This window comes from Dipteris shenzhenensis, chromosome 15 (assembly GCF_047967505.1).
Source record: "Dipteris shenzhenensis isolate YYH24624 ecotype China chromosome 15, Dip_SZ_1.0, whole genome shotgun sequence".
NCBI lineage: Eukaryota > Viridiplantae > Streptophyta > Polypodiopsida > Gleicheniales > Dipteridaceae > Dipteris > Dipteris shenzhenensis.
Window position 1 is genome coordinate 9,868,854 of NC_141610.1, and position 72,089 is coordinate 9,940,942.

General features: G+C 42.0%; 1 protein-coding gene across 2 annotated transcripts; it reads right to left on the reverse strand.

The window, feature by feature from the left end:
• Nucleotides 1-25,517: 25,517 nt before the first annotated feature.
• MOS7 (nuclear pore complex protein-like protein) lies at nt 25,518-51,361 on the reverse strand. 2 transcript variants are annotated; one of them, XM_087386417.1, is made up of 10 exons: nt 51,023-51,361; nt 50,301-50,473; nt 28,623-28,683; nt 28,213-28,317; nt 28,001-28,062; nt 27,687-27,894; nt 26,626-27,459; nt 26,422-26,529; nt 26,074-26,323; nt 25,518-25,950 (listed from the first exon to the last, which is right to left on the reverse strand). In XM_087386417.1, the coding sequence occupies exons 1-10, from the start codon at nt 51,251-51,253 to the stop codon at nt 25,676-25,678; spliced, it is 2,307 nt and encodes a 768-aa protein (XP_087242543.1). In that variant the 5' UTR covers nt 51,254-51,361; the 3' UTR covers nt 25,518-25,675. The 2 variants fall into 2 exon arrangements, with proteins under 2 accessions (XP_087242543.1, XP_087242541.1); XM_087386415.1 differs by having other exon boundaries at nt 28,213-28,357; nt 28,561-28,683.
• Between the last annotated feature and the right edge of the window lie 20,728 nt (nt 51,362-72,089).

Below are 72,089 nucleotides of genomic sequence, written 5' to 3' on the forward strand. Positions count from 1 at the left end.
TAGAATGCATGTCCATGTAGATAGAGACATACGCACTCAAAGATGCCCAAAGAATCAATGCATATGTGTATGTATGTAGACACACCGTGACATGTTTTGCACACATAGGCAAACACACACATACACGTGTAGATAAATAGACGTACACATGTATATGTACATGTGCATGCACATATACTTGAGCATGTGTGACTATATCGTACACATGCATATAGCAAGTGGTTTTCATTCATATATATATATATGTATATATATATGGATTGATGGATTGATGGGGAGAGAGAGAGAGAGAGAGAGAGAGAGAGAGAGATGGATGTGTGCAATGTGTTTTTTACAACTAAAATAAATGCTAGAGATCCAATGTGAAAATTCCTTGAAAAGAATGGAGATTTGTTAAGAAAACCTAAATTTGATTCCTAGGATCCCAACCTTGAAACCCGATGGAGCAGGTCTCTAATTCGTCGAAGACAGATCATGCTACTTGTGATCATGATTGCAAAAGCTGACATGATAGGAAGCATTCGACAACAATTATCTGATCCATAACAATAGGTTTGCCACCTTAGCTCCATGAGATAGCCACATAGCAACCCACCCCATCTCATGAAAACATGTGGTGTAGTCCATAAGTTTGTGCCTCATCCTACACACACTTGCTCTAGGATGGGAGTCATGGAGTCATGATGACAAATAAATTCCTATATTAATCCTATCCAAGTCCCATCCATGGTGCTTGTTATGCGGAATAACCATTTTTTTCTTCCATCATAAACCATGCCCTCAAGACCCTCGAAACTAGAATGGGATCCTCTCTTAAGGATTGAAACCATGGAATGATGGCATGTTTCCTTGTCCCCACCATGTTCAAATCTTATGCTATTATGCATACTTAGTATTACACATTTGGAAATGCTCAAACAATATCTTGATTACAAAAGAAATACTGATTACAAGCTTGGATATATACTCTTGGAATGCTCAATATTTTGATTACAAAACCATGGAAAATTGTTTCAAAGGACAAGGTACTGAGAGACAGATACTACTGCAAAATACTCAAAATTGTATGACATGAATTTCTCAGTTTCTTTGCATACTGACATGCTAGCATACATACTTGGTATTACTACACTCGGAAGTAATCAAACAAAAGTTTCATTACAAAAACACAAAACATTGTTACAAACAATGATTACTCATTCACAATATTTACAATTTGAAGTTTCCATGGAAGAATGAATTGATCGATAGTGCGTTGCATCAGCAACTTCTATGTCATGTCACAAATTACAAATATATTACTTGTTTGATGTTTTTGTCTAAGTTCTTGACACAGACATCAGCCCAAATTCAAAGTGCAACAATCCAACAATTCATTACATGCTTGCACAACAATGGACAACAAGCAAAATATTGTTCAAAATATTTCTCTCCTTGGATTTCTTACATGGCTTACACAATGTATATAGTTGTGATGAATATCTCATGTGCGTGAGTGTTTTAGCAACACAAAATGGCCTTTGGAGACATCATTTTGATATTCTATGGAGTTCACTTTTTTCAAATACCCATCTATGTATGGTCATTACCAAACTGGCAAATCTATGTTAAATATGGGCAACAACTCGACTCAATTCCAGTGTAAATCATGTATGATGAAAATCCTACACATGTTCCCACTTTGAATGTAACAAATTGAGATTAAAATAGAAGGCTATGGAGACTATTATTTAAATAGGAGCAAGCTCCTCTTAGACAAAAAGTAATCCAATAAAGTCTTGATTATAGTTATTCCAGAAATAGATACAAAAAACATTTCATGGCTGTAGATCTATAGGAGAGGCCGCTACGAAAGCACATCCTCCTTAAACACATCGTTGATCAATATACGATATGAGCAAATCCTTGTTGAAGTACTCCAAGGTACAAAGTTGGAATCTTGTGTCAAAAGAAAAACCCATCACATAGCATATCAATTCAACACATAGTCATTAAAAATATTGCATGAGAAAATCCTTTCTAAAATTATCAAAGGTACATATTTTATACTCTATCTCAAATAAGAACAGAAAATAAAATTCATACAAAAATATTATGATGTTTAACACATGGTCAATCGATATACCATATGAACAAATCCTTGCAAAAATACTCCAAGGTATAACGTTGGCACTTTGTGTTAAAAAAAAGTGAACCATAGCACAATCTTATTATTAATTCATAATCAACAAATCATAAATAATTAACAAAGCAAGACTCTTGTAGTAGCAAAGATGGTATTTATGACTGAGTCTCTCTAATGAGATAGGTCTAAAGTAATTTTAATTCATATAGAAAGGTATCATCTAGTATAGAATAAGTTACAATCAAAAGGTTAAATGATTAACATATATAATAAGAGATCATTAATACTTGACTACCTCATAACATGTCTTATCTTTCTTTAGATTCTTGACAAAAGATTCAAAATAGTTTTTTCAATTTCAACAACACTTTTTGGCTTTGAAAGTTGTCACATGCATTTAGATATGCTTTGCACATATTTAGCTTCAAATTTTACAAATCCTAGTTTCTTACTTGAAAAGTCAAATGAAGTATTTCAACTTTGAAATGTCCATATCAATCTCCAAGATTCTTTCCCAACATCCAAGTCATAATCCATAACTTCTCAGCTTCATAGTTCAAAGTTTATCTTCCAATTTCATAGCACTTTTTGTAGCTTTTGGACCTAGTTTTTGAGCTTTTGAACTTCAATCTTGAGCTTTTGAACTTCACATTTTGAGCTTTTGGAATTCAGTAGTCCATAATTCAAACACATGGCGCTGAACAACATAACACCACAAAAAAGCAAAGGAAATAATGCATGCACATAGCCCATAAAACAACAAACATGATTACAACAAATAAATAATAAAGTGGAACAAAGAATGTAGCCTATAACACAACCCGATGAAGTAGAACCCATCCAAAAAAGAAGAAAAAACAACAACTATGACACATACAAAGACACACACATCCATAGGAACACAAGGGAAATGCAAGGACTCTAAAAATTCCATGTTTGAAAAACATCATATTAGTAACTTTGGAAAATTTCCAAAACATCATATTAGTAATTTTGGAAAATTTCCAATATTTTCAAAAAATGAAATGAGGAGAGAGAACTCTTGAAGCAAACATTGCAAGCTTCAACCATGCATACATCTTTCTACATGTGTGTGTGTGTGGGGGGGGTACAATGGGCCTCGAGATCACAATGTACCACAAACAAGAACTCAAACTTATAGATAAGAACTACTACTTCAAACATTACAAACCATAGCAATAATTAATGTGTAAAAATCACCTAAGGAACTACAAACCTCCTTATCCATGCACTCCAAAAAATGATCAAGAGAATAAAGTCCAGCACTCCAACTTATATCTTGGGAGACTTCAACATTGACTACAACATGAAAATAGCAAGCATGTACAAACTTTGCATCTTCATACAAAAACATAGAACGGAACAACTTGTGAAGTGCCCAATGATCATCCATGACTCCACTCTAGACCATATCTGGACAAACACACTCATTGAGAACAAAGTCTCAAGAACAAACTACATATATTGGTCAAACAACTCCCTAGTCTACACTACACTTTCCTTGGAAACACCTCTATTGGGGAGGCCCATTGAATGTAATTCATACAGCTTTGGTAAGAAGGTACAGAACTAATAAAAGTCACGCTCTAAATTTGAAACTATGGTCGATCCATTCTCTTATTTAGAGACTATTCTATTCTCTCACCTTAATTGCATCCTCCACACATCTGAACATGCTCAGCCCCAGCACCTAAACACATCGCTCTTGTAGGAGTACACTCAAGAATCATATACGCTCCCTTCTTCACGATTGCCTAAGTGGATTAATCACTCATCCAATCCAAGGATGTAGATAACTCATTCTCGGACTACTCTGAAGTTACTTGCATCTTGTGGAAGACCTCCATATTGATACATGACTAGAAAAGCAATCCTCCAATTGAAATTTTTATTGTAAATAATCAATCAAAGGAGTTTGGGCCTATCTCCAATTCATCTATGTCATTCTCATTCACCAAAAAACATGCCCTTACGATGATCGATACTCATCATCTCACTCAGAGTTAGTCCACTGTTAGGGATGTTACTTTTAGTTCAATGGAGCCAACAATAGAACCTCCCATATGACATTTTAATGCAAGAATATATCAAGATATTCCCAATGTTATCATAGTCCTTCAAGGTATTACAAAACATAACACCATGTATTACTTCCAATATGCTTCACAGTTACACACATGACCTCAATTTAAATATGATAGCTCTTGAGGTAAAGGATGGATCTCAAGCACTTATTGCTCTTCTTTCATCACATTTGAGTCCCCTCACATGAGAATTCAATGTCTTGAAGTAAAGAAACGATAGTGTTTTCTCATTTCAAGCTGATATCAATAAAGTAATTAGTATTATGAAGAGCTCCTCTAAAAACACAAAGAACACAAAATTTTGAAACTGATGTCAAGAACTCAATTGATACTATGAAGAGTTCCTCTTAAAAAAAAGAAAAAACAAAAAATTTCCAATAGTTTTTGATTTTGTGTTTTTCTTTATACTCCAAAATACCACAAATGCATACATATGCATATATAACTACATCAATGCAAAAGGGAAATTCTTTATAGTGTCCCTAATACCAACATTGATGCGGGTAAAATGCATAAGAGACTATCAAAACTCTATGAATGTTTTACTTGTTTAGTTACCAAGCAAGTAGTCGATTTGTAGTTTTGATGTTGAATAAAAATTGAGAGAAACGCCCTCCTCAATTTCAAGGTGGGATTTTTATGTGTGAAAAGCATCATGATAATCACATAACATAACATTTGATGACTTATTTGAACAGATGAAGAAGGATACATATTAAAAGTGCAAGCTCTTTGGCATAAATGTGGGTTCACTTTCACATAAGGGAATGGTGACTCATATCGAGCTTGTTCTCTAAAACTACATATTTCACCCCTGTATCTTTAGACTTACACAAAATTTAAGGACAATAGTTATGGATTGAGCTACTTAAAGACAAAAAAAACCTTCAATCCTTGATGTTAAATCCCCAAGCAAACTTGTAGTTTTATTCTCCTTCTCAAACTACATGAGGTTATAAGTGAAGTGGCCTAAAGAAATGAGTGCTAAAAACTTACACTATGATGATCAGCACAAGCTATCAAGACCTCCACTTTTTGCAACAAGAATTCAGATCCTTTAGTAACAATATTACCATTGATTCTAATACATATGCAACAATCTACCTACATGTCAAAGCAATAGGAGGCAATGTAAGTTAAAGAGCTCCTTCGTAGAGATTATTCTAGAGGAGCCTCAAAAACTATCACAAAGATTAGATGATATTTCTTGGTGCAAGTTAAATGATAAGTTTTTGGATACATCTAAAGCTCTCGAGTCCTTACGTGTCAAAAAATGCATGTGGCCAAAAGGCATCGGTGTATCTTGTGATACTGCATCTATAATAATGTTCGGACATCAAGAATCTACAAGGTGAGGATTGCTTTATCAATGCAAGAGTAAATAGCTCCTCAATAGAAATTGTTATGGAAGACCACAAACAATAAAAATTAGCCGATATTTCCTGGTGCAACATACATGCATAAGTTAAGAGGAGCGATTTTCAGATACATCTAAGACTTTCAAGTCCTTAGATTAGATGATATTTCTTGGTGCAAGTTAAACGAGAAAATTTTGGATACATCTAAAGCTCTCAAGTCCTTACGTGTCAAAAATGCATGTGGCCAAAAGGCATCGGCATATCTTGTGATACTGCATCTATAATAATGTTCGAACGTCAAGAATCTACAAGAAAAGAATTGCTTTATCAATGCAAGAGTAAACATCTCCTCAATAGAGATTGTTCTAGAAGACCACAAAGAATAAAAATCAGCTGCTATTTCCTAGTGCATCATACATGCATAAGTTAAGAGGAGCAATTTTTGGATACATCTAAGACTTTTAAGTCAGGTGGTGTCACAAAATGCCAAATATCCATGGCAAAAAGCACCGTATCTTGTGATACTACATAACTGATAATGTCTATGGATAGTGTATCCAAGAAATAAACCAACACAATTCTTTATGATTGCCATCATTGGCAACATCGAGTTTGGGACGTACAAGAAGCACTCGTCAATCACAACAATAAACCTTGAACTTAGCATGCTCGATAGGCCTACCTACATTGCACACTATATCCCTGGCTAAGCCTGATACAAAAATTTCCCTTAAGCCACAAACATGAAGGAGAACTTTCATCTTCAATCAATTATTAAACCAATCTCTCTCTCTCTCTCTCTCTCTCTCTCTCTCTCTCTCTCTCTCCCTCTCTCTCTTTCTTTGTCTACATTTACGAGTGCATTATTGTATCTGGTTCTAAGAAGTGAACCTTGCATCCATATCCTCATGATTTCTAGCTTTGCACCAATTTTAAGGACTGTACCTCATGCCTTAGCCTACTAGATGAACGTTTTGATCTACTATAGGTTGCCATGGAATCCAAAGCCTTAGGTTGCCAATTTCACTAGCCTCATCATTTCCTGAGCAGATTCATCTTGCAGGAAGAAAAAAACAAGGCAAGAAAAGGGTGGGGAAGGAACCTGAATGAAGCAATCATGGAAGAAAAAACACAAGAGAAGAAGGAGAATGAAATGCCTCTCAAATCAGTGAAATGACTCTGAAAATTAAGTTCGAGTAAACCATATATGGCAATATTGGAAGACACCCCATGTATGAGGAAGTGCCTTTTATCCATGCTTAGGATATCCAAAACACTAAGGGGAAGCAAGGAAATGGGGAGGGGAAGCATGGGGTTTCAAAAAGAAGTGGAGGAGAAGGCAAGGAAGGGGGAAATTTGAGCAAGCAAGGAGTAGTGGAGGTAGGGGAAGGGTGGGGAGGAGTTCAAGCTAGGAGGGAGTCTGCCATGGAAGCTCACAAGGAGGTGCAGAGGAGGGAGGCTGCTATGGAAGCTCACAAATGGTTGCAGAGGAAGAAGGGAAAGGAGGTGTACATGAAGAAGAGGAGCTCATTACTATGTTTAGTATGTACATGTGGCTCAAGGAGAAGCCAGAATTTCATTTCATGCAACAGTGTTGCCTACCCAAAATTCAAACTTGGGGTTTCCCCCCTTTCTTAAAACCAAAATTGGGAATTTTTTTCTCCCCATGCACAAAGTCCCAAAACTAGGTAGGCAACCGAGTGATTCGATCGAGCAAAAACCATAAGCTGCACAATGATACGCACAACAATCCACGTGAAGAAATCTATTACAATTTCTTCAGTTGCAAATGAACCATCTGACCCCCCACACCCCCCTAAAACACTTTTTTTTCTTCTAAAAAAGAAATTCCTCTCTTTTTTTCTCAACCTCTTTTTATTTTCTTTTCTTGACTTTTTTTTCCTTTTCATATTTTTTGTCTTTCTTCTGTTTTTTTCTCTTTAAAAAAAAAAAAACTAAAGCCAAGGGGTTTCCCCCCTTACCATAAAGTGCTAGATATGAAAAATGTTGCTACACATGCTTTTAAGAACGAAGCTATAGTGCCTTGTAGGGCATCAGATGTGTACCAAGATTATTTAAAAAACATCAAACAATTGTTCTACACATATATGGAAGCCACAGATGTTTTTATCAAAGTTATACTTATATACTAACATAATGTCTTGGCAAAAGTTTATGGAGCTATCTTTTTTTAGTTTTGTAAATAGTGATAGAACATAGTGTGCCTTTATATATTTTCTTTTGAGTTTTGAAGATAAAGGTGTAAATCTTAGCAAAACTTTATATATTGTTACATGAAAGCTTCAAATCCAAGCAAATGTTTCAAACATTTATTTTCATTAGGGCATATGAACTTTTAACACCAATATAAAGTTTCACTTCTTATTAACACTAACTTGAAAACATCATTTGTGATGGAAGCAATTGTTCATTTAAAAATGCAGTACTTGATCTTCCCACAAACTACAGGAGGCAACCAATTAAGAACCTTTGCTATGCTTTAGGGGTGTCCAATATTATATTGCAATTGTGTACATACATTTTAGGGCATGCTCGATAAATTCATCTTATTTGGTTTGAACAACATTTTTTTTGAAAAATTAAACTCCATACTTATGGAGTTATTACATGGTGGTCTTAAAACATTGGTTCTGTTAATATTTGTAGCTTATTTTATGCTCGAATGGGTGCACTAGAAAAAAATCAATTCATACATGTGCAATGTTCTTTGCATTATCCAACATATTTATCATCTTTTATCGGTTCCTTTTCCACTCACTTTCTTGCAAACGAGGCCCATAAGCATGTGAAAGGTAATCCATAGCATCAAACCTACTAGTAAACCATTTTTCTTTTGGTTTTTCCAGCAATTTTGGGCCTCTTTGCACTCATTTAGGTGGCACAAGTTCGTGATGTGTACAGTCGAAGGCGAAAAAAAATGATTGCTATGTTTCCCAATACTTGGCATCTCCACTTGCATATAAAATTTCACTTCTCTCACCCTAGTAATTATCAAATAAGTACATGCTTGTGTCTTGTCCTGTCACTCGTACCTATCCCTTTCAACCTTTTTGCTTTGCTTCAAAAATTACTTCCCTCACCATATCTATCTTGAATTCTTTCCCATTTGTGCACCTATCCCTTTTAGCTTCATTTCTTGCTATGCTCTATGTTCCTTAAAATATGCTCTAATTCTCTCCCTATGTAATCATTACACATAAAACCATCAAACATGTGTGAGCAAGCACAGATTTAAAATATCCCTATATTTAAAAATTTACAATTTTTAATGTAATTTTTTACCCCTCTTTATTACATATACATGTGCTAATTTTGAAAGTTAAAGTTCCCTTCTTACATTACATACCATACTTATATGAGAGATAAGTAATTTTTCTACTGCCTCCTATTTGTGAATGATCCATAATTCCCTTGAATTTTAAATTCACCTTCCATGAATGAACCTACTACCTTACATGTTTATAGAGTGACCACTTTTGGCTTCCTCCCATTTATGATCTACCCATTGTAAACTTTCTGCTTCTTTTTGCTAATCATTATCCTCAGCATATCTATCTTGGCTTCTTCCCATCCATGCACCTATCCCTTTTAGGTTCCATTCCTTGCCATGCTCTTTGTGCTCCTTTTCTCTTGGAACATGCACGAGTTTTGATTTTATTTGCTTTTGTTACAAAAGATTCAGGCAAGTCCTTGTTTCTCTTTACAAGCTACCTAGTCTAACATAAATTTTTTCTCATTTTTTTGTTCCCTTTCTTTATTTAAAATAAGGAACTATGTGGCGCAATGCAATTTGTCATGGGTTGCAAGAAAATGAGATAGACACTAGAAGATAGGAAAATTGATAAACCTACTCAAGGAATGAGAAGGCGTTTGAAGGCCATGGAAACTAATGAAGCAATATCCTAACATCAATGGAAGACACTTTTGCAACCTATACAGAAAGAGAAACAATACCAAGAAAAACACTGCCTTGTAGAGTGTCTGGCCTTGAAGGAATTTGACGCACATGTGGAGTCCTAAATACTCTTGGTTCCTATACTTGAGACATCACACTTGTGCAAGGGAGAGAAAGAGACATGAAAAGAAAAAAATCGATGGCCAAAAGCAAGAAAAGGATTAACAAAGTCCCTTTTTCATCAAGGAAGGGTATCTTTCCAACGTTAGAAGTCATGCCCTTTATCACTTTCCAATACATGTCTCAAGAAAACCCCTCTAACTCCTAGGTGGTAATTAAAAAGCGCATCTCAAACAGTGGCGCTTTTTATTATTTTTTGGTGCTTAAAGCACATCCAAAGACATCAGATTGGAAAAGTAAAGCAATTTAAGAGTATTCCAATATTGGAAATGTATAAAAGCACATAGCTAGTATACAAAAAGGAAGAGGATATTAATAGCACTTAAAGCACAAAAAGTGTATCTTGCATACACCCAATATAGCCTGTTAGTGTCTCGCTATTAGTCGCATGGTAGTATTCCATAGGAATTAGCTTTCATTGTCATCCCCAAAGGCTTCACTTTGTTAAAACCCCCTACATAACATGTGTTCAATAGAATGATCTTAAGTACTCCTTGTGTATGTGTATTTGTTGTAGTCCATAAGGGAAAAAATCCCCTTCTATTGTCAAACTCACATGCTATCTTATATATTGCTTAGTTAATGCCCTGGGGTTTGTACTTAGGAAGGTTTTGAATGGTTATAGTTTGGAATTCTATAAATATTCTTGTGGTTTGGAATTCTACGTGGAATTTGCATTAAAATAGACAACTTCTTTGTTACTGCTTTGAGAATGGCGAGCTGTAGAAAGTTTATGCTTAAAAATTTACAAAATTTTTAAATACGACATTAAATGGCAAAGTTTTGGTGAAGTAACTTTTAGTATTTTTTGAATGGAAACTATGTATTTGGCTCACTTTCTATTACTTTATATAAATATAAATCATTATGAAAATTGATTTCATTAATCAAGATCTTTATGTATTTGTGAATACAAGTATTGCATATCAAAAATTATTTTTCCTCTTCTCAATATATATGTTAGAAATTTTATATTCTTCTATATGTTAAAATCTTAATTTTCTCATATGAATATATGAATATATTCTTCTATATGTTAAAAGCTCATTTTTCTCATATGAATATATTAGAAAATATAGGTTAAATTTTTTGAAATGATTTTGCATGTCAACAATTATATATTTCTAGTATGAATCTATTGAAGCATGTACGTGAAAGTATAGTTCCACCGTATATATATGACTGATTTAATTAACGTGCTCTTTATCAATGGATTTTGGTTTCTTTAATAGATATTCCCATACACTTCAATATTAAAATAAAATTGTAGTACATGTTTAATTAGTATATAGTTATTTAAGGGCTTTCTTATTGATGCTAGATAGTAGGGTACACCTTGTTAATTTACCTTCTGTTGATGCTCTCGGTACTTTCTTGATAAATGAAGGCAAGAATGAATCAAGAGCAAAGAGGATTAAATCAACATGGGCTTGAAGGAAACCTAGTAGCACATAATTAGATCAACATGGGCTAGGAGAAATTTGAGAGCTCAATGTGATGAATTTGATAAGGTAACTAATGGAACTCACTCCCCACTATGTGAAGTTCTTTCAAAATTGTGCAATCGACAAACAAATTGCATTGGAGCCATTGACCACAAGGGAGGACATGACCAAAATAGTGATTCATGATGAAGAGCTACCCATGATCGATGTCAAAATCTAGAATCACAAGGTGAAGGGATTGCTCATTGATGAAGGCTCCAAAGTGAACATCATCTTTGAGAAAGTCCACCAAGAGGGGTTCAAGTTCAAAAAGTTGAAGCCTTCTTTTTTCACAATCTAGATGGCAAGTCAAGGTTGATGATGGCTATGCTTAGGTATGTATGTATCAAGATTAGGAAAGTGTATTGCATGGTCACATCCATTATGGTCAATTTGTTGAATGAGCATGGATACCCAATGCTACTATGATGAACAAGGCTAAAAGAAGTGAAGGTGCTATATGAATGGGGTGATTAAATGCTCAACTTCAAACTTGATCAGCAAAATGTGTGAAAACTAGTGGATAAGAGCACAATCCAAATGGGGTTCAATTCTAAATGCTTTGAAGAAGAAGAGTTGTCTGTCTCTGATTTTGAACAAAAACCTACTTGCACTCAACAATATGCCCATGTCAATGATTGACATGATGTGGGAAGCCAAGGAGATGCCAATGAAAGATTAATATCTCAAGATGGCCTTCCCAAAAGGCTTCATCAAGGGGTATAAGGAGGGACAAACAGAAATCATAGAAGAATCAGACTATCTAGCCAACCAAATCAATGATAGAAACTAATTCATAGAAGGTAGATCCATCAAGGAAATTAATATGAGTTTGCAAGAAGAATTGTAGTTGATTCAAATCAATGTTCCTAGGGAACTCCTTGATCAAGACCAAACACTCTTTCTAGATTTAAGTTTGAATTTACATCAAAGTATATGGACCTAAAGGGGGTACCATCAAATTTAATTCAATGCCAAGCTCCCCTCATTCTATATGCTAATGAAATTCCAATCTATAGTGAAAGACATGATGATCAAATATTAAGGGTAGAATTCATCTACTAAGTAGATAGAAGGGATTTGTTGTTTCCAATCATGATTGTGCCAAAGGAAAATGGCAACTTGAGATTTTATGTTGACTCCAAAGATCAACAAGCAAATAATCAAAGACCATTCCTATTGCCTTTCATGGACAATATCTTGGACAAAGTAGTAGGGCCTGAGATGTCTTCATTCATGGTGGATAGTATCATGGGTACAATGAAATGATGCTAGTAGAAGAAGATCAAGGAAAGATTACCTTCAGTACTGAATGGGGAACATACTCAAGAAAGGTGATGCAATTTGGGTAAAGGAATGCATCAGCCATTTTTAGCACTTTTGGTGGAAACTTTCCAAGAATACATCGACAAATCCCTTGCAATAATACTAGATGACTTTGTATATATAGTAGAAAGCATGTTGGAGGACTGAGGAGAGAGAGTGGAGTGCACAAGATAGGTAACTATACATGATGCACTTGTACACTATGTTGTAATAAACATAAACATGAATATATATACATGAACCCCTTCATGTTAGGATTAGGGTTTAACCTTTTGCCTTGTATTTATGGTGCAATTTACACCTCCTTAATGCCCCCTCCTAAATTGCACTAGGTAAGTAGAGGGTGTATTTACAAGATGATTTTTAAGATTTCACTTGGTGCATATGATAGCAATTAAAGCTAAAAAAGAAATACTAAAAATTTGAGAGTAATTTGTGCATGTGTCAACATAGCATCTATGTAGCAAAAGTCTATACAATGAGTACAACTTACAAGATCCTATGCGTGGTAGAAGTCTTTGAAAATAGAATAAAGGGAAGAGGAAGGAAATATGCATAAAAATGAATTCCTCATGGATCAAAGATTGGTTGATCAAAATATGATTGCCTCAATAACTGCATGTATGACATTGTGTTGAACATGTCAAAGATGAAAATGTCATAAGTCTTTATGGACTATGATGTTGATATATCAAAGGATCCAAATGTGAAGCTAATTAGTACAAATGAAAAACTATGATCTAATAGGTTGTGAGAAACAACAATGTCACACCAACCCAAAAAGCTAATAGAACTTTCTGAGATATGCTATAATAGAGTAATCCCTATGTATGATGCAACGTTGAAGAAGTTTGCATAACTGATGTGGACAGAGTAATCAAGGAGCTACATAAAAGTTGGGGCAAAAGGTGTAGGCATGAAGCTATGTGCTACTAAAAAGTGTCCTAAAAAGCTAACAAGATATACAAGTTTGTTAAACTTGTATGCTTAATTGTCATGGGCTGAAGGTGATCTAATTTGTGCATGGCTAAACATCCATCAAAGATCCATCAGCATAGGATGTAGCATCTGCCAGACGATCCTAGCGTAATTGATAATAAACATGCCTAGAAGCTTGAAATACAATTGAAAATGCATAGACCATACCTCAGGCATGTGAGATGTTGATTGTGTCATGACAAATCTAAAGTCTTAGATCCAACCACTAATCTACACCAAGTATGGATTATATAGTATAACAATCTAAAGTCGACTATCATAAAGTGTCCTAAAAAACTAACAAGGTATACAGTTTTTGCTACTTTGCAGTGGTAGTCATCATTGGATCCAAGCATGGTGCAATGCGTTATAAAATTTGGCATGCTTATGAGCCATATAACAAGCAAGTGCATGGATAAAATCGATACAAAATTGTAAATAATGTTGGATCTATTAAAAGATCTTGCACATGCACAAACTACACAATTTCAAATTCTTCCATCCTAGGGCAAATCTAGATACTAATATCACCAACTATTAATATTTTAAGACCACCATGTCATAGTCCGCTCGCTAAGCCATCTTGTTATTTCATGGGATTACATACTATCCAATTGATTGTCATGCTAGAGATTTTTTGGTTTCTCTAGATTTTTTTGAATGAATTAGTAGACCCTTCCCTACATTACGAACAAATAAGTGGGAAATCCGAGACATTTTGATCGCTCATAAACGAGCCACCACAGTGCTGCAGTTTGTAGAACATGTTTTTTACACTTTTATTTTACTAGAAACTAGATCCCTTTATCATAAAAATATATAGACTAGTCACTCATTCATTTTTACATAACATAAATTGTCTTATTCATAGACATTCTTTTGTACCCCTGTTATCACCTTAAAAAAGTGTTGAAAAATAACTCCTTTAAAAAATATCCCTCATAATCACTCTCAATGTAATAATATTATACATATATAATTACTTATTAAACACTTTTATATCATATGGCAATATCTTTCTATTATTTTTAGAGCATAAATAACAAGATATTTATGGACATCTTTCTAAAGAAGTTTAAATTACTATAAATAAGTATTAACTTGGGCTTATATATCACTCTTATAAAATACATGTAATGTTTAATACTATATATGCAAGATTTTCTAAAATCTAACTCCATTGATGTGCTCAAATGGGGTTTTTCGATCAATTTGAGTGGTTGAATGACTATATTTGGACATTGGATTTGAAAGTTGTCACTTTTAAAAGTGCTATCCAAGGTAGTTTCGCCAGCGAAACTACCTTGGAAGACCTACTTCAAAGGGGTTTCACTGGCGAAACTACCTTGATGGTTTGCCTCAATCAGTTTTCTTTGGAAAAACCCTTTCATGAAGATAGGTTGAGAGAGGTTTTTCAATGTCACCTCCTATTAGGTAAACGTTGTAAGAAGGATCATAAGGGAATTTTCATAGAGAAGTCTACTCTGCATGTGGGTTTCTTCAAAAGCCATCCCATTATGTTCTCACCATTCCCAAAGATTCACGTAAATATTTGTGTATAAAATAGGCATTGATATAATACTTTGCATATTTCTAAGTGAAACTATGTTTTCTTCCGATCCATTTTTGCCATAATTTTGCATAGTTGGAAGCTTTTTTTTTCCTTCGCTCGAATGCTCGGAAGATTTCGCTCGAAAAATGCTTGTCCCCCAAAATGAGTTACCTTCTTTCCTAATGAATGCTCAAATGAAGACATGAAGAAGGCTTTCATTCATTCATCAAGTATGTAATGACAAGTGAAGTACAAGCCTTTATATAGGCTACACACTCACACACTAGCACCTAATGCATATGGGATAAGGTACTCACACATGACTCACACACATAGACTAGTACTAGATCACCTAGTATCACTTCACACCAACACACTCTTCGACTATGATATCTCCAACATTGCCTTCAAGCTTGTCACAAGCACCCCTGCACTTGGGTGCAAGGTGACACCTGGCTACATCTACAAGTGCTAGTAGATCCCTAATCTAGGTGATTTTATTGTATGGTGTCACCCCATTGTGAGCCCTAGTCTAGGGATAGTTAGACATGAGCTATGTAGGTCAGTCTCGCAAGCCTTAGTTTGTTTTGGTACCCATTGGATAACTCAGTAGGATTAGTGTTTCCGTCTTAGGGTTTAGATAAGTCTAGGTCCTAGCCTAGGGTAGGAAGCGTATGGAAGAGGGAGGTGCAACCAATTGTAGGAGGCTCCCAAAGGCAACATCAGGTGTAGGGAATAGGCTAGGAAAGGCGCCTATTTATATGCAGTCTAGCCAGTTTGTTGAAAAGAGCCCTACCAGCCAACCAACTACTAGCCCCTACAGCCCCCTATTTAAAGGGGGCCTTGCTCCCTCATTCCTCATTCAGCTCTCAACCTTCCTTGCAACTTCTTAGCCCCTTGTGCAGCTCCTCTCTTCCAGAAGGCCTCATCACAACTCTTTCCAAGCTCTTTTCTCAGCGCTCTCAGCTCCATATCTCTTAGTAATCAGTTTCTCAACTCCATTGTTCTCAAAGTTTCCATCCTCCCTTCACCTCTCTCACTCACACAGCTCTAATTCATTCCCCTAGATAGCACAAGCCTCTTCGATAGCTTTGCACAATGGTCTACATTGATAGTGTGGGCAACATCGGGCCTTGGTCGTGGCTGGTCTATTTCTCAGGCATTCGTGGGTCAACTCTTAGTATTTGAATTGTCGTCCTCAGAGTTGCATTCCGTGCTCTCTTGAGGAGTGTCTTGTATTTACAGGATATCCAAGTATAAAGCAAATTCTTTCCCATTTGGGAAAGGTGGTCCTCAGGGGGTACATGATCGAATCTAGTGTCGTCTCCATTCCTCAGCGCTAAAAATCTCTCTATTCCTTACCATGGTGCATACGCATACACCTCACAATAAGGTTTAAAGAAGGTCTCGCTGCTGCTACGATTACACGATCATCAACCATTGCATGTTACATTGGTATCATAGCTTTGGTTTGTGATCCAGCTTGACTACCATGAGTGCATGGTTGTGTTGAGATCCAAAAGGACACACATACTAGCATCATGGAGCAGTAGAGAGAGGAGCAAGAGTTCGATCTCCAAGAAGACAAAGGAAGTCCTCTTCTGCCTACGATCTTCTATCACCACAGCTTTTGCCTTATTGACCCAAGGATCATCGCATCGAGTTAGTCTTAGACTCTACCCATCCTAGTAACTTTTCGTATCGTTTATCTAAATCTATGGAGGGGGAAGTAGAACATGAGCTACCTCAGTTACTACGCGCTGGGTTTTCCCGTCATCTTCCTCACCTTTTGTGGCTTCAATATTATTTTTCTAGGAAAAGGATAAGTCAGCATGTTTATGTGTTGACTATAGGGCACTTTTAAGATCACAATTCATAATAAATTTCCAACGTCCCACATAGAATACATCTTAGAGTGACTGAACGGTGCAAATTTTGTTTTAAAGACAAATCTTAAGAGTGGTTATCATCAAGTCCAAAGATTTGATCCTGACATCTCCCAAAGACAACGTTCAAGATAGAGCGAGCTCGTTAGGAGTTCGTAGTCATGTCATTTGGTCTTTACATGCACCGCCAATGTTCAGTAGAATATGTCTTGGGTGTTCACTGAGCATAAAGAAGTGTGCCTGTTCATCTTTTAAGATGACATCCTGATCTTCTCATCCACATCAAAGCAACACTTAAAGGATGTGCGGAAAGCCCTCTAGCTTTCGCGTGACAATCAACTCTATCTCAATGCCAAAAAGAGTAAGTTCGGGCTAATGGAAATACAATGTGTGGGCTATATCATCAGTACAGATGGCATCCGCTTGGATTCTGAAAGGTTCAGGCTATCATAAGCTGGGCAATCCCTATGATGGCTCAGGAGATCCAATCTTTTGTTGGGCTTTGCTAGGCCTACAACTCTCACATGCGTGGATTCTCCACCACTTTAGCACCCTTAACAGATCCCTTAAAAGGGGCTAGGACATGCTGGCAAAGATTTTCGTTACCAACGTAGCTTTGCAGGCCTTCCACAATTTTCAATGGTTGGCACAATTTACAATGATTGGCTACTACAGTTTTAGTTGTGAAAATAGAGTCTTGGGATGATCCATTCTTGGTCATCACAGATGCAAGTAATGTGGCCATTGGGCACTTTTACAACAGGAGGATAGGCTAGTGACTTGCTATAGCAACAAGCTCAATGACGTCGAAAAGAATTAATGTGTCTGACACAGAATTACTCAGATTGATTCAAGCATTGAAGCACTAGAAGTGTTGGAGATATCATAGCCAAAGAGTGTGCTGGTGTGATGTGTTAGTGTGTAGTACTAGGTGATCTAGTACTAGTTCATGTGTGTGAGTGCCACGTGTCATTATGGAAATTATCCCGTATGCACTAGGTGCTAGTGTGTGAGTGAATAGCCTATATAAGGCTTGTACTTCTCATGATTATGAATAAGATAGCCTTTCATTATATTTTCATTCATGTATCATTTCCTCACACCTTAACGTTCTCTCACTCTCTCTCCACCATGTTTCTAACATGGCATCAAAGCCAGGTTCACACTGCCATAGCGCTCTGCCACATCATCATCTTCCTAACCTAACCCTAACTTTGCTCAGCTTCCTCCTTGAAGCCGCCTCTATTCTGCCTCCTCTTGCAGCCATTAGCTACTATTTTTGCCTCCTCCATAGCCACTTCAGTTTCCTTTTTGCCTATCTACAATCTCCAAAGCCCGCCGCCTCTGCTCCCCTCCTCTTTTCGCTTCTATTCGGGTCTTTTTGGAGCTACAAGCGGCCCTATTATCTGCTGGTCGACACATTGTTCAAGGCACGCTTGCATGTGTGGATCTTCAAAGCCGTTTTGGAGCTTTTCAACGCTGCTTTTAGGGTTTCCAAGCCGCTGCAACAGAGTTGTCCACTTATGTGCATTGATTGCAGAATTTCAAGGCTTTTGGAGGCTTTTTCGACCTAGTTTGGAGCTGCTATTGCATTTTCGAGACATTTTAGGGTTGCTACTGCAGAACCGCCTATACCAGAAGCATTGTCGGGGCTGCTCCTAGCCTCCAACTCATCTAGAATAGCCAATTTTTGGATTGGTGACCTGTTGCAACATTTCGGAATACTCTAGAGCCGCCTAATCAGTTTCGAACTTGGTGGTGCATTTTGGTACATCTACACATCTACTACAACATCTCGATATAGCTTGGAGCTATCTTGCTTTGAGCTACCTCACAAATTTTGAGCTATACTTTTGCATTTGGTGCCCCTACAGCTACCTTCTTGAGACTTTCGAACCTGCTACAGCACTTGGAGTGCTTTCCGCGCCCACTAGTGCATATCTCTTGACTCATTCTTGCTTTTTGGGGCATCTACTTGCTACGTCTTGATTCGGGTTCACTCACTTCTACATTTCCAGGCGTATTTTTGCTACTTTTCCATTAGGGTTTGCATTTTTGGAATCTCCGAGGTCATCTACCAGCAGCACCTGGACATGTTTATTCACACCTTTCTCAAGCTGCTGATCCATTTCAGACCCCTAAACCAACCTCTTCATTTGCTGGTTATCCATTTTAGCTTGTTGCCTTTGCTATCTCAAATTGAGACTATGGAGCCTCGCCCTCGTGGTGAAGACTCATCAGCACCACTCTCAGCTACGGATGAGCAGCATGAGTCATGACAAAGCAATGGAGCTTATTGGTGTGAGGTTGGCCAACCAATTGCTTCAACAACTTGACCTCACTACTTCAGTTAAGGAGACAGTGGACAAGCTCGAGAATATTTATGCCACATCTATTGGACCTAAGGAGCAAGCTTTATCAGCTATATTGCATGATTTATCCCTCTCTGAGGTGGTAGATGATGCTTAGTTCTATGCGTGTTTGTGTTCAGTCAAACAAAGGTTCTCAGCCTTGAGTTATCCCCTCTAAGCTGAATGTACTTGGAGTCAATAAGAGGTGCTCTACTTGGGGTTGTCCCCCAAAAATGAATGTATTTTGGTTTGATGGTATTGACCACCCAATTCAAAGTAAGGGGGGGTGACGAGTGATGGTCTACCCTTGCTGGTTGCAAGCTGACTGAGAAGTTGCTATCACAGGAGAGGGTGTTGGATAGTTGGACTTGCTCTTTGTAGTATTGCGGTGGAGGGGGGATCGGTCCACTCTTTGTGTGTTGGGTCTCACACTCTTTGCTCTGAAGGGAGGTGTTGGACATATCATAGCCAAAGAGTGTGTTGGTGTGATGTGTTAGTGTGTAGCACTAGGTGATCTAGTACTAGTTCATGTGTGAGTGCCACATGTCATTATGGCACTTATTCCATATGCACAAGGTGCTAGTGTGTGAGTGAGTAGCCTATATAAGGCTTGTACTTCTCATGATTATGAATAAGATAGCCTTTCATTATGTTTTCATTCATGTATCATTTCCTCACACCCTAACCTTCTCTCCTCTCTCTCCACCATGTTTCTAACAGGAAGCCATTTCTTTATGGACGGACGTTCACAGTCAAAACAAATTATCAAGCCCTGACATGGCTTTAAAAAGAATGCCAAGCTCACAATGGAGTTATCGACAGTCCCGATGGAGTCAAATATTTTCAACAATGCAAGGTTGTGATCAAATATGTCTCCGAAAAGAATAATCCCGTCATTGACACTCCCAGTAAGAAAGCAACCATTGAGACAGTTCACGAGGCCACTATGCTCAAGATTCAAGGGAAAGACCTTGATTCTATAAAGGCACACTCGTAGATTCAGTAGAGCTCAGCAGCCAGTATCAATTTGCCACGACTCTAACTCTTGGCCATTACTCAATCCAAGATGGGTGGCTTTTTAACTATGTGCGCTTAAAGACCAACAAAACACTCTTCTCCGTGATGCCCTTGACTCCCTCATAGGTGGCCAGAGAGGCATCCATAGCACACTGGAGAAACTAGAGCGCTACTTTTATCGGCAAAAAATGTGAAAGGATTCGTACAACTATTTGCAAAGATGTCAAATCTGCCTAAAAGTCAAAGTGTCCCATCATAAGGCAACAGGGTTGCTTTAGTCCTTACCGATCCCAAAAGGTCCTTTTTAGGACATCACCATGGATTTCGTGGAACCCCTTTCAGCATCTACAGGTATGTGAAATACTCAACGTCTAACCATTATTGATCGCTTTAGCAAACTATGTATGCTTATTCTTTGCAAGTAGACGGCTAGCACAAAAGACATAGCCCACTTATTCAGCCCACTTATTCATTAGGTATTGGTATACGAGTAGAAGTTTGCCATGGATCATTACCACAAAAAGGGATTCAAAATTTACCTCGCATCTTTGAATGGCATGTTTAAAAATTTCGGCACCAAGCTGCAGATTTCCAACACATTCCATTTGCAGACAGACAAGCAATTGAAGATACATATGTCATACCTATTCTTCAAGCATTGGTCGCACACCCTATAAAGTAGCCTTCAACAAGAGGTTTTCCTCACTCTTCACTAGGATGATCTCCCTATCTCTTGAAGCTAATAAAACTACAGAATCCCTGGCATAGATCATAGAGACAGTCAAAGACCGCATCACCAAAGCACAAGTAGCGTACACGCACCAAGCCAACAAGTCTCGTCGAGATGTTAATTACAAAGAGGGTGATTGGGTTTATCAAGCAAGGGTTCAAACAGGTGTTCAAGTGATGCCCCAAGCTCTCCTTCAGAAGTTTTGGACCCTTCCCCATCATTAAAAAGACCAATGACGTCTTTATGAAGTTGCGGCTTTTAGATAGTTGGACAATCCATAATGTCTTTCACGTATCGTGGTTGAGGCCTTATATTGGCACTGCACTCAGTGATATCACAGATGAGTAGCAACCCAAAGTGATTGATGATGCAAAAGTTATAGAGACAGAGCAGATTCTCGACCATTAATGGAAGCATGGGTCCAATTGACGCATCCACAAATTCTAGATCGAGGGATCCATGAAGCCGTTTAGCTAGATGAGCATTTCTTCTAGTAGTTTCCACAAATATTGGCGGACGACTTGGAAGCAATGCATTTACCGCCAAGTTAAGGAGGGAATGTTACACGCATCCCTACACTTGGGTGTAGGGTGACACTTGGCTACATCGACAAGTGCTAGTAGATCCTTGATCTAGGTTATTTTGTCGTATGCTGTGCCCATTGTGAGCCCTAGTCGAGGGACGGTCAAGCACAAGTTATGTAGGTCGGTCTTTGAAGCCTTAGTTTAGCTCGTGTTCCATGGTTTCCATTGTAGAGCTTAGTAGGATTAGTGTTTCCGTCTTAGGTTTTAGATAAGTCTAGGTCCTAGCCTAGGGTAGGAACACCAAAAGCTGACCGATGGAAGAGGGAGGTGCAGCCCATGGTAGGAGCCCCAAAGGGGCTCCCAAAAGACAACACAAGGTGTAGGGAATAGGCTGGGGTAGGTGCCTATTTATAGGCAATCTAGGCTCTGGCCAGTCGGCCCATAGGGCTGATGAAAAGAGCCCTACCAGCCAACCAACCAGCTGATTGGCTGGTCGGCCTGATTGGGCTGGCTACGTCAGCCCCTACAGGCCCCTATTTAAAGGGGGCCTTGCCCCCTCATCCCTCATTCAGCCCTCAGCCTTCCTTGCAACCTCTCAGCCCCTTGTGCAGCTCCTCTCCTCCAAAAGGCCTCTAGAAGCCATGCCGAGCTGCTGTACAAATCAAGCCCAAGGAGAGGGTGGGAGCTCCAACAACAACAGTCAGGGGTTCGAGCCAGCACAAGTAGAGAGGTTTGAGTTCTGTTTCAGCAGCTTTTCAGTTTTAGTTTTCAGCTCTTTTATCAGCTTGCTCTCAGCTCCGTATCTCTCACTCAGTTTCACAGCTTCATGGCTCTCAAGTTTTCCATCCTCCCTTACCTCTTTGTCACACAGTTCCGCTGCTGTCTGTGGTCAGCACAAGCCTCTTCGATAGCCTTGCACAGTGGTCTACATCCTCTTTGACAGCCTTGCACAATGGCCTACATGGACAGTGTCGACAGCACTAGGCCTTGGTCGTGGCTGGTCTGTTTCTCAAGCATTTGTGGGTCAGCTCTCAATGTTTGAAGTATTATTCTTAGAGTTGTCATTCCACGCTCTCTTGAGGAGTGTTTTGTATTTACAGGTTCTCCAAGTATAAAGCAAATTCTTCCATGTTTGGGAAAGGGGGCCCTCAATGGGTACAGGGACCCTGGTGTCGTCTCCATTTCTCTAACCCTAAAACTCTCTCTCTATTCCTCTTTGTGGTGCATACGCATATGTCTCACAATAAGGTTTAAAGAAGGTCGTTGCAATTACACGATCATTGACCGTTGCGTGTTACAAAGCTCCACTACTTGTGAGCTTCCGTTAGGGCTCTGATACAATGCTAGAGCAAGAAAATGCAACAGAAGAGTGTCCCTAGATTCAGGGGCCAACAGCTTATATAGCCTAGGAACTCACACAATGGTGCATATATTGGAATCCAAAACTTCTTAATGTGTACTTTGCATAGATGTGCAGCAAGTAAATGGACAATGCACAGGGGAGATGTAGAACCATCAAAACTTATATTTCCGTCCAAGATGGACACAATACAATATCAATGTCCAATGTCTCACTCTCTAGTAGCAGAGTGCTATCTAGATGTAAGCCTCAGTACATAAACAACAATTGTTCTGCTACCTCCATGGCACTCCCAAAACACTTGGCCAACATGCTCTCTATGAGCTTAGGTGGGCTCACCGTCATGCCCCACAAACACACCTTCAAGCTGATCCGCTCGGACAGCCAGAAGTAAGGCTGTCCTTGTCTTAGATTTTGACCTCCTTGCTGATCTGAATCGCGAGGTGGGGCCTAAGCTCCCCCTTTGATCCGTCCTTGCTCCCTTGATAGACAGCCAAGGGTGAAGACAACCTAGAGCTTTGTCTGCTGCACTCAGCCTGATCCTTTGCTGCTCCAAGTCCTCCTGAATGAAGCCCAAATCCTAGCTGAGGTGCTGGTCCAACCTGCTCTCTGAATGGATCGCCCAATGGATGAATGAACGATCCTAATGGGTTGGCTTTTATAGGCCCCAAGGGCCCCAAAACCAACTGACCCAGACAAGCAGACCCCTCAGTCTGTGGGGCTGACCTGCTGGTTTGTGGTTACAGGCCCACATGCAGCCATGTGGCTGCCCAAACTGCCCCGCTTGGCCACGTGGCAGTCTGCCAGTGGGCTAGGCCCTGTCCAGCACCAAGCCGGGGTCTTTCCTAGGCCCAATCCAGGCCATAACCTACTCCAGCTAGTCGCCTACCAGCCCTGACGATTCCGCCTCTGTTCTGGACCTGTCCAAGCCCTGGATCCTCTGCCTCAGCTCCGTACAGACTGCTCCAGCCATCCATACAATCCCATACAGAGGCACCATCAAGCAAATCTGCTCATTCATGCTCCTTGGCACGTGTTTGCTCCGTCAAGATGCTGTCCACCAGAACCCCACCAAGTAGCCAGGTACTTTTCTAAAGGTGCTGCCCACATGGCAGTCTATGTGCTGCCCATGTGACAGCCCCTTTTGCTGTTTGTTCTGCGAATGAATGCTGCTCACATGGCAGCCAATGTGCTGCCCATGTGGCAGCCCTAAATCCCTTGTTAGACCAGCCCATGTGGCAGGCTGAAATACTGCCCACATGGCATCCAACAATCCTTGGTCCACCTCCTCCATGCTCTCCTCATATGGGGGCTTACAAATGGGGAGGTGACCACTTCATACCCAACAATAGGATCTCATGTGTTTTGTGTTCTTATGTTGAAGATGAGCACATATTTAGCAAGATGTGAAACACAACATTGGGAAAACGATGGTTTGAGTATGTACATAAGTGCTAAAGCTACATTGCATAGTAGCATTTAGGGATGTTACAGAGGCCTGACATGAAGTGATTATGTAAGTCTGTCACTCATCTCTCTCCACTGTCTGCGGCTTCAGCTTTGTGTGTCTGCAGCTCATCTCTCATTGCATCTGCTCAGTTGTCTATGGCTTCAGCTTCCTCCTACCCTTCCACCCCCGAAAAAAGGAAATGTCCTCTCTCCCCCCCTCTCTCCATCTCCGCCACCACAGCATGAGACAGCCCGCTTTAGTTTTGTATTCTTTGCATCCTCTTCCCATTTTAGCTTAAGTGCATCCACAAGATATGACTCAATATCCACAACTAGTAAATTAATGGGAAATTTAGTAGTTTCTCCACATTCCATCTCTTAAACCTTTTTTAGATGTCTTGTCGCTAGCTAGAAGAGAAATGACTGTGAAGCATTGTTCATCTTCAATGTCATGACCTTCATATAGTGTGCATACTCAATCTTTTCTTTCTAGACCACTCCATGATCTTGTTCGAATGGCCAAATCACTGGAAGGAGTGCCAAGAAGTGTGACAACTCGCCTTACCTTGGGTGGGATAGGAATGATAATATGTGGTTGGGTGTGCCTTGATGTTCCTTTATGTGACTCCCAACACATCGAATTGATGCAAGTGCAATAATACTCTAGTTTTGTATTCTTTGCATCCTCTTCCCATTTTAGCTAAAGTGCATCCACAAGATATGACTCAATATCCACAACTAGCATATTAATGGGAAATTTAGTAGTTTCTCCACATTCCATCTCTTAAAACTTTTTTAGATGTCTTGTCGCTAGCTAGAAGAGAAAATCTTACTTTTGTTTATCTTTGTACTAGGCAACTTGCATTCAACATGAGATAATCTTTGCCATTTCTTTGATTTATCTTTTATTTTGTTCCAAAAACAGTCCTAGCAGCCTTGAGTCTTTTTCTTCTTTCCATTTCACGCCCTTGACCTGCCAATAATTCTTTATCTAAAACATTTGCCTGATCTTCCAGGCTTATTTTGTGACTATGATTGATATATTATTTCCTTCATGTTAGTAAGCCTATGGATCTTTTCGAGTCCCGTATATAATTCTAAGAATCAACCTAAATTTCAAAATCTGTGAATGTAATTTCCAACATTGGACCAGACATTGCATACAAACCAGAACAACACCAAAATCAGAAACTGAAATCAATGGCATTATACAAAAGAGATCCATCTAAATGTTCCACATCAAGATGGATTGGAACATTTTTTTTGCTTGAAAACTTACCCCGTACGTGTATTGTCCCCCATTCTGTCACAGTGATGAATCAACTATGAAACCTTCAATGGTTGCTGAGCAGTTCCCGCTCCTTGACAACGTCGTCAATTGTCCTCACCTGTTTTAATGCACTCTCCACTGTTAGAGTCAGCTGATTCACAGTCACCTTCAATCGGTTCATCTGGGCATCAGGTACTGCCATTCTTTCAAGTGCTGGACTCCGATGATGGCCATGTAGTTGATTTAATGCTTGTGATAAATGCAAATGTCGTTCAAACCGTTCCTTCAAAACATCCACTGCAGAGTGAAGAATGTCCAGGTCTTGACGTTGCATAGCATCTGCAAGTCCAGTACAGCCTTACTGATATAAACTATTGCATGAGATGGATACAAAGAAGTGATTACGGAAACTTGCAAGCAGCTAAATCAAAACCAGGCAATAGACTGGATGTTTCCAACTACCTAGATGAGATCTGTATTCCTGCTCTGCAACAGTAAGTGGTTTCTGTTTAACCCCTAGCAAAGCGCTCTGTCTCTTAACTCGATCTTTCAAAAGCTTATCTTTCTGGAAAGCTGCCTTTATTCGAGAAGTCAAAGACTCAGATAGCTGCAATGCCTCCCCAAGCTTATTTTGTGCTTGACACAACCGTGTATGCTGTTCTTGCACAACTTTGTGAAGACGAACACCATGAGAAGTGAGCTCCACATGAACCTGACCATTAAAAGTAGAGTCACTATGGATACACCACGCACCATAATGAATTAGGCATTTATATGTCCGATAACAAGGACTATTAGCAACTAGCTCACCCGGTGTGCATACTCTATATATTTTTCATGCAGCAATTTACACTGATCGTGAAGAAATGTTCTTCCCTCTATGGAGTCCAAAGTCAAAGGCCGACCTGATGATGACACCTGTCATATAACATTAGACTTGTCATTAATTTTTGACAAGAGAAAGCATTGAAAGACCAGCGTACTTCTGTGTTCAAGAGTTCAGAATATCCTCACTTGTGGGATAGGAATGGGTTTGGGCCCTTGCAAAAGCTCTTTGCTTATAACCTGTAGAACACCGACTTCAGCATTCTCTGTTTCCTGGTTAATGCCTTTATTTCCCTCTATATACAAAGGATCTAAAGCCCTATGTGATTTCATCCCTATTACTGCACACTCACAAGAATCTGTGACCGCAACCAGCCACATCTCCCCAAAGGAGTCCAAAATCTGAGCTATGCCTACCAGAGGTAGATGAACTAACTTCCCACCCGGACAAGTATCCAAGATAGGGTATACTATTGGAGGCTTGCCTGATGAAGCCCTGTCCATAGACTGCTCAGAGAAGGGAAGCCACTGCAGCAGTATCGCATCAATACCAGCAGCATGATAACAGTATAATCGTTCTGATACAACAGGATCAGCAAGAATAGATAGCGGAGCTGATTCCAGCACTGACCCTGGCAATGCAAAGTCAATCACTGCAAGCTGCAGAAGAGGAGGAGACTGTCCTGTCCACACGCCATCTTGATTGAGCATGCCTCCATCATTTCTAATGTTTTTCTTGCCAAAGACCTGATCTGAAGCACTGAGATCACCATATGTTTCCACAAGCATCCCTACTGATACAAGATTCCCTTCAAAATTCACTTGAACACGTGGTGTTATTCCATCATTCCATACTGGTTGCAGTTCATCCGCAAGAGCATACAACTGCATCTGACCATCTCTTAAGCTTATTGCAAGTATGCTATCTTTACCAACAGTACTGTACACGAGCATCGATGCAGGACTACTTCGATTTGAGATGCTGCTTGAAATGTTTCCCCCCGTTATTACAGGAAGGGGGCCCTGGAAAACCCTAAGTGTAAATGCCTTGATCTGGTTACTAGATGTACAAAAAAATCATCTAAAGCACCACAATAGAATTCTCAAATAAGTGATTACATCAAGATAAACATATGACGTAAGACCAAAAGAAAAACAAATGAGGGGGACAAAGGAGAACCTTTTGGAGTGCTTAAGATTTAGAGAGAATGGAAAACCAAGGAGAGGGACAAGGTAAAAAAGAGACATACTTGTAAAAGAAGAGATGCATTGAAGGGCACATGTGCAACAGTCTTCAAAACCAATGTATTTGACATTCCTGAAATCAAAGTGGGGAAAACAGCCTCCAGCCATGCAGCTGCACGATTTGCATTGCTAACTACCTTGGATTCAGCACCGGACGAGGCCCACTGACAAGCATCTCGGTAAAGTTCCTCAATGGCAGCACTATTGTAAAGGCTGACAAAATTCAGGAAGTCACTAGACAGTAAAAACTATTTTTAGCTGCCTTTGACTGAGCTCCTACAATGCATATAAAAAGACCCCTTTAAGGCTAGATGTTTACCTTCCAAAAGGTGAGATTGGGCATAGGGTATATATGAATCCATTGCTGAAGAGTATGAATACCTGCAAAAGGAAAAGCATTGTTTAGCAAACTTTAATAGCACACTACCTTGGGCCTACATAATGAAAAGACAAATAGTTCAGCAAGCTCAATAGATTAGCTTTTATAGAAGCACAGAAGTGACATTAAGATAAGGAAGATATAATACTTACAGCAAAACGATCCCACATATGTTCCCCACCAAAGGCAAAGGCAACAGGATGGATGAAGGTGGCTGGGGTAGATCTATCAATGGGTTCAGATTGCAAATGATACTCCTGCTCAGGATTTTCTGAATTAATTGATAGATCAAACAATCTGCAATGGAGTAAAAAGTAATCATTCATAGCAGGAAATACATATAAATGGTCGAATTTGAAAGTTTTTAGTGCTATGCACTAATTTCAGCAGAATCATAACTGTTCCAGGCTTTCATTCCTAAAACCAGCATCCCATGGACTCTGAGAATTCTGAAAAAAAAGCACAAAAACTACATAGAGATTCAAAGAAAAATTTGCAACCTGAATACACCATCTGACGAAAGCACCCCTAGATGTGTGTCACTGTAAGGGTGCCAAGCTACCTGCAGAATGCGTAAAGCCTTATTTGAGCTCTGAAACTTATCTCCCCCTACAGGCGTTGCTCTGTTCAGTATCAGGAAAACATTGTGGACGCAGTGAGAAGGTGGTACCTAAATCCAAAGTTATGGCTTTACAAGACGCTTTCAGACACCAATACATGCACTGCTTCACATGGAGATGAGTATTTAAGACTGCAAAAACTTGTCTGCACTTCTAGCCCTAGAATGGATTGGAAATATATTCACTAAGGAGCTTGAGCTCACAAAGATCTTAGAAAATGAAGGGCTGCAGTCCTTTACAAAAGATTCAAAATCTAAACTTGCTAGCCTTTTGTGAACAAAGACGCCTACAATGATCATTCCATTAAGTCAAATACAAAATTCAAAGAGAGAAACTAATTCAAGGACTCCACATCTTGTTTACCCACATTGGAAACTGCACCTGAAAATTGAAGCGACAATCAGAACAAGAACAGAATAGGGGGAATGGTTCATCAGACAATGTACACATCCACTTTATGCTGAAATTGGATCGAATTCAGAATTGAAACGAAAAATAGAACAGAGAATTGAGTATATAGTGACACATCTCTCTACATTGGTGCATACCAAAACATGCATAGTGCATTCACAACCATCTAAAATCAGCAATGTGCTAAGTGCAACCAACCATCAACAAGAGAAACCTGCAAATCAAGCATGAACCAATGCAACTAAGTCAAACTTTCCGACTCCCTCCTGGAAATAAAATCAGAACTCATCTCAGAATCAAAATGGAAGTAGAATTAATTTTTAACCACAGTCTCAATATAGTAGTGCATGCAAGGACAAGTGGAATGCAGATGCTTAGCTCCTTCACCGATATCAACAGCTAGCCCAATCACCCAGCACGATAGTACTAGGTATGTCATAACGCTTTGATAGATTTCCCTCAAATTCTGATTTGCTCGCACAAGGTACAACGTCAGCCCTAAAGCGAGCAAATACAACTTGTATATCGTATGCACACTCTCTGAAAAAGCCCTGCAGCCTCAAATCAAAGATTTATCCTTACATCTATGCGAAAATATACTCCAAATGCAGCCCCATGTGCGGAGGACATAATTGCACGTCTTAGGATATCACATTTTCAGACACCACTGCATAGCCATTATGATGGACTAAACACGTGTAATGGAGATACAATGTTGTTGAAATTATAGAGGTCTGAACAGCTCTTTAAAGGACATCCAGTTGGCAAACTATGCCACTTTTACTGCAGGTTACGTTTAAGAATGATTAGTCAGGGAGGAACGGTCTACATGGTCGGTCAAGAGGAGAAGGGTAGCCTTCCTCCCCAACCTCTACATAAGGTGAACTCCATAGCCCCTCTCATCATCCACTCAACCCTCAAACAAAGGCACACATTCCAGGAGAGGGAGCAGAAGTATTGCAGTTATTTAGTAGCTTTTAGCTGAGGTTTTATGCAGCACTGAGGCTAAGATTGTGGGCAGCACCTTGTACCTTCATGATTTGTTGGAGCATATGCAAAGGTTCTTCTTTTGCAGCATATTTATGCTGTGCTAGGACAGATTCCAGGTTGTCTACTTGTGCATCTTTTTGGTGTGATATTGGAGAGAGCTTTAACATCTCTTTGCTCATCAACATTTTGCTACAAACTTATACTAACTATGGCTGGTTATTCTTTGAAATTAAATGGTATCATAGCCAAAGGTTAACCTCACAATCTGCATCAAGGCTTGAAAAAAGGAGTCCCTCTTGAAAACAAAGGAGACTCCAATCAGGGGATTAAAGAGGGTTCCCTCTTATACCTTAGATTATATTGCATGTGGGTCTCTCTTCCGCCAGAGATTTGAGGTTGCAGGTCGGCAGGACCAGTGCAGAATTTGCAGATCCTCGGGGCACTTCGCAAGAGATTGCCCAAAGAAGAAAAAGAGGCCCAGAAAGCAACCAGCTCGTACTAGCTTACGACAGACAGCAGGAGCAGGACCTACCGCTCCACAGGCACCGCCTCAGACACGGGCTCCCCCCCCTCCTAGGGCTACTCGAGTCCCTCCTGCACCCCGCACCACCTTTGGCCCACGGTGGGTTCCGGTCGCGGTTAGGCCCTCTACTTCAGATCACACCTCCACCGCTTCGGAGGCTACCCCCTTGGAGCCTCGGGAGGAGACTAGTGTTCAAGAGCCTTGTTCCACTCCACCCTAGGATCAAGCTAGGATCAAGCTATACCTTTCTCAGCAGCCCAGGTTGTTGGCACCTTGTCCGCAGCACTTCTTGATCAGGACCCAGTACAGGTGCCTCCTTCTGTGGATAGAGGGAAGGGGGTCTTACATTCTCTCCCTGCTTCGGTAGGAATCCTTCGTACCCCCTTCCCAGGACTGGCTCAGCGGAACTCCTTTTCTGCTTTGGAGGACCTCTCTGACCTCCCAGATGATGATTTTGTACCTTCCACTTTCGGAGAGCCAGTTATCGGCATCCCTTTTGAGAGATCTTTCTCTCTCTCACCTGTGGACTTTCCTCCCCTTGGACCTCATGTGTATGGCAGGAGGTCAGCTCCAGTGGAGGGTTCTTTTTCCGCCACCAAGTCGGGTAAGGTATTCCAACCCACTTCCTCCCGCTGATGAGGATAGCCAATTAGAATATATAGGGATTGGGCAGCATCCCTCATCCCGTCACAGACAGCTGATCAGGAATCAGCTCCATCCACATGTTTCATGTGGTTCCCTAGACATTCTTTTCTTCAAGAACACAAACTGGATGTCAGAGATTGCTCCAAGTTAGGTAAGCTGCTTTTAGGCTGGACTTTTTGGCTTCCTGCCTTGGGAACCAGAGGAGGTACATGCATATCAGTTTCAGATTCTATTCTCCCTCTGATCATTGGACACGGTACCATAACCCCCTCCAAGGCCCACTGGGTTTTACTTCTGATTGACGGACGTAAGGTTGGTTTCCTCAACCTCTATGCTCCGAACAACAGAGGGGACCGTGTTCTGTTTTGGAAAGAGTTGCTCTCGTGGGCTGACATTGCAGATTCGTGGATTATTGGAGGTGACTTCAACATGGTTGAGGCACCTTCTGATAAGCAAGGGGGCAGAGAAGGTGACATTCATTTCCTCGAGAGAGCAACTTGGGATGCCTTCTTGTTCAGGTTCAGTGGCAGAGATGTTTGGTCAGATGATGCATTTCATATTCAGTCTCAGTCACTTTTGTTTTCATGGTCGAACCATAGGGTGCAGATGCCTATCCATGCTTGGATTGACAGATTCTATGTGGATGACTGGGCTCTTGATAGAGGGGGGACAGTTTGCATTACACCTGGTGTTTCCACTTCCAACCATTTTTCGCTAGTTTTGTCCATCTCAGAGCCCCATCTGAGAGGACGGTCTCACAGTATCAGGATCCCCGATGCTTTATACACGGATGAGACTATCACAGAGGCACTCTTGGAGACCTGGGTTTCTCACATGCAGGGGGGGTGGCCGGTCCTTCACATGTGGCCAAAGCACTTGCCAGTATGAGCAACTTTTATCACTCCGTTGCTAGTGCTCGGCTAGGTGAGGTACTCAGGCGGGAGATTGGTATCCGCCGGCAGTTGTCAGCCTTGCAGAGGGAGGAGCAGAGACGACCATCAGATGCTTGGATACAAGAGCCCCTTGCTGCAGCAAGGGCTCACTTGCAGACATTGCTTGATTAGAGAGCAAAGTATGCCTTCCATGCACGGGAGTCCTTTTGGATACAGATGGGAAAGAGAGTCAAAAACACTTTTTCTCTACACTTGGTCCCAGACATAGTAGAGAGAGTGTCAGGCAGCTTATTGACGCTGACAGCGTTTTGCAGTCTCATCCGAATACCGTCATGCACTTAGCGACAACTTTCTATGCCTCCCTTCTTTCTACAGATCCTGACACGCAGGCCAGAGATGTGGCTAGAGATGAAATTTGGCAGAGTTTAGTTGTGTTTGTCACACCAGAGATGATATGTGCACTTGGTGCACGCTTTACCAACACAGAGTTCACTGCTCTCTCCGCCCTTCATAAGGGCAAATGCCCTAGTTCCAATGGTCTTACTCCTTTTTTTCAGCCTTTTGGGATATGATAGGTGATCATATTACTTCAGCCCTGCAGGGCATTTGGGACTCGGGTGAGATGCCTGACTCACTGACCGAGGGACTCATACACCTTATCCCGAAAGGTGGCAATCGGAATTTTGTATCCCATTGGAGACCCATCACTCTTTTGGGCACTCTATACAAAATCCTTGCAAAGGCGATCAGCATCCGATTGCAGCCCCTTCTTCCAGACCTCATCCATGATACTCAGACAGGCTTTGTGCATGGCAAGAGCATATTTGATAATATCTTTTCCTTTTGGGAAGCCACAGAGTGGGCTATGCAGAGAGCGGGCAGAGGCTGGCAGTTCTACTCCTGGACTTTGAGAAAGCCTATGACAGAGTAGATTGGGGTTTTCTTGAGGGCACTCTTCTACGATTTGGATTTTCAGATGCATGGATTAGAGGGGTGGCCTCCCTTTACAGATTAGCCCACAGCCAGGTTTTGATTGGAGGGGTAAGGGGTGACAGGTTTTAGATTTCCACATCAGTTCGTCAAAGATGCCCTTTAGCCCCCTTCCTCTTTCTTTTTGTGGCAGAAGCTATTAGTATCTTCCTTAGATCTCAGGCTGAGCTTTATGGGTTGAGATTTCCCTTGAGACAGGAGCACGAGCTTCTTGACTGTGAGTTGGCTGATGACACTGCTATTTTTATTGAGGCCTCTTCGCAGTCACTTGATTCTTTCCGGACAGCCTTGGATATTTTTTGCTCAGCTGCACGGACACACATTAACTGGCATAAATCCTTTGGCTTTTGGATCAGTGATGAGGACACTCCAAGCTGGGGAGTTGACATTGGCTTTTCTTGGATTCAGAGGGGTATTCCTGTCAGATATTTGGGATGCTAGGTAGGATTGGGCATCTCTCCAGCACAGCAATTTGCCCCAGTACTAGAAAGTGTAAGGAAAAAGCTCCTTTTTTGGAGCTCAACCAAACTCAACCTTGCCTCTAAAGTTGTGGTAGTGAACCAGATTCTCTTGGCCACCGCCTGGTTTGTGTGTTCTTGCTGGTGCCAGTCTAGGGATTGCATCACTCAGCTCATTAGACCAATCAGAAATTTTTTATGGAGTGGACTTGATGGCACGGCAGATGTTGCAGCGAGGGTGGCCTAGGAGACCATTATTCTCCCTACATGGGAAGGAAGCCTTAATATCATTGACCCGGACTTGCAGTGCAAGGCATTGCTTTGTAAGGTGGTGGTGAGGGGACTCATGCCTGGGCAGGAACCTTGGAAGGATTTCTTTTTTTGACGCATTCAGGCTTGCACACCTACCTTGGGAGATGATTGGGTGGACAGCCCTCGCTAGGATTTTACTTCCGCCTCTCTCAGGTCTCTTGCCTCTCCTCTCATGACTGCCATCCTCACAGCTTGGGGGAGCTTCAGGAACACTCTTCGAAGGGTTCTGCCCTCTACCCTTGAAGAGATTGATAGGCAACTGATCATTTGGAACGATAGTATACTTGATGAGCATGGTAGACCACTGGGCACTTCCCATTATATGCAGTGGTCTAGATGGGAGAGAGGCCCCGCCTACACAGTAGGCACTTGGAAGGCTTTTATCAAGCTACCTGAGGATTAGAGGCTACAGTCCGTGAGTCACCTCAGAGTGGTAGCACGCAGGATTCAGCAGATAGATGCAGCCATCCTCGTGGAATGGACAGTTGAGATGCCTATTACTTCCACCACTTGGATGGGAGCTTTTTCGAGGACAGCAGTTCCTCTACAGGTGATCGCTCTTCGAGGTCTCGAGGAAGATGCTTTGGTCTTTGACATTGGGGATGGAGGTATACTCTCTAGATCCACTGATGATATTCTTCTAGAGGTTGCCTTCTAGCTTGTCAAGATTGCTGACCATGGAGTGGGCTTGCAGTGCTACTTAGACCCCGACCCTCTGCTCTTGGCCCTTGGGATCCTGGAGGTTGTGGTTATATGGAGGTGCACCTATCAGGTGCTTGCAGTGGGACCCAGGAGAGTGGGAGTGGATAGATCATGGGCACCGAGAGAGAGGGATTCCCTTCTTTCGTTTCACGATTGGTAATGCCAGGAGATTTCAGCTGAGCAGTAGAGGTTGGATTCCCTCCAGAGCCCCCCATTGGGATAGATTCTTCATCACCGCAGATTTGCGTAGGAATTTTTGAAGGAGGCTCTGGAAATCCCTCAGAAATAGAAAGATCACTCTTTTCTTTTGGCTTTCTATTCATGGAGGGATTGCAATGAACCTGTGGAGATCACGATTTGGGGCTGATCCCACTTGCCCTCGCTGTCATTCTGCAGAGGAGTCAGTGTGACATTGCCTTTGGGACTGCAATCAAGCGAGGACTGTTTGTAAAGGAGTTGCTCGGATACTCAGCATTTTTCATACTTCCCCTTTCTTCATGACTTGGGGCTGGGTCACATGGTTATCCCTTACTGGGCCCCAGGTGTTTTATGAGGGTGAGCCTTCTTCTTGGGCACTCTCGATCCGCCGACAGGTGATAGAGCCCTGCTCTCTTTAGGATGTACCCCATATTCCTTTCAGAGCTTCACATGTTTCAATGGACACCTCTTGGGAGATTTTGGCTAGCATTTCCTCTTGGCACATTTGGAGAGCCAGATGCACAGAGGCCTTGGATGACACCCAAATACACCCATCACAGGTGTTCACGGGTATTTGGAGTGACACGGTTCACACTTTGATAGCCATATGGGCTAGCATGCAGGGCCCTTCACGGGCAGCCTCTTCTAGGAGGACTGTATTTCTTCAAGTTTGGAGGGGTTCTCCCTTTTTCTCGGAGGTTGCTACCGGATTGAGATGGCACTATCAGCCCCAATCCTTTCTTTTTGGCTCTTGAGCTTTTCATGCATTGCATGGTGTATCCCGTATTCCCGTATGGAGCTTGCTGTAACGGTTTTCTTTAATACTTAATAGAAGTCTCTTTTTTGGGGGGGAAATAATAAAAATAAAATTAATTTTATATATATATATATATATATATATATATTACAGGTATCATGTCACGAGACGGTATTTTTAGTGATATCCCAAGAAATAAAGAAAAGTATTTTTACCGTTGTTTAACTTTGGTTGAACATATGTTGACTTTGTGTGAACTTTTGGCTTTTGGTCAAAGAGGCCTCACTGCGGTCGAGGAGTCTTGGTTGTGGCCAAGAAAGAGTTAACTTTAATCAACCAAAGAATTTGGAGCAGACTTAGACTTGACTACAGTCAAGGAGCCCTGACTACGGTCAAAGAGGGTTGACCTTCATCAACCAAAGTACTTGTTTTGTGTATTGGGTTGCATGCAAGAGACTAGGATTAGTCTAGAGATGTTTATTTGCATGCGAAAGGCTAACAATTAATGGGTGCCATGGCTATGTGCATTTAATTAATTGTTGCAAGTTTTCAAGAGTGGTTTATTTCCCTAGCTTGTATGGAGCCTAGCAAGCGTCCAGGAGGTGTCCATGTGACCATGGCCTTAGAAGGCTCAGAGTTGCAAGTCATTGTTGGCATGTAACTAGAAACTAGTTAGAAATTTGACAAGTGGCAATTGCCAAGTTTGGGAAGCTGGTCTCCCACTCCCATGTAAAACTCACTCTCTAGAGATTTTTGTGTGGACAGGCTCGTGCTGCAAGCTTTGTACTCTAATTTTATTCAAGTAATAAAGTACCCTCGGGCCGGGGCTGGAGGGGGGGGGCTCTCCAGCTTATTTGGTTCTGGACCCTAGTGCTGTGTGCTGTGGGAAATTGTTAATGCCCCAGGTAACAGTTTCATGACAGTGATATTATGTCCAAAGTTATGCTCCAAAGTAATTGTTTCATGATAGTGGTATCACAGCAAGGCTCACCCTCTTTCTCAAGAAGGTGACGATTCTAGTACAAGAAGCCTGGAACGATTCCTGGAAGCACACGCTGACTACGCCTCTTTGTGGTGATGATTCAAAGTGAAGCAATACACGGGGTTTTCATAAAGGAGTGACGATGACGAGTTGTCTACCAAGGGATTGGGCAAGAAGCACGTCAGGTGGAGCTTGGCAAGCCGTCATGCTCATGAGTAATTCACAGGAGTTGCAATATAGGTTCGCACCTGACATAGGAGCTCAGAATTCATGTGATCTAGCCTCAGTTCTACAGGGGACGAGCATTTTCCGAGCGAAATCTTCCGAGCGTCCGAGCAAAGGAAAAAAAAAGCTTCCAACCATGCAAAAATATGACAAAAATGGATCAGAAGAAAACATAGTTTCACTTAGAAATATGAAAAGTATTATAGGAATGCCTATTTTATACACGAATATTTATGTGAATCTTTGGGAATGGTGAGAACATAATGGAATGGATTTTGAAGAAACCCACATGTAGAGTAGACTTCTCTATGAAAATTCCCTTATGATCCTTCTTACAACTTTTTACTTAATAGGGGGTGACATTGAAAAACCTCTCTCAACCTATCTTCATGAAAGGGTTTCTCCAAAGAAAACTCATTGAAGCAAGCCATCAAGGTAGTTTCGCCAGCGAAACCCCTTTGAACAAGGTCTTTCAAGATAGTTTCGCTGGTGAAACTACCTTGGACAGCACTTTTAAAAGTGACATAACTTTCACATCCAATGTCCAAATATAGTCATTCAGCCACTCAAATTGATCGGAAAACCACATTTGAGCATATCTATGGGGTTATATTTTGGAAAACCTTGCATATATAGTATTAAATATTACATATATTTTATGAGAGTGATATATAAGCCCAAGTTAATACTTATTTACAGTAATTTAAACTTCTGTAGAAACATGTCCATAAATATCTTGTTATTAATACTATAAAAACACTTGAAAGATATTGCCATATGATATAAATGTGTTTAATAAGTAATTATTTATGTTTAATATTACTATATTGAGAGCGATTATGAGGGACGTTTCTTAAAGAATTATTTTTCAATACCATTTTAAGGTAATAACAAGGGTACAAAGGGATGTCTATGAATAAGAAGATTTATGTTATGTAAAAATGAATGAGTGACTAGTCTGTATATTTTTATGATAAAGGGATCTAGTTCTAATGAAAATAAAAGTGTAAAAACCATGTTTCCTAAAGAAATACTATTTTTAAAATCTCTTGAAAAACACGCTCGTATAAACCTGCTCATAGGTTTTTGCTCATAAAATTGACGCATCCAGTTCTACACGGCCTGTGAGATGGTTCTAGAAGAAGCTCCTCCACACAAATGAGAGTTGTGACTACTGGGAAAATGGTCTTCTAGAAGAATGGGAAGGTAGCAAGATTCCTGAACGCATGGACGTTGGGGGTGAAATGGAATCGATAATAATCCATCATCCAGAGACGAAAGAAATCGAAGATATCAATTTTGTGAGCATCAATTCAAATCGTCTCTTTTGGTGAATGCCCACCCCGATTAGACCTGCTCAATTCACCCAGAGAACATGCATTTTGCTCAGACAAGCTGCAGCAATTTCCTGATATATCATGATACAGGGACAAGCTCGTGGAGGCTGGAGATAGCACCGTGTCTCTGTGGTCTTCCGATTCCATTTCATGACATTGTAATTTGTGACCTAGGAAGAAGCTTGTGGACAATGGAGAAACAAGCACAGTGTTGTTTCTACCACAGAGGAAGCACAAGCACCTACAGTCTCTAGGGATTGGGGATGTGATCCTGACGATTGATGAAGATCAGTGGGAGAGAAGAAGTCGAGGTACACTCATCGGGACTGTCGGTTCTCAAACCTCTGAAAGAATGTTTCTTCAATTATGTGACTAAGCAACCCCCATAGGAGCGAGCTGGAATTTAGCTTGGTGATCTTCAAGCTTAAGCACGCCTTTGTAAGACCCATGGCGAAAGAAACTTCTGCAGGGCCCTTCCATGTGGTCATGGAGTGACGAGACATGCTTCGTGCTTAACCGTCATGGAGTGACGAGACATGTGGTCATGGAGTGACGAGACATGCTTCGTGCTTTAACCGTCCTTGAGAAGCTGTTTGGATTGCCTTACTGAATTGAATTGGAAATTCATGAAGTCACAGACTCACGAGTGCCTTGGAGAGCTCTCGATGGCCATGCAAGATTTTGAAGAACTCTTGGTGCTACGGCTCTATCTGCACGTACCCTCCAGGAAGCAAACGCGAAGCCCACATGGCTTGATCAACAGCTGTCTTTTATAAGGGACAAACAGGATTTGCAGAGAAAAGGAAAGTGTGTTTCTTCCTGATTGATTCAGGAACAGAGAATATATTTCTTTTTATATTTATATATATGCCTTCAGCATGGCTGGAAGAATTTTATATAGGGAAACCAGTACCTCAGTTGACAGTCATAAATATGGTTTTATTCCATTATGACACAGCTATATGTTTCCAGTTATATTATTTCTGAAGATTTCAGTTAAGATATCCGCATGATATCCTCAAGTATCAGTTCTTTCTATGATAGTTTTTATATCTATGATCATCAATGGTCAAGCATTTTCCTCAGGATTCTATAAATTTACAGCTTCCTTTATCGGGATCTGTTTATAGAATATATCAGAATTCTGATGGCCTCTCATAGATCATTATGGCCCAAGTGATACAGCTTTCTATTCTATCCATCAGTAATATATATATTCTTTTGCACGGAGAAATTTTTGGAGCCATCCAAGCTGAGAACTGTAATTTCCACTTACAAGACATGGTAAGTGATTGATCGGAAGAACATCTTGCAGAGGAAAGAGGAATCCTTTATAAGGTCTCAAGCAAACTGGGAAAGATCACAAGCAACGATGTCAATAACATTCTAAGCTAAGTACACCCTTGTATATCTACGCAAAGAGAAAAGTGGATTATTTTCTTGAGTTTGTTTCAGGAGAGTGTTCCTTTGAATGAACAGCTTATAAAGCATAATCTGCTCAAGTAGTGGTCATCCAGTGATTATTAAAAAGTATTTTTGTGATTCTAAGGCTCTCTTATTGGGACAGCCTATAGATAATCTAGCTTGATGGTAAGTATTTTCCAATGAAGCATATGATGCAAAGTGAGTGGATCAGGACTCTAGCTTTGTACTGACCACATCATCAAAATGAAGATAGGTTGGCTATGGTTGTTCCAAATATAAAAAGGCCTTGCTTGCTTCAGCCAAAGGAAGCATTAGGGCAAGTCTAGGGATAACGAATTTCAATGAGAAGTCTTCAAATGATGCAAGAAAACAAAATGTTTCCACACATCTATACAACTCAAAGAAGATCTAGGAGGTCAAGTGTCTATTTCATAAGGATTTTGAGACAACGGACTTGGGACTTCTTCATTATTTCCTAGATATAGATAGGATCTTCATCTCTCAGCAAAAGTATGGTTTAAGGGTTGTGGATGGAGAACTGTTAAGGCAGCATTAACTCAATTGAGGTTTGGAGCGAAGATGACACCTCTTAATTGATTGAGACGAACAAGTATCAACACTCTAGGTAGTTTGAATAATATCCAGCTTGACATCAGGTTTGCAGTGGTGGTGGTGAGTCAATTTATATCAAAGCCGAAGTGAGGTACAGCAATGCTAGCATGAGGTACGGTCAATGATACAAGTGGCTATGGGATCAATTATCAAAAACACACTAGTCTAAGTCATTATGGTGACTCAGATTGGGCTAATGACCCAAACATCAGACAGGCAGCTACAAGTTAGATCAGGAACCACCTTTCTTCAAAAGAAGCTGAGCACAAAGCAACCCCTTGTAAGACTTTGTGGCCCTTATAAATTATGGTACATGCCAATATAGCATCACGTATCAGACAACTCTTCAGGGGTATTGTGATTCAAACTTCGCTAGTGATTGGGATACCAGACTGCTACATCAAGAATTTTGCTGGGATCAAGGTTAGCCTCGTACCGTGCCTGCTGACAACAGTCTGAGTCTAAATGGCTCAGATGGAGTCTCAAGGACATAGATGGCTTTCAATAGGATGTGACACTAATCCTATACAACAGCATTATGATTGCAGAGAGCCTAGTTTTTTAGGAATGTTTCATGCTCAAGCAAAGCACATTTCGATGTCAATTCATCAGGGAGCTGATTCAAGATGAACAGCTTGAGTTGGTTTACTGCCTGACCACAAAGTACGCCTCAGATATTGTTCACGAAGGCTCTTCCAAGAGAGAAAATGAAGCACCTTGTTCAATGCACAGTCCTAGACCCACAGTGATGCCAGAGAGGGGGGGTCACTCTCCCACCTAAGAGCCCCTATATGAGGGCACAAGGAGATAGCTGAGTAGGACCTGAGGTAGAAAAAGGGAGAATATGAGCTCTGCTAGAAGCTGTATGAATGTTTCTATGACTGCCATTTGGCAATAGATTGTAGACAGATCTGAGATCTATTTTTGGGCCTGGATTTTGCACCTGGTAAGGGACCTGGAGTCAGCCCGGTTGGGATGACTTACCTCCTGCTGGAGTCAGTAGCCTATTCCCACAGGCACACAATTTACTAAACAGCAAGGCGATCAGCAAGAGATTAAAGGGGCAAAATGCTCTGTTTGCACTACAGTTGATCAAGACAAATGGACAATATATCCCTTTGCAGAGGATGCTTACATGCTGCAAGTACTCTCACATTTTGCTGATGTATTCACTAGTATTCTTGATCAGTTGCCTCCTCAAAGGGACGTGAACCATGCCACCATCTTGGAGCCTGGACATAAGCCGGTTAACAAATGTTGAGGACTTGTTGGACAAACTCAAGGGCACTCCGCATTTCAGAAGGATAGATGTAAGGTCGCACTATCAGCAGATCAGAATCAAAGAGGGTGATGGGCATAAGACAGCCTTTCACACACAAAGAGGTTTGAATGAATTCAAAGTACTGCCCTCTGAATGTGACTAATGCGCCGATGGATAAGTCTTGCAGCATCTTGTTTTCCGGTTTGCGCTGGTTGTCTACTATGATATCCTTAATACAGCAAGAATAAGCAAAACCACATCACACCTGTCAAGAAAGTGCTGGATATATTGAAGATCTGGCTATAGCCAGCAAATGCACTTTTATAGAAGGCAGAATATCTAGGACATATTATGGGCCAAAACAAGATTAGAGTGGACCCCTCCGAAATACGTGAGGGATGACCAATAGTGGAGAAAAATAGGATACGTTCGGAGGGGGTAGCGCTATTTGGCTTAAGGGGAGGGGACTACATAAGTTAACCATCAAGTGCATTGTACCTCACGTTCATGTGAACTTTCCACTCTCCCTCATTCAAGCCCGCTTGCTCTCTAATTCGACCCCGCCCCCTTCTCTCTCTCTCTCTCTCTCTCTCTCTCTCTCTCTCTCTCTCTCTCTCTCTCTCTCTCTCTCATACATCAGAAGATGCAAGTGAAATCAGAGAAATAGTGACACAGAAAATGATACTCAAGCTATAGCAAGACCCCGGGACATAAATGCAGTTCTACAAACAGGAAATCAACACATTGGACAGCTATGGAATGCAGAAATACATCGAGGAAGACATATCAATATTTAAAAGACATTTAATTTGCAAAATCAGAACTAGTTCGCATGATCTCAAGGTGGAGAGGGGTAGGTGGGCAAGACCCAGGATCCCCAAAGAGGAAAAGACCTGCAAAATCTGTCCCACAGGAGAGGTAGAAAATGAGCAGCATGTACTCCTAAGATGTAGAGCCTATACTCACATTAGAGAAAGATAAGAGGGCAACAGAGAAAATTTGAAAATCCCGTTGGTGCAGCCAGCCAAAAAGCTAGGAAGTTTCCTTGAAATGTTTTGGAACATCGAAACGAGGTACTGGGTCTACCACACAAGCTGGCCCAACAAGTACTCACTACACAGTTTGTACTGCATTTTCTTTCACTGGTTGTAAGGGATCACTATTAGTTGATAGTGATCACCAGTCCCATAGATCCTGAAGGGTCTTGCAGTGGACTTTAATACAATCATATCATATCATATCATCTCTCTCTCTCTCTCTCTCTCTCTCTCTCTCTCTCTCTCTCTCTCTCTCAGCTCCTGCCCGTCGTCACCGTAGCCCGTCGTCCACCTGCCTTCAGCGCTGCCGCCAGCAAACCCTAGCCCATCCTTCAGCGTCGCAGCCAGTCATCATTCAGTGCCGCCTCCTACGAACCCTACCTAACCTAACCACCTGTAACATGCGAGGGTTGAGTTAGTGCCTAACTCTGGGTTGGGCTGAAACCCCTAGCCCAGCCCGAGGGTTAGGATAAGCTTGGGGTTCTCTCAGAAATGGCCAGCAAAGAGTGGCCTAGCCTCCCATCAAAATCCTCCTCGAAATCTTTCCCTATATCCCAAGGACTCCAATGACTCCAGCCAGCAACAATCGTCATTGTTACGTCAGCCATAATCTCGGAGTAGTCTGGTGTGGTTATGGTGAAGCAGGAAACCAGAGGGCTTGGCAGTGCGTGGTTGATCGGAGCCTAGAGGGTCGGAGACTAGGAACTATCCTAGGCCTAGGCAAAAATGGGGAGTGCAATGTTAAGGCCTAAAGGGCAGAATGGTAGTAAGGTCCTTTATGGACGTGGCACTCAGGTGGGCTCCAAGTGGCAAGCATTGAGTTCACGGGAGGTTTCTAGAGAGAGGCTCCACAAAAGGAATAGAGGAGAGGGAACTCGGGACAAAGTTCACGTACGGATGTAAGAAGGAGCACTCTAGGAATCGAGGCTAGGTGGTGAATCAGAGAGAGCCCTCTTTTGTGGTCTTGTTACATTGGTATCAAAGCCTAAAAATCAATGACGAATGGAAGTTCCAAGCTTGAGCGTTGCCCGAAATCACCAACACAATAATCAATTGCGCCGGCTCCCGAGAGTTAGAGTACTTTGCCTTCAATGAGTCAGTCACTCCAAAGTCTAATATCTTTATGCCTCCACAGTCTAACGATTCACGCCGTGCGGGCTGCCACAAATTGACGAAGGCGGCTATGAAGATGGAGACGTGTGCAAATTAATGAGTTGGTGACTTTGAGAGACAGCCCTGAGCGATGGCGCAAAGTTCAAGAACCACAAGGATTTCAAAACGTTGCCTTCAATGCCTTAGCTGAGGCTTGGCAGATGCGGAGTTACGGAGTGTCATGGACAGTTTTCGCAGTTCGCACGATTTTGGAAGCCGCATTGCATAACTTTGGGCTTAGTGCTTTGACAAAGCCACTGTACCACAGTTAGTAGTACTTTGTACATGCGCAACGGCTTGATAGAGGTTTTCGACTCCCGTGCGCAACGATGTATGTACATAGAGACACAGAGAAGCAAAGGAGGCTGCCGCCACGTCATCCCAAGGTATAAAAACCTTTGGTAAAAAAGCCAAATCATCGCATACATTTCTACCCCTCTGAAATCGTAAGTTTGAAAGCTTTTTCTCTTTTCTTCCCCCCCCCCCCTCCCCCTCCCGCTTGCCTCTTTGCTCTCCAAGGCACTCCAAGTCATTTTAGCCTCTCCAAATTTAAAGACGAGAATCGAAGATCAAGTGGAGAAGTTCGAGAGCGGGATTAGAGAATTATAACTTACGTGGCGCAACGAGAGCGAGTTCGAATTCAAAAGACATATCCAAAACTTCGAACAAATATCAAGAAAGTGGGCATCATATTTTCCTCTTTGACATAAAGCGCTTTGCTTTATAATTTCTGGAGAATACACATTTTTAGAATGACAACTCCAAAAAGGGATGATAAGATTAGGGAGGCCGAGGTAAGGACTAGCAAAGGAAAAGCAATAGTTGGAGAGGAAACACATGAGGAGGTACAAATTGAAACTTAAGAAGATAACGTGGAAATGGAGGACATAGACAATGGTGATTATGGAATTCCGTACACGGAATTCACTAAACTTGAAACTCGAATGCAAAATATAGAAACACGGCTAGGAGTTATCAGTGATACATTGAAAACCCTAGCTGAAGCTATAACCAAGTTCGCGGATTCTCAATCGGTAACTATTACTGAAAAATCACCGATTCCTCCTAATCAAGTTGAGAGATCCACCTCTCGACTTAGAGAAACCTCTAATATCCTTAAGGACTTGAAACCGCCAATGTTCAAGGGGGAAGAAAAGGAGCGTAATAAAGATGCGATTAATACGTTCTTGCAAAAGTGGCAAGACTTCCATCGACTCAGAAATACTCCTCCTGAAAATCAAGTCATGGAAGCAAGTCTTTCCCTTGGAAATAAAGCCTATAAATGGTGGATAAGCCTCAGGGAAAGTGATAGAATTCCTAGGTATTGGACTGAGTTTAAACAAGCCTTCCCAAAAGAGTTTTTACCAAAAAATGAATTAGAAAGAGCGTGGGAGGCTTGGGACAATTCACTATAAGTACAAACACTCTAGTCCAGTACATAGCGAGCTAATGAATTCCAAAAGATAAGGGGTTTCGTGAGAGGTCTCAAAGACACTTATAAGGTTGAGGTGAAAAGAAATTGTCCTAAAACCTTTGAGGAAGCCATTAAGTATGCCCAAATATACGATGACACGATGGGGAAGTTCAAAGTTGGAACTTCAGAATAAACAGGTTTTGTTCCAAAGTTCAACAAATTTTCCAATTCGAAAAGGAAGGAGTACTTTAAGAAGGAGGTTCCTCTGGTACCACCTAAGAAACCTCAAACACAAAATTATCCTCTCTTGAAGAAAGAGGATTATGAAAGGGCCAGGCAAGAAAATCTTTGCTTCAAATGTTTAGGCGAAGCCCATGCTACTTGAAACTGCCCTAAAAATTAAACAAGCGGGAACTAAAGCCCCAAATAAACCTCCACAAAAACAAGTACATGCGGTGCAAGTGTTGCCGCTTAATGGTACTGAAAAGTACACTGAGGTAGAGTTCTATCATGAGGATAGCACCCACATGTGTTGTCTATCATCGGCAATGTGGCAGCCCACCTTTGGTCCTGGATCTACCCCTATTTGTAAACCCCCTTATAGGCTTAGTCAAACGGAAGCACGTGAGGTCAAAAGACAGTTAATGAAATACCTTAGGAAAGGCCAAATCCAACCAAGTAGCTCACCTTGGTATGCACCAGTTTTACTGGTAAAGAAAAAGGATGGTACTATGCGTTTATGCATAATAAAATCACCATAAAAAATAAGTATCCTATGCCTCGCATTGATGAACTCGTTAATCAATTGCAAGGGGCAAAATACTTTACTAAAATTGATTTAAGATCAGGATATCACGAAGTACGAATTAGGGAAGAGCATGTCTCTAAGACATCATTTCATACTAGGTATGAGCATTATCAATTTAAAGTAATGCCATTTGGATTAACAAATGCTCCGGCAACTTTCATGACACTTATGAATAGTGTCTTAAGGCCATATCTAGGAAAATTTGCTATAGTATTTTTAAACGATATCCTTATTTATAGTAAAATCAGAAAAAAACATTTGGAATATTTGCGAAAAATGTTCCAGCTGCTTAGAGATAATTCACTCTTTGCTAAAGAATCCAAATATGAATTCTTTGCAAAAGAAGTGAAATACTTGGGACATATAATATCCCAAGAAGGGGTTCGTATGGACCCTGACAAAGTAAGGGCCATATTGGAATGGCCACATCCTACAAATCTAGAAGAATTACACATGTTCTTAGGTTTGTCAGGATTCTATAGGAGATATATTCCCTAGCTACCCTAGGGTTAAATAAACCCACCCTTTAATTTTTGGGCAACCACCCAACCTAGGCAGCCACAAACGAAAAAGGGACGCACCCTTTGACGTCCGTACGGATTTGCACGCAGGCTCGCCTCCATCGTACGGAATCTGGTCACGCAGGATCTGCCCTCTTTCGTCGCCATTTGCAGCCCCTGCCTCTCGCCATTTCGCTGCCAGCCCCTCGCCATATGCAGCCCTGCCTCTCGCCGGTTCGCTGCCAGCCTTGCCTCGTCATTTCGCTGCCAGCCCGCGCCGGTTCACTGCCAGCCTTGCCTCGCCATTTCGCTGTCACCCTTGCCTCGCCATTTTCGCTGCCAGCCCTCGCCATTTTGCTGCCAGCCACCTTGCCATTTGCAGCCCCGCTGGTTTTTCGGCCTGTTCCTTGCCAGCCTGCAGCGTGAGCACAGCGCCAGCCAGTCATTCTGTCGCAAATCAGCCTGCAACCAGTTTGCGCCATTGATAGCCTGCTCTCCTTGGTTCACTACCTTTTTCCTGCCAGATCAGCAGCAGTTTCAGCTTCCTATCGCGATGAAGACAGCCTATTAAATGCCAGGCCCAGATCTGCTCCTCGCCACCCATTGCAACATGGACCTCCGGACAGAAATCTGCAGGCCTCTTCTACGCAACAATTTGGCAGATTAAATCATTGCCAGGTGGAGTCTTTCCATTCTGCTTTTAAGGATTCTCTTGTCATTATCAAATTACAGCAAATAAAAGACGCTCCCTTAAAGCATGGAAACCCCTGGTAATTCACCCGGCATTTCAAGGACACCTCAGGCATCATCTACCACACAATATCGTGTTCAGATTGCACAACCAGCCCATTTCGGAGCTTTTGCATCGTGGGTTTTTGTGTCACGTGCCCTCCTAGTGATTTGGACCACATCCTATATCTTCTGCCTGAGGCACCTCAGTTACATTACTTTCTCAGCACAGTCCAAGTTGTGTTCCACGAGACACGAAGATACCTAGAACTTGATATTCCTCAAGAGTTTGCTGTCCATCTTTGGAGAGAATTTTACCCCTCACCTTTGGCATCTCCAGGGTACTCTCCACCTCCTTCAGCTCCCAGATATCCTCCTATACAGGTTGTACCTTCTCCAAGACAGTATTTACACTCTAAAGCCACTCCTTCTCTTGGATATCCTTCACTTCCGACAGCAGCTCCTTATCCCGTCTCAGATCCGTGGACTCTGCAACCTACTCCTGTCCTCTCACGAGCAGTAACACCACTTTCGGCATCACCAGTGTTACCTCAGACAGGACCTCCTTTACCAGACTTCCACGGGTGGTTCCATCCTGCCTCGCCTGCCCCCTCCAACATGAGCAACCTCAGGGAGCAGCCCGAATCTTCTTCCAAGAATGGTACAAACTAGAGCGCAAGTTCGCGCTTTTCTCATAGGGATCTCCGATATGTCGCAACGCTCGCGTGAAGCCTCTCCAGAGATCAAAGACTCAAGTCCAAAAAAGACCCCTGAAGTCAACGTACAAGGAGAAACACTACTGCAACTTTAAATTTCCCAGCTTCAGGACAGCATCTCCAACTTGGTCCAGAAAGTTCAACAACTTCAAGATTCTCGTAGTACCACACATACAGAGGATGACGTGACGCACCAGACAACTATGCGGATTCATTCCCACCAGAGGTAGAAAACACTGAACTACGTGCCCTCTACCGTTTACTTCAAGCTTCCAAAACTAAAAGACTTGACATCAAACTTCCGGAAGCCTACATTGGTCAACGCAATCGCCGAACAGTTGACCAATGGCTCGCAAAAATGAACATGTATTTTGATACTGTTGACCTCACTGAAGGCAAAAAGATCGCCTTGGTAGCCTCCCTCCTCAAGGATACAGCTTTTCTATGGTGGCAAAGACGCTTAAAGGACGGCAAAAGTGTGTTAACATGGGAACGTTTTGAACACGTACTCCGTAAGCAGTTCATACCTGCCAATGCGGACTTCCAAGCACGATCAAAACTCTGACAGTTGGAGCAAACGGGGTCCCTGTCTTCCTACATCTCTCAGTTCACCACATTGGTGCTGGAGATTGATGGTTTAACTGAGGATGATTGCCTTCATGCTTTCATCTCAGGCCTAAATCCCTCGTTACGCATTGATGTCCTTAAAGCAAACATCACCACCACAGCTGGCGCTATTGCTTACGTAGAGGCGCATTACAGATTTCCAAAACACAAGGAAGCAGAGTGCTAATCGCACACAGAACTCTACTATGGCCAAAGGTGCTCGCTCTCCAGATAACACCAGGTTTCGAAAAAACTCCGGTAATCAAGGTCAGCGACAGTCTCAAGATCCCCCGAAGACTCAGAAATCATATGCTGGATTCCAACAGAAGCACTCCTCTAAGGATCGCGCCTCTTCTTCTTCACAAAGTCATTACCGACATCCCCAACATAAAGGTACGGCCACTGACAAGAAGAACAACTCCAACACAAAAGGACTTTGTACCATCTGTACAGGCGACCATAGATGGTTCGATTGTCCCAAGTGACCTATGCAAAATTCAAATATGGAACCTAGCACTTCCCAAAGAGAAGATGCTACCCCAGCACAAGACAAGAAAGGCAAAGCTGTTCGAATGGCAAATACCATCCACCTAAGCCTTGCCAGCAACCCCGAACCTTCCCTGGCCACTCAAGTACTTTATATTCAAGGATCGATTCGTGGAACAACGGTCACTATTCTCATCGACAGTGGCTGTTCTCATAATTTCCTAGCTAGTTCTATGGTCGACAAACTTCGGTTGACCACCAGTCCTAGTCTCATGGACTATCAGATTGAACTCGCAAATGGAACTACTTTCTTGTGCAACACCAGGATCAAAAACTTGTCTTTTCGCATCCAACATTATACGGACAAGTTGAACTTCGACATCATGCCTCTTTCTCGATACGATGTCATACAGGGAAAACTTATTGAGCTAACTGGTTCTAGGGACTCTCCTTCAATCCCAGTTGCCTCTGTCCTACAAGTAAAGAAGTAGGTTCGTAAACGTCAAGTAAAGACTTCACTTATGTTGGTTACGGCAGTCGAGGAGACACCAACAAAGGATCCTCCTGAATACCTCAACTAACCTTTTTTCCAGCTTTACCTGGATATTTTTCCACAAGAATTGCCAAAGCAGTTACCACCTCGACGACCAGTGGATCACCCAATCGAACTTATTCCCGGCAGTAATCCACCGTCGAAACCTCCTTATCGGGTTTCTTACACTCAAAATGAAGAAATCTAAAGACAGGTCACCGAACACACCGACAAAGGTCACATTCGGCCCAGTCGCAGCCCCTTCGGATCTCCTGTACTACTTGTGGAAAAAAAGAATAAGTCAATGCACCTCTGCATCGACTACCGAGCCCTCAACAAGCTCACTATCAAAAACAAGTATCCATTGCCTCGCATCAATGACCTCTTCGATCAACTTCTTCATGCAACACAATTTTCAAAGATTGATCTTCGTTCAGGTGATCATCAAATTCGCATACGAGAAGGCGATGAGTACAAGACAACTATTCGAACAAAGTATGGACACTATGAATGTTTGGTCATGCCATTTGGGTTAAACAATGCCCCAGCCACATTCATGACACTAATGAACGACATCCTCAGGCCTTTCCTCGATAAGTTCGTCATCGTTTACCTCGATGACATCCTCGTTTTCAACAGATCCCTACATGAGCACAAACAACATCTTCACCAAGTTTTTGAAGTTCTCCGTGCAAATTCTCTCTACATCAACAATGAGAAGAGTAAGTTCTTCAAAACCCAACTCGAATATTTGGGACGTGTTATTTCAGCTCAAGGCATCTCTGTGGATCCCAAGAAAGTCGAGGTAATCTGAAACTGGCCTACTCCTTCATTATCCAGGAGTCCTTTCGTGAGTGAACAAAAATTTCCATAGACCACAAATTAGACTAATTACCTCTAATAAGGAGCAAACAATTACCTGCACCTTGCTTTGTAAGGCGATGTCTCAAACGTAGCTGGTGAATCTCGAAAATGAGATGTTAAATCCAACACCACAAGCGCAGCGTCCCCAGCAAGTGCGGCTGACCAGCCCCTTCTGTTGAAGACTAGATATCGCACTGCAAAATCCACATCCGAATCTGGCTGCAAAGTCTGGAGAAAAAGGGCACCTGACGAAGTAAGTATTACCCCTGTCCAGTATATAGAAATGTGAGACGAGATTGATTCTGGCACGTATCAATCTTTCACTATCGACCTCAACACCATGTCTACAAATAAAGGGCATTTCTGGAAGTTAACACATGGTGTATATACATAATTCACGCTGTACTTGCTCCAATCAAACCAGTAATTGTTCGCCATTGCGGCTTACAGTCATATGCATTCTCTCACTTTAATGAGAAGCGTGAAAAAGACACGAATTTTCAGAACATGTAGGATTGCAAGACAACTGTCCTACACCGGGGAAATTTTTATAAATAACTATTTCAAAATTGTGATCTTTCTTCTTCGACAAAGACTTGACTTACGATACTCTACAAATATTTGCTCGTACCTAAAGGAGGATGGCTTTTTGTGACTGACTCAGGTAAGCGAAATGACTTGAATCGAAGCGACAGAATTCGGACAAGCAGACGACACCCATTGACCGAATTGACATTCAGATGGCATTTCAAAAACCAGATCACAAAGCAAATGTACCCGGAAGCGCGTTTTAGCGAGGAGAGTTCCTTGAGAAGGCAGCAGGGGATCGGAGAGCTCAATGTCCACGGAATGGAGCAGGTGTTGGGAGGTATCCCAGACAAAAAGCCGGCCACATCCATCATAAGCAATGAGGTTGCGAGGAAGGGAAAAAGGGGGGTGCGATGGAGGAAGATCTGTGTTCTTCGCGAGGAGTTGGAAGATGGGATGTGTAGAAAGGGGTTGCGCCATAGCTGGGCACGATGAAAGCTCACGACTCCATTCAAACAACAAGAGTGCATGTATGCACAAAAGCAAAGCACTGGCTGTGGATTAGGAGGCTTTAGACAAACGAGTAACCTGACCGTCGTAGAAGCAAAGCACTGGCTGTGGGTTAGGAGGCTTTAGACAAACGAGTAACCTGACCCGTCTATGACGGGCTAGCGACTCGCTCTGCCGGGTTTCAAGATGCTAAAATGTCTTAAACCAACAATATAACAAAACAAGCATTTAAATGCAAGCAACATACTCTAACCAAAAAAAATCTCTATGACATAGTACTTCAAAATATTACATCCGAAAGTGAAGCCAAAGAACTCATTGATATGTCCAAATACATACAAAATGCAATAGACACACAAACATCCCTAAAGGAAAAAGTCTGTGGCCATGTACTATAGGGAAAAGCCTGCGCCAGCCATGTACTCCACATCCGCCACGTCCAAATAAAATTCTCTATGACAGAGTACTTCAAAATATCACATCCAAAAGTGCAGTCACATGTCTGAACATGTAATAGCTACATCAAAGAACTGATTGATATATCCAAATACACAGCCGCAAATAAAGTCATAACTGAACATACAAAATCTACAATAGACACACAAACATCCCAAAGGGAAAAGTCTGCAGCCATGTACTACAAGGAAAAGCTTGCAACGGCCATTCACTCCACGTCCACCACGTCCGCCGCATCCATCGCGGCTACAAACAGACAACGGAGTACCAACAATCGTATCTAGACCAGCATCACATAGAAAGATAATTTAGGAACTATAATTATTGAGCCATAAAACTTTTATACATGTATGTTGGTAAAACCCAACTCATTCTTTAGAGTACTTACTCAGACGCAAAGGGCTGTCAACAACGCTCACAAAGGTGTACGTGTAGTCTCCATTTTGCCCTCGATAGAAAATTCGAATAAACGTTCTATCACCAGTATTGGTACCAGTAATGATTTCAGCTTCTAACACTTTTGTGTGAAACTCTTTCCAAATACACATCCGCAAACAAAGTCATAACTAAACGTACAAAATCTACAATAGACACACAAACATCCCTAAAGGGAAAAGTCTGCGGCCATGTACTATAGGGAAAAGCCTGCGCCGGCCATGTACTCCACATTCGCCACATCCAAAAAAATTTCTCTATGATAGAGTACTTCAAAATATCACATCCATATTACGTCTCACTTCATATTTGTATAAATAGCCAACATTCCCGAAGACCTATGAGAGTTGGAATATTGAAAGAACTTTAAAAAAGCTATACAAAGATTACCGAAATGAAGATTTGCCACCCAAGAAAGTCTGAGGAGGGCTTGAAAGAGCAATGTCATACTCCTAGGCTCTTGCTATTGCTAATTGCAAAACTTCCTTGTACACAACATTTGTGGTAGAAGTGTTATCCATCTCCTCGCCCCTGGCATCAGACGCACTCTGCGAAATGAAAACCTTAACAGCGTTTGATGCTCGGATACGTGAAAATGCCACGTATAGTTGGCCATGACTGAATACCGGTGTCGCCAAGTACAGCCCCAAAACAGACAATGTTTGGCCCTGTGACTTATTGATTGTCATGCCAAATGCCAATTGGATAGGAAATTGCCGTCTCCTCATGTCGAATGGAAGTTTAAGGTTGGCCGGAATGAATGTTATCCTTAGAATAAACGTTCTATCACTAGCATTGGTACTAGTAATGATTTCAGCTTCTAACACTTTCGTGTGAAACTCTTTGCAAATACACATCTGCAAACAAAGTCATAACTGAACATACAAAATCTACAATAAACACACAAGCATCCCTAAAGGGAAAAGTCTGTGGCCATGTACTATAGGAAAAAGCCTGCGCCAGTCATGTACTCCACATCCGCCACGTCCAACAAAATTTCTCTATGACAGAGTACTTCAAAATATCACATCCAAAAGTGCAGTCACATGTCTGAACATGCAATAGCTACATCAAAGAACTTATTGATATATCCAAATACACAGCCGCAAATAAAGTCATAACTGAACATACAAAATCTACAATAGACACACAAACATCCCTAAGGGAAAAGTCTGCGGCCATGTACTGCAGGGAAAAGCCTGCGACAGCCATTTACTCCACATCCACCACGTCCGCCGCGTCTACCGCGGCTACGAACATACAATGGAGTACCAACAATCGTATCTGGACCAGCATCACATAGAAAGATAATTTAGGAACTATAATTATTGAGCCATAAAACTTTTATACATGTATGTTGGTAAAACCCAACTCATTCTTTGGAGTACTTACTCAGACGCAAAGGGCTCAACAATGCTCACAAAGGTGTATGTGTAGTCCCAATTTTGCCCTCGATAGAAAATTCGTGTCCGCACACATTCATAGTATCCCAGCCAGCGAACAGTGATGGTCTGTGGTCCATCATCCCTATGAAGCCGGCAAGCCAAGACAACGTAATATCCCAAATAGACTCGTCCATCCAAAGGATTGTGGACGTGGAGATTCATTAGAAACCTTGAATCAGGAACAGTCCTAAAAGACAAACAATAGCATGTTTTCCCACTCACATATAATCCAAAAAAACTTTTTGTTTTAACAAAAATAAAGCAACAAACAATGTACATGGTTCTTACCTAAGGTAGTTCTCCAGCTCAAGCAAATCCAACAACAGTTGCACGCTCTCCAAAGATCCCCAGCCCGAAGGATCTGCAATTTTCTAAAAGTGAGTGACTATACTATTACACATGTCAACATAAAACGTGGTTGTCAAGCAACTATGTACCTTGCACCTGCGCTCCTGTTTCGGTGACAAACGTGAACTGCCTAGACATCCTATCGCATTGCAAAAAAGAATGCATGTGTCAATCTACATATACTGGAAAAAACAATAGGCTTTGAAGAGGAAATAGCCTGTAGTGAATAGCAAACCCATGACTCAAATGAAAAATGAAATCCAAACATTATCAAGGACACAGTCATGAAATATTACATCTCACTTCATATTTGTATAAATAGCCAACATTCCCGAAGACCTATGAGAGTTGGAATATTGAAAGAACTTTAAAAAAGCTATACAAAGATTACCGAAATGAAGATTTGCCACCCAAGAAAGTCTGAGGAGGGATTGAAAGAGCAATGTCATACTCCTAGGCTCTTGCTGTTGCCAATTGCAAAACTTCCTTGTACACAACATTTGTGGTAGAAGTGTTATCCATCTCCTCGCCCTTGGCATCAGACACACTCTGCGAAATGAAAACCTTAACAGCGTTTGATGCTTGGATACGTGAAAATGCCACGTATAGTTGGCCATGACTGAATACCGGTGTCGCCAAGTACAACCCCAAAATAGACAATGTTTGGCCCTGTGACTTATTGATTGTCATGCCAAATGCCAATCGGATAGGAAATTGCCGTCTCCTCATGTCGAATGGAAGTTTAAGGTTGGTCGGAATGAATGTTATCCTTGGAATAAACGTTCTATCACTAGCATTGGTACCAATAATGATTTCAGCTTCTAACACTTTCGTGTGAAACTCTTTGCATATCAACCGTGTCCCATTGCACAAACCCTGGTGAGGATTCAAATTGCGCAACAAAATTATAGGAGCATTCCTTTTCAAAACCAACTGATGCGGGGGATATCCACCACCAAGATTAAGACTGTTCAAATACTTGACTGTAAACAAAAAGGAATCTCCCCTTAAGTTGTCCATTGAGTTTGCACTTAGGTACTCCCTTTCCTCACCGGGCATTGCCTTCAATGCCATAGCATTAATTGCATCAACCTCAATGTTTTGAGGTGCAAGAATAGCGCGCTCTTGAAAGTATGTTGCATAGTCCAAAACAGTTGCAAGCCCTCGATACACCCATCCAATGAGGCCTTCCATGGACTTTGTCTCTAAAAGAATCTGCGATGGAATCACAACAGTATCTTCTTTTGTACATCTATTTATCCCATTGCCAATGTCTAGAACCCATTGCATGAACTCTTGCTTAGCACAATCATCACCATTCTGAAGGACCCGCATATTCTCCGTCAACTTCAATATTGTAGTGTGACCCCAAATCCTTGAGTGGCATAAGGTAGCATTGACAATGTCCTCTCGTCCTGCCTTTAGAAGAACTGGCAAGACTTGTTTAAAATCCCCCCCCAACAATACCACCTTCCCACCAAAAAGTTGCTCATTGGACATGATATCTCGCAATGTTCTGTCTAGTGCCTCGAAAGCAAACCGGTGAGTCATGGGTGCCTCATCCCATATTATCAGCCTAGCCATCTTCAAAACATCTGCGAGTTGACTATTAACCTTAATATTAAAACTACTAGTACCATCCAGCTCCAATGGTATCTTGAATCGTGAGTGTGCCATGCATCCATTGGCTAGTAGCAATGCAGCAATCCCAGAAGATGCACATGCCAAAGCGATGAGCCCCTCCCCACGCAATCGAGAGAGCAAGCAATTGTAGAGAAAGGTCTTTCCAGACCCTCCTATACCATCGAGAAAAAAGACCTCACCACCATCTCCATAGACCCTTGTCAAAATCCGATCGAATGCAGCACGTTGACAGTGATTCAAGGACATTTCCATTTGCTGGGCAGTCTGTGCTTCTTTCACACAATCAAACATTCTTTCTCCTTGCAATAAGCCATTTCCAGCCTCTGACAAAGATGTTCTATCTATAACAGGCATTCCGTCAAACTCAGCCAACCTTCGCCCATGTTGTTGAAGAATGTGCTCCAAGTGCAATACAGCCTTCTTTATCGCTAGTTCACGACGACCAATTAAATTCCTCATACTTGATTCCAATATATATAAAAAATCATCCAAAAGCTCAGCGGAAAATTTTTCCCACAAAAGTCGAGGATACGTTGGCTCACAGAAAACCAATATTGTGACAAATAGGTGTCTTAGTTGTGCACTATTTTAATAAAACACAGCCTCTTGCATACACACAAACCATTCATCATCACTCTCCAACAATCCCCGTGCTATGCATGCTGTCTTGAAAGTAGGGTACACTTGACTGTCAAAAGTACATAGGTTATCAAAGGACTTACATCCCGTGCACACATTAAGAAGCATACGCATGAAGTAGAGCTCACTAGCTGAGGGGGAAATATTGTACATCCGACCGATGGTATTCCCCTTTTGTCTTCTAGTCCATTGCTTACTGGTTTTGTTCTAAACGAACTTGTCTGGCAAGTCACCATACAGCAAGTTGCTTGCGTCATATTGCAACTGATTGTAAGTGAACCATTCTGTGAGGGTGGTCTTTTGATTTTGTTCCCTGCCTACAACATTTTGCAAATCATCATCATCTCGAAAGATGACATTATTGTGCATCGGAAGATGAACCTGCAATCTTTGCACATCGGGTTTTTCATCGTGCATGGCATACTCGTAAATCTGCCAACATGCTTCTGATGCTGACACGTAACGTGCATCTAAGTAACTACTAATCTCATCAACGCCACCGTCAACTGTGTTGTGCAAATGCCCTTGCTCTCCTGCATTATTTAGCTGCATCCTGATAATGGCTCTGTCATGACCTTTGTACACATATTTATTCAAATACTTAACTGCAGTGATTGTGGAGCATATTTCAACATTTATGTGTGCCTTGTATTTTATGGAAAGGAAAGGATTAAATGGCACAATCCAATGATTATCAATCACACCCCCTTTCACTTGTATCTTTCCACCATCATCACAACACATGTAAACTGGATAGCCATCGTTGCCAACAACAGTAGTCTGCGAGAATCCATGTGGATAATGACGAATGCATTTTCCATCAACCATGCAAGCTGTAGATGGATTTAGTGCAACACACGAACCATGGACATTACATTGCCCAATAATATCATGCAACTCCGGGAACATTGCCTTATCTGGCAACTCTGCACACACTAATCGGTCATAGTGACCGATCTCCATGGGTTTGAAACCACCTTCTAATATCAACAATATGTGTGAGTGTTGCAGACCTCTCTTTTGAAACTCTATCACACTCACATATCCAGCCACCTTCCCAAAAAAATTATGTTTTGTAATTGATTGCATCATGTCCTTATGCTTTTGGAAAAACACACGGGCTGTCAAATCTGGACGGTCTTGCGCAGTTTGCCCCGGCAACAATGCTATAGATATTTCAAGCCATTTGGGATTACAGGTGAATGTTATGAACAAATCAAGTTTGCCCCTTTTCTTGACAATTGCCATAGCATCTTGGTATAGCTGGCACATATACCGAGGCCCTCTCGTAAAAGAAGAAGGCAACACCACCCTATGCCCTGCAGCATTGCCAAGCATAGTACGTGTCCCATCAGCTGTATTCACCATGTCCATCAACCATTGATAGACTTCAGCGTGTAGGGAAGCTTGGTTGTTTCGTATCCACACCAACCTGGACTCTTCCATGCTACTGTAGGCATCAACCATGTATTGCTGCAGCAATCTACCCCCACGCAAAAGACATGCATTTGTATCACATCTCACTTGCAAATGATATGCGTAGTATTGTCTCTGGGTGACACAACTCTGTCCACGTATCTCGTGCAATAGTGTGTGATTAGAAACATCACTATATGGGATATATGGATGCCAACCATCTTCCCCCCGAGGGAACAAAAGAACATACATGAGAGGCATGTATGATCGGTGCAAATTAGATATTCTATGCACAAACCCATTGCGGCTAAAAATCTGAATGTCCCGATTTCCAATATCGAAGTCATCCCCTTGTCCTAGCATGATTGCAGCAACCTCGCTAGCCATAGGAGCCAAGTACTGCCTTGAGGTGGAGCGGCTCTCACAAATAACCATCCTCAAGTTTGTATGTGGATTTGTTCTTAGCACTTGCTCGATAGCCATCAATGCACTGGCATATGGATTGCACTCGTGCATCATCCTCTGCAACAACTCCAAAATGCCTGGATCCAAACCAGGCATCCCATGCAAACGGTGTTCTAGTTCATGATCAGTGCCATACATGTACAACTGTGCAAAACGTGGCATCTCTTGCCTAGCCTCATCGGGCAACGAATTTCCAACCCGATGATACACACTACCATGGACCCGAAAGTTTTGTATACCCCCATTCCCACGGAACATTTGATCAACATGGGCTCCCAATGAAACAAATGCCATGGCACTATTATAAGCCCTAATGTTTCTGTTGTTTGCAAAGGCCGTCTTCTACATCCATAGATTCCACAGCCACCCTCATGCTTCTAACTCCTTGTGTTTTCGACCTTGTTCTTTGTATAGCATAACTACGACAGGCCGCCCGCATTGAATCCATTTGAGTAGGTGTACCTATCACTGAAGCATGTTGATGCACTCTACCTACTGTTACTGAAGTATTGAGGTCCATCGTATTTTTAGCCACAATGCACGCTACATTACTACATCCATGTATCTGATTATGTTGACTACAAAGTCCTACTTCTACACCCATAGATTCCATAGCCACCCTCATGCTTCTAGCACCTTGTGCTTTAGACCTTGTTCTTTGTATAGCATAAGCGCGACGGGCCGCCCGTGTTGAATCCAACAATCTTCTTCTATGAGAACGTATTGAATGTAGCCTCTCTTCTATTTGTCTTGCCATCTTCTGTATCCATTCAACCAACTACATAAATATCTATTCCTCCAAGGGAAAAATAGCTTAATCAAATAACGTATGCATCATCCCTAACCATGACAAAATTGATGAATCTCAACCAATGTGTCCTAAGGAAGAAAATAATTTAGAAAAGCAAGAAGCAAGGTTAATTAGCAAAGCCATCCTTTTCCCATCTATCTAAAATTGAGAGCGGACCATCTATGCATTGAACTCATAGTGTCCCATGACCAAGTTTAAGTGTGTCACTATCTTTGGTAAGAGTAATGCTCATATTTTTTCGACATATGAGCAAAATACAATACCATATGTGCAACCATAATTTGAAACATAAAAACCAAATCTAACATATCTAGAAACTCAAAGTTGACCATCTCAAGAAATGATGTGTATATGAATGAATATTTTCAAATAAAAAAGTATAAGCATTGCATCAGCATTTATGCGAATACATGATGCAAAAAATTACAAATATTTGAGTATATCTTAAATAAAACGAAAATGGGAAGGAACAATAGACAATTGAAATATTGAATTAAATTAGCTTCCATTGCCATACATACGTCAAATGAAAGTAAATATAATCATTTGCAAAAAACTTGTGTTGCCAAATAACATAAGGGCAACCCAAGTACAGGAATCCCATAGAAGCATTTGGGGTTCTAGTACAAAAAGTGACATAAAAGTCTCAGGAGTCTCTTAATTGTCACGGATTGCGACCTGCTCTAGTTTACAGCTCATCCTGGTCATCAAAGCAGTTAGCCTATTTAGACCAACTTTGAACATTGACACCTCAGTGGACAATAGCTGAACTTGTTCTTTTAGCTTATCAACTTGTAGTCTACACCCATTCTCACATACAACTGCCCCTTCTCCACCTCTCCCCAAAATCTGCTACATCCATTGATTAGAGTCATTAACGCTATTCTCAATTTGAGAAATCCTTGCAATGAGAGTTCCAAGGAATTCTCCCATGCCCTGCGCTATTACTGCACCACCATCTGAATGGATTTCTCCCCATAAAGAGGCCAAATATCGTGTGTTCATGGCACATGCATCCTTATTATCCTCGCACATGGCTTGAATGGACTTTAAAAGATTGTAATGGCTTGAATGCTCAGTTGCATGGGTTGAAGCTCTCTCCCTTCTAAGTTGTTTCATTATATCAGTAGTGCAACGTTCGCGGCTAGACTTAAAACGCTTTGAAGGCAACTTGGGACCCTGATTTGCTCCATGGGTTGAAGTCTCCGCCCTTGCAAAAACTTGATTTGTCACATGAAGGCTATGTGGCTCACGAAAAGATGACAACACAATGTCAGAAATTGCAGAGCCCTCCACCCTTGCAGCTCGCTTCATTGCCCGAAGGCTTTATCACCCATGGAAACCCGACTCCGCAAGATTTGCAACAATGGTAGAAGCCATTTCTGGAGCCGCATCCAAAACAAAATACAAAAACCTTTTCAGGTATGTATTGGCTCAATTGTATAATTGGATCACACAGATTCCATAGAACAAACATGAGCAGAAATCAATTGGCATGATTACCAAATCAAAAGTGAGCATACCAACGTATTTAGGAGGTAGATACCCAAAGATTCTAGCCCATCTCCTCTCAGCAAAGAATTTGGAATCAAGTTGGATGGATTGAGATATTTGTGAATGAGCTGCCAAGCACTCGTGCAAATATTTTCCAATTCAAAGGCAGTAAGTTGCTTAGAGTGACCAAGGATATGGTGGTAGGAAGTAGAAATCATAGGACATGTTAAAAGGAAAAATCCACATGGAAAGCACATGGCTCTACTGTCTATTTCAAAAATCAAGTCCCCCTATCCTCCCCTTGCCATGCATTAGCCTCCTCTACCCACCCCATGGCATTTGTTACCTTTAGGTGCGAGCTTTCCCAACCCTAAATCTGAGACCTTAGTCCTATGATCATCACCAAGCAATATGTTTAATGGCTTTAGATCCTTGTGAATCAAACCTATTAAAACACAATTCTTAGATACCTTCTGAAGTTCATAGGTGGTAGGTTCATCATCATCCAATTGGCTTAGAGTACCTAAGGATGTGGCAGAAGCAGGTAGACATCATGGGGTGTGTCAGAATGGAAAATCCAATTACAAAGCAAGCCTTTGATTCAAAAGTAGAGGAAACCCTTTTGAGATGTAGCTTCACCTAATATCCAATTGCCTCACCTCTGGAGGTTAGTTCTCATGGCTATAGTGCACATGACATGAAACATAATAGTGCACATGACATGAAACATACATAATCCTTTACTCTCATTGAGAGGTTGATTAGATCACTTAGGCTGTCTCTAAACTTACTGTCAGCTCATCAAGGTGCTCCTGGGAAAGATACAATTAACTTTGGAGCTTTCGTATCCAACCACATCATGGACTTATTTCACTTCTATCCACCATTATATTTTGCTCTCTCTCTCTCTCTCTCTCTCTCTCTCTCTGTGTGTGTGTGTGTGTGTGTGTAGTCCCATCTATCATCCAATCACCTCACTTCTCGAGCTTAGTTCTCATGGCTATAGTGCACATGACATGAAACACACTTAATCCTTTACTCTCCTTGAGAAGCAAGGCTAATTTCTCAAAGAGTTTAGATTAGATCACTTAGGGCAGAGGATGCTGGCTTTATCTCTAGACATACTGCCAGCTCGATGACATGAAACATACATAATCCTTTACTCTCGTTGAGAGGTTGATTAGATCACTTAGGGCAAGGGTGCAGGCTTGTCTCTAAACTTATTTCACTTCTATCCACCATTATATTTTGCTCTCTCTCTCTCTCTCTCTCTCTCTCTCTCTCTCTCTCACTGTGTGTGTGTGTGTGTGTGTGTGTGTGTGTGTGTGTGTGTAGTCCCATCTATCATCCAATCGCCTCACCTCTCGAGCTTAGTTCTCATGGCTATAGTGCACATGACATGAAACACACTTCTCTCCTTGAGAAGGAAGGCTAACTTCTCAAAGAGGTTACATTAGATCACTTAGGGCAGAGAATGTTGCCTTATCTCTAAACATACTGTCAGCTCGATGCTCCTAAGAAAAATACAAATACCTTTAATGATTACTGGTCCAAACACATCATGGCCTTGTCTTATTTCACTTCTAACCTACCATTCTCTGTCTCTCTCTCTCTCTCTCAGTGTAGCCCCACCTATCATCCAATCGCCTCACATCTCGAGCTTAGTTCTCATGGCTATAGTCCACATGACATGAAACATACTTGATGCTTTACTCTCATTGAGAAGCAAGGCTAGCTTCTCAAAACAAAGGTTAGATTAGATCACTTAGGGTAGAGGGTCTTGGCTTATCTCTAGACATATTGCCAGCTCATCAACATGCTCTTAGGAAAGATACAATTACATTTAATGATTACTGGTCCAAGCACATCATGGCCTTGTCTCTAACTAATACACTAACTTATTTCACTTCTGGCTTGCCAGCTCATCAAGATGCTCCTAGGAAAGATACAATTACATTTAATGATTACTAGTCCAAGCACATCATGGCCTTGTCTCTAACAGCCCGAATGTTCCAGCCTGTGCAACTGTTCTTTGCTGCGCGCACTCTTCACTCCACTCGTTATCTGCTTAGTCCAGTCCCCAGTGATGCCAATCTATCCTCACACCTCTATTCCCTCCCATTGCCCAAGTTCTCAGCTCATCTCTGCTTGTTGTCTACTATCGTGACTCGCCACTTCTATGTCCTCACTTGTGTTAGCAATAGTCTTCTCTCTTCAGCCCTACTCATGCACAGTGCTATCCAGGTGCCTCTCCTATGACGTGTCAAGAAGGTAAGGGCACCACATCAACACGTGGCAACCTCCTAGCTCTCCCTCCACTCCACCTCCTCTTGCCACATGGAGCCCTCTTTGCTAGGAAGAGGACTCTCCTTTGAGTTCCACTTGAAAACTTTCCTTAAAGGAGTAGTAAATATTTCCGTCCCACCACAAAAAGGAAACAATACAAAAGAGAGGCTCAGAGTCCCACTAATATGTGGTCCCCTGACCTTACCAAAATGTTGTACTATTATCTGACTATCACCTCCAGATTCCTGAGACCATGTGCAGCTTATGTAGACTCTCTGTCCATGATCTCTTCAACCTTGCTGTCCAGGTAGTCAACCTAGATGGGCAACACCTTGAGCTAAGTTTGCAGTCCTTGTAGGTCTCCTTCACCTCCTGTGTACAGGCCCAAGGACTACTGCTGCTGCTTCCTGCACTTGGATTGTTGCTCCAAGTGATGCCTTATGAGCCCCAGAAGGGGCCCACCCAGCAGCCCCCCTACTGACCGCAACCCCTACTGGCCGATCCAGTAGGGCTCTATTTAAGGCCCTAAAGCCAGCTCTTGGCAACTTGGATGCCCTGGATATCTACCGTATCCCAGGGCCTATGGCAAGCCTACCACCAACCCATAGCCCTCACCTATCTGCTCCATCTTCCCTGCCATTTGTCCAGGTCTTTTCATGCCCTGAACCCTGGTCCAATGGAAAGCCCTAAGCCTTTGCCAAACACATGTAGATCTGTACCACATCTACACCTCCATTTTGCCTTGGATCGTCTTTTTTCATGCCACGTGGACCTCCTACAATCTGCTCCAAGCATCCGTACCAAGCCGTACCCATGCTGACATCATTGTGGTCTTCTTCAGTCCCTTTGCACAGCCTGTTGCTATCCACCTTGGTGCTAGGTACTCATTTCTTATGCTGCTCACATGGTAGCCCATGTGCTGCCCATGTGGTAGCCCCCTTGCTGTGAGGTGCTGCCCATGTGACAACCCCCTCTCTTTCTTTTTCTCTTTGGGCATGCTGCCCACATGGCATCCAATCAAATGCCCATGTGGCAACCCTAGCCCTAGGTCCACCTCCCCCATGCTCTCCTCATTTGGGGGTTTACAGATGGGGATGTGACTTGCCCATTTCCAAAATAAATGTATGCCCAATAGGGCTGAATACAACTGAAAGAATAAGTATTGTATGAAGGGATAAACCCTCACCCTAGATGAGCAAAAGAGGGCTGGTTTGATGCAGACCCTAATGCTGCTGCTGTCCAAAATGAAGCGGGCCTAGAAGCTGTCATGTAGGTGCCAAGGATGAAGTGGATTTGCTACTCCTAATCCTAGCCTGACCTCAGCTGCCAAACATTGTTGTTGGCTGCACTGTTTAGCCCTTGAAGTGAATGAGAAATGAGGCTCAGAGTCCCACTAATACGTGGTCCTCTAACCTTACCAAAATGTTGTACTATTATCTGACTATCACCTCCAGATTCCTGAGACCGTGTGCTCCACTGAGCTTATGTAGACTCTCTGTCTGTGATCCCTTCCACCTTGCTGTCCAGGTAGTCAGCCTAGATGGGCAGCACCTTGAGCTAAGTCTGTAGTCCTTGTAGGTCTCCTTCACCTCCTGTGTACAGGCCCAAGGACTACTGCTGCTACTTCTTGCACTTGGATTGTTGCTCCAAGTGATGCCTTATGAGCCCCAGAAGGGGCCCACCCAGTAGCTCCCCTACTGACCGCAACCCCTACTGGCCGATCTAGTAGGGCTCTGTTTAAGGCCCTAAAGCCAGCCCTTTTACTGCTGCTCTTGGCAACCTGGGTGCCCTGCATATCTACCCTATCCCAGGGCCTATGGCAGGCCTACCACCAACCCATAGCCCTCACCTATCTGCTCCATCTTCCCTACCATTTGTCTAGGTCTTTTCATGCCTCCAACCCTGGTCCAATGGAACGCCCTAAGCCTTTGCCAAACACCTATAGATCTATACCACATCTACACCTCCATTTTGCCTTGGATCATCTTTTGTCATGCCACGTGGACCTCCGTACAGTCTGCTCCAAGCATCTGTACCAAGTCGTACCCATGCTGACATCACTGTGGTCTGCTTCAGTCCCTTTGCATAGCCTGTTGCTATCCACCTTGGTGCCAGGTACTCATTTCTTATGCTGCCCACATGGTAGCCCATGTGCTGCCCATGTGGTAGCCCCCTTGCTGTGAGATGCTGCCCATGTGACAACCCCCTCTCTTTCTTTTTCTCTTTGGGCATGCTGCCCACATGGCATCCAATCAGATGCCCATGTGGCATCTCTAGCCCTACTCCTGGCAACCTGGGTGCCCTGCATATCTACCCTATCCTAGGGCCTATGGCAGGCCTACCACCAACCCATAGCCCTCACCTATCTGCTCCATCTTCCCTGCCATTTGTTCAGGTCTTTTCATGCCTCGAACCCTGGTCCAATGGAAAGCCCTAAGTCTTTGCCAAACACCTGTCGATCTGTACCACATCTACACCTCCATTTTGCCTTGGATCGTCTTTTGTCATGCCATGTGGACCTCCATACAGTCTACTCCAAGCATCCGTACCAAGCCGTACCCATGCTGACATCATTGTGGTCTTCTTCAGTCCCTTTGCACAGCCTATTGCTGTCCACCTTGGTGCCAGGTACTCATTTCTTATGTCGCCCACATGGTAGCCCATGTGCTGCCCATGTGGTAGCCCCCTTGCTGTGAGGTGCTGCCCATGTGACAACCCTCTCTCTTTCTTTTTCTCTTTGGGCATGCTGCCCACATGGTATCCAATCAGATGCCCATGTGGCATCCCTAGCCCTAGGTCCACCTCCCCCATGCTCTCCTCATTTGGGGGTTTACAGATGGGGATGTGACGTGCCCATTTCCAACATAAATGTATGCCCAATAGGGCTGAATACAACTGAAATAATAAGTATTGTATGAAGGGATAAACCCTCACCTTAGATGAGCAGAAGAGGGCTACTTTGATGCAAACCCTAATGCTGCTGCTGTCCAAAATGAACCGGGCCTGGAAGCTGTCCTGTAGGTGCCAAGGATGAAGTGGATTTGCTACTCCTAATCCTAGCAGGACCTTAGCTACCAAACACTGCTGTTGGCTGCACTGTTCAGCCCTTGAAGTAAATGAGAAATGAGGGTCAGAGTCCCACTAATACGTGGTCCTCTGACCTTACCAAAATGTTGTACTGTTATCTGACTATCACCTCCAGATTCCTTAGACCATGTGCTCCACTGAGCTTATGTAGACTCTCTGTCTGTGGTCCCTTCCACCTTGTTGTCCAAGTAGTCAGCCTAGATGGGCAGCACCTTGAGCTAAGTCTGCAGTCCTTGTAGATCTCCTTCACCTCCTGTGTACAGGCCCAAGGAGTACTGCTGCTACTTCTTGCACTTGGATTGTTGCTCCAAGTGATGCCTTATGAGCCCAAGAAGGGGCCCACCCAGTAGCCCCCTACTGACTGCAACCCCTACTAGCCTATCCAGTAGGGCTCTGTTTAAGGCCCTAAAGCCAGCCCTTTTACTGCTGCTCCTAGCAACCTGGGTGCCCTGCATATCTGCCCTATCCCAGGGCCTATGGCAGGCCTACCACCAACCCATAGCCCTCACCGATCTGCTCCATCTTCCTTGCCATTTGTCCAGGTCTTTTCATGCCCCGAACCCTGGTCCAATGGAAAGCCCTAAGCCTTTGCCAAACACCTGTCGATCTATACCGCATCTACACCTCCATTTTGCCTTGGATCGTCTTTTGTCATGCCACGTGGTCCTCCATACAGTCTGCTCCAAGCATCTGTACCAAGCCGTACCCGTGCTGACATCATTGTGGTCTTCTTCAGTCCCTTTGCATAGCCTGTTGCTGTCCACCTTGGTGCAAGGTACTCATTTCTTATGCTGCCCACATGGTAGCCCATGTGCTGCCCATGTGGTAGCCCCCTTGCTGTGAGGTGCTACCCATGTGACAACCCCCTCTCTTTCTTTTTCTCTTTGGGCATGCTGCCACATGGCATCCAATCGGATGCCCATGTGGCATCCCTAGCCCTAGGTCCATCTCCCCCATGCTCTCCTCATTTGGGGGTTTACAGATGGGGATGTGACCTGCCCATTTCCAACATAAATGTATGCCTAATAGGGCTGAATACAACTGAAAGAATAAGTATTGTATGAAGGGATAAACCCTCACCCTAGACACCTTATCATGTGTCTACTCCGTATAAAATCTCTCCATCAGGAGCTCTGCTTTGCCTATTGTTTTGCATCTGGACCAGCCCTAGATCTATCGTACCAGCCTCATACATGTTGCTGTAGACCTCTATCATGAAGGTGCCTCCAGATAGATGCACTCCTAGGGTGTACCAGCTCTTCCAAGGCATCCAATCTCAACCTGACTGCCCCAAGATGTCTATGCAGTCTTGCACAGGCCTCCATGTTCTAGTCGACATGTTCCAAGCTCCAGATCCTACCCAAAACTACTGCAAACTATTCCACCATTGTCACATCTGCTCCGTACACAATCTCTCCACCAGGACCTCCACTCATGGCCAGGTAAGTCTCTAATTGTGCTGTCCACATGGCAGCCTATGTGCTACCCATGGGGCAACCCCATGTTACTTTTCTTGATTACTTGTATGTTGCTCATATGGTAGCGATGATGTTGCCCATGTGGTAGCCCCCTCTTCTTTGTTTTCCCTGAGTGTGCTACCCACATGGGAGCCAATAAGCTGCTCATGTGGCAGCCCTAACCTTGAGTCCACCTCCCCTAAGCTCTCCTCATATGGGGGCTTACAGATGGAGAGGTGACACCCTCTCACCGGCACATCTCATCTTGATCCCAACTCATCGATGAAGATTCTCAAGCAGCTCCTGTGTCATAGCCACCTAGAATAATGCGGTGTCTATGTCACTTCCTGGTCATTCAACTAGTGGCTCCTACTCCACCATGTCCAGTCTCACGGGAGCACACCACCTTGGTACACAGGTCCATCTTTGGTAGCACCAGATTGCACCCCCTCCTTCAAACACATACCCACCTCCAAGCTTGAGCACCCCAAGCACCGACCAGATGTTCCCCTCATAAAGGTGAACCACCTGAGGTTATTAAGACACCATGCTATCAGGGTTTGTTTCAACTCGTCGTTCTGGTAGGGTCTACAACTAAACAACATACTCAAGAAATCAAATCCGAGGAATAAATCCAGATTACTTGGACCATGAGCTCCCACTGAGCATCTTGTCATGCCCCCTTCTAACTGAAAGTATTCATATGACTCTGAATCTATAGGTCCTTCCAAAGAATCCTCCTCTATGTTAGCAATACCAGCTAAGCACTTGGATAACTCCAAGCTCTCATCACTCTCCTTCACTTTTACAAAAGTTTTTGACTCCTCATCCGATCACATCTCAATATCAGACATCCTTACCAAGACACTAGGGTCTGCATATCTCTCCTCAACAACATCTCCTGATGTCACCAAGAAGAGTTCAGGTATGACCGTCACATTAGCCATGAGATAAGAGTACAAAGTTGTACACCTGTCTGAACCTCGGCCTCCCTTGAAAGGGTACCGTCCTTCAGACATCAAAGTAGATTCCCCCAAGCTTTGAATCAAGGTCGTCCTTCAGCAAGGTCATTGCCTTCACCCTTCACTTCTTGTGAGCTTCCATCATCAGAGCTTTGATACCATGTTAGTAAAAAGATATGCAACAAAAAGGCTTATAGAGCCTAGGAAATTCACACAAAAGAGGTTGTGTAAGTGGAATCTAAAACTTCTTTACTTTGTGTATTTAATATACATGTGTAGTGAGTGAATGAGCAGATGCACAGGGGAGATATAGAACCAACAAAGCTTTATATTTTCGTCCAAAGATAGATACAATACCAAAATGGATGTCTTCAATGTGCCACCCTCTACTAGCAAAATGCTTGGCTAGACATGCCTCGTGAATAGACAAAACAGTGTTGTCCTCCTACATCCGTGGCACTCTCCAAAAACTTAGCCTGTGTGCTCCCTTATGAGCTTTGGTGGGCCTCGTTGTTGTGCCCTACAAACACACCTTTAAGCTATCCTTCCTGAAAGCATAGGTAAGGCAGTGTCTGACCTTTAATCTTGACCTCCTTGCTGCCCTGACGTGCAGCAAATGGTGAGGCCCAAGCTTCTCCTGATGATCCCTGATCCTTACTGCCCTGAATGTCAGCCTAGGATCCAATCACCCTTTGAGCTATGTCTGTAGCACCCAGACTGCCCTAAGTATGGCCCCACTCATGCTGTCCTCCTGCAACTTCAATCTGTTCCTGAGGTGATCTCTTGTGAGCACTTGAATGTCCTGTAGGCTTCTGAGGTCTCAGACTTCACTCCTTCAGGCCATTAAATGCTGGCTAGTGAATAACTTGGATTAATGGGGGATACCCTTGGTTGTTTTTACTTGTATACAAGTTCGTCTTCCTTTTTACCTCCACAACAAATCTTTATGGGCTGTATAGAACCTCCTATAGATGAGTATATAGATAAGATTTGTCACTTTTCTACAATTTTGCCCAATCTTTGAAACTCAATAATTAATTCTTTATTGTTTACTAGTAATGGCCACTGTATGAGTTACTTTATATAGAGATGAGAGTTGTCGTGACATTTTTTTCTAATCTTTAAGACTTAACATTTAATTTTCTACCTATTATTAATGATGGCATAGCCACTCCATGAGTTATGGTATATATGGATAGGAGCTATCATATAAAAGAAGAAAAAAACAATTCTTCAAAATCTTTGGCATCTAACTTTTAATGTTTTACCTTTACTAAAGATGGCATAGCTATTCTACAAGATACATTTTATTTGGTCATAATTGATGTCCCCTCATATGTAGTTTTTTAAAAAGAATAGGAAAAAATAAGAAAGGTAGCTACAACTACCAAGCCATGGGACACATGGCAATAGTAATGTATTGATTATGCACCAAGGATAGATTTATGAGAATTGTGGTAGGATGACATGGATAACAACCATGCACCAGCATTAAAGCTTGTCTTCCCAACATAGACTGACATTTTGATGTTTGTGGTAGATGGTGATAGGTGAGTTGTTGTATTTTTCTACCTGGTTTGCATGAATTCCATCCTTGGTAGCTCGAGTGCTTTGAGGGGTGTGGACCCTTTTAGTTGAGACTTTCTGGCATGGGTTTCTTTCTTGGAGTTTCATGGAAATGTCAAGAGACATTGAAAGAGACATTTCTTAAACCAGTCTATGGATATGGACCCTCATGGGTTCAATTTTTGTATTTCTACAACATTAAATAGCTTTAGACAATTGGGATATGGACAACATCATCTTCCTTTTTTTGGGATGTAGTTACTACTGGCTATTCATAACAGTATCATCTACATACTTAGTGCATAGATTAGCACAAGGAATAGGTCTTGAGAATTTCATTTATATGTAGTCAGATATTTTAGTTTGAAAAGATGGAGGTATGTACAGTAAGGCTTTCTATTTTAGCTAAGCAACAAGGAACCTAAATGAAGTTGGTTAGAATTATTACTTGTAATGGAGGAAAATCTTATGTGATTTGAAATATTACTTGCTGATTTCAAATGACTCTTTATGTATATAATCTCACAACGAGGCCTTTTTGGTTTATCCTTGGTTTAACAATATCAATGGGATTGGTCCATTTCTGAAATTGGTTTATTTAAGAGATCCAAAGTGCTTAGCAAAGATAGATTATTACTTAATTTATGGAAGCTTGATTGGACTACGTTAGGATAGGGTACTTGATTGTTAGGAAAAACACACACTTAACTAACCATCCTGAGATAACAAAAATCTTGCAACTAATTGTTGGTCTTGATCATTTTTAGTAGGCTACTAATTGGCACCAAGACTTGGTGGCCCTTGGATATGTTGATCCTTTACCAACGTTGTCACTTGGTTGCTAAGTCGTGATGTCCATGTTTAACAAAAAAAGTACATGAGATGATTATTGCCTTGGATCCACATGAGACTCAAGGACCACACCCTGAGTCAATTAAACTGCTGGTATTGCAGGTATCATTCAATCATTGGTGTAGGATTTTATTTATTGGTAGAGGCAGCATTGATAAAACATTAGATATCATAAAGCAATGGACCAACTGATGGAGGATGATAACAATTCTCTATTATAGTTTGCACCAAAAAGTCCCCAAAAATAATCAAGAATTTATATGTCTACTCTAGCCTTCCCACTCCAATAGGCCCATATCCCTAGATAACCTTGCTCTGAAGTTCTTTTTAGTCCTTGAGGCATCATCCTCCAATACCTTGCACCATAGCTTTTGTGACATGGAGGCCTTGTCCAACAAAGTGTAGAAGACCATCTTCTTCGATCAATTAATGACAACTATAGTGACCCCAAAGAGGGCTCTATGTAGACTTACACAAACCTTTCTTTCTCCCCTGTATCTTGGAAGTGGTGAAAAAATATGAAGAGGGGAGAGGAGAAGAGTGGAGATGAGGAGAGAGGGCACAGCTAGAGAGCACACCACAAATGACTAACTGTACACACTAGATTTAGTTGAAAATGTAGAATATATACAAACCCATTTAGGGTTAGGGTTAGGGCATCTAACCCTTTCCTTTATAGCACTCTATTGGGTTAGTCCTATGCACATATGATGGTCCTATGCACATATGATCACATGATGTTGAGTGTCATCTCTCAACACCTTCCCTCAAGATCAACATCATGAAGTAGGCCTTCCCTCAAGATGATGATTCTGAAACGGTTTATCGCTCTACCTAGTGAAGATGTGGATGTACAAAGTATCTCTTTGCCACAAAGACCTACCTCACTAATCTCATGTGTAGAAGCTTCCAATACCGTGAATGTGGATGGTAGTTGGAAAAAGATAGCAGTGGCGAAAGGAGATTGGGTTCTAATGCAGCCCAACAAGCGGAGAAAGCAACGATCAACTAACACTTTTTTGGCTTCTTGGAAAGGCAGAGTGAGATTTGGCATCATTTGCCACAAGCCTTGTAATACAGATCGAATTATATATATTGTAGTTCTACCTTCATCGTGACAGTTTAGATTTCTCTTGCCACAATCAGTGTTTTGCAGTTGATTCAGACAGTGATTTTCACGACACCTTGAGTACATTTCTTGCACCATGTCTATGACTAGCAACCTCAATCTGGAGGCATTTGCTAAGCTAGACAACTCCAATTATGGCACATGGAAATACCGAATGGAGACCATTCTTGTCCTTTAGGACAAATGGGAGTATGTCGATGAATCTGCACCTAGACCATTGGATGATCTAGCTAGTAGTAGCTCTACTTCACCTATTGTCACAACACCAGCACTGGGATCTACAATGGGATCTCCAGCTACACAAACAATTTCCA

Excerpts from the sequence above, each read along its gene's own strand:
- MOS7 (XM_087386415.1), bottom strand. The coding sequence starts at position 51,253 with ATGGCGCAACCCCTTTCTACACATCCCATCTTCCAACTCCTCGCGAAG. Across the intron at positions 27,460-27,686 it reads ATGCATCTCTTCTTTTACAA|GGCCCCCTTCCTGTAATAAC; the intron begins GTATGTCTCTTT and ends AGGGTTTTCCAG. Across the intron at positions 25,951-26,073 it reads GGAATACAGATCTCATCTAG|ATGCTATGCAACGTCAAGAC; the intron begins GTAGTTGGAAAC and ends CTGGACTTGCAG.